This window comes from Dipteris shenzhenensis, chromosome 12 (assembly GCF_047967505.1).
Source record: "Dipteris shenzhenensis isolate YYH24624 ecotype China chromosome 12, Dip_SZ_1.0, whole genome shotgun sequence".
NCBI lineage: Eukaryota > Viridiplantae > Streptophyta > Polypodiopsida > Gleicheniales > Dipteridaceae > Dipteris > Dipteris shenzhenensis.
Window position 1 is genome coordinate 3,953,972 of NC_141607.1, and position 62,105 is coordinate 4,016,076.

General features: G+C 41.4%; 1 protein-coding gene across 1 annotated transcript; it reads right to left on the bottom strand.

Moving 5' to 3' along the window:
- Nucleotides 1-8,512: 8,512 nt before the first annotated feature.
- Nucleotides 8,513-44,039, bottom strand: LOC147895701 (uncharacterized). Its single transcript, XM_087383016.1, has 9 exons — nt 43,553-44,039; nt 33,195-33,259; nt 32,919-32,967; nt 32,465-32,559; nt 32,253-32,338; nt 32,083-32,142; nt 9,688-9,769; nt 9,351-9,464; nt 8,513-9,260 (listed from the first exon to the last, which is right to left on the bottom strand). Exons 1-9 carry the CDS (start codon nt 43,737-43,739, stop codon nt 9,099-9,101), a joined length of 900 nt encoding a protein of 299 aa, XP_087239142.1. The 5' UTR covers nt 43,740-44,039; the 3' UTR covers nt 8,513-9,098.
- Nucleotides 44,040-62,105: the final 18,066 nt, after the last annotated feature.

The window sequence follows — 62,105 nt, forward strand, 5'->3', positions numbered from 1 at the left end:
GGGCAAAGAAAACACAAAGGGAGATGGGAGAAAAAACAAAGGCTATTAATAAAGAGAGCAAGAGAGTAGGAGATGAATGCAACTATAATTGATGAAGAAGACAAATGTTCGAAGTTGAGTGTAGACAATGAACAATATCTATATATGGATGCCTTGTCACCTTAATGACTACATGATTCAGTAAAACACCCCTATCTTTGGTATGATAATCCAAAATTAATGCCCTTATAATTGTTGATCTTCCATGTCTATATTCGAATTACTTCATCCACTATAACCAAATAGCTTTTTGGCATGATTGTTGATGATACACAAGGCTAAACCAAGTCACTTTTGACCCAGTGACCTGTGACCTATACTTGAGTCTCGATCTACCTGAGCCTCGATCTGCTACTCCATGTAGCTTTACATTTCTCCCATTGTACAACTCTGGAAACACTCTTCCTTCTTGTAAATCATCAATCTGTACTGTCCCATGAGAAAATACTTCAGTTAACTTGTAGGGCCCATTCCATCCCAATTTGAGAGCTGTTTTGAGGGGTCCTAGTTTGGCATAATATAGTAACACCAACATTCCTTTTCCAAATTTTAGGCACAATATGCCAGGCTTTCTCCTTTGAATCACCTACTGTGACTAGGCTACTTGGAGATGCAGTTCATCTAGGTGGGCTAGCTGATGTACGCACCACTTGATTGCCTCAGACTAAGTGATGTTTAGCAGCCACTCAAAGATGAGAACACAAATTCTAAGGGTACCAAATAGCCTCTAGCCCAAAATCCATCTTGAATGGAGTTAAGTTTGTGGTAACTTTGAATGTAGTTCTACATGCCCATAGCACAGCATATAGCTTAGCATCCCAATTACTCTTATGACATTGTACGATCTTGGTCTAAATCAAATTGAGAGTTTTTTTGTAGATTTGGCTTCTCCATTGCCTAGGGCATAATATGTTATAGAGATGCTATGCATAATCTTAAATTCATCTTTCATAACTACATGACCTCATTCACAAAGTGTGAGCCTTGATTAGTGATGAGTTGTATTGGGCATCCATAGATGCATATGATTTTATTTTATTTTTAATGGCTATGCTCCAAGCTAAATTCTCAAAGTGCTTTAGCTTCCGTCCATTAATCAGTGACAACCACAATATGCTTTTTGTGTAAACTTGGTAGGCTTAAAAGGACCAACAAAGTCCAAACCGATCTTTGGAATGCTTCCAAAAGACAAGTAGGTTGTAATGGCACAAAAGATAGTCAGTGTGTTGGCATATGTCACACTACATGCATTTTGTCTGAGCATCCTTAAATAAGGTTCCCGACCATCATCCTACCTCAAACTATCAGTTGACCTTGGAATCATCCATTGGATGGACTCGAGTGAGCTTCATGCACAACCATAGCACGTTCATGTGGTGGAACCCATTAATGTAAAACACCATCTGCACATTGACAATAGAGATGCCCACCAATCAACATGAATTTCCAAGCCTTCAAGGCCAATTGCATGTGTTTGTCTCTTGGCATACAGTCTAAAAATGTTCTTTGGGACAAATAGTCCATGAGTTCAGCCTACTCATTTCCATAGCAATCAACTGCAAAGAGCTCATCATCTAGAAGCTCAATGATGACCCCTTGAGTTTCTTCTGGTGCAGGTAGCCTAGACAAGAAATCAGCCCCCACATGCATTTTATCATGCTTATGTATGATTTTGAAATTGAATTCCTATAAAAGAAGCATCCAACGGACAAGTAGTGCTTGAATGGTAGTCTTATTGATCAAATAAAGCAAAGCCTAATGGTCCACATAAAAATTAAATGGAGTTCCAAGCAAATAGTGATGCAATTTTTGCACACTAAAGATCATGCTTAGAGCTTCACGCTCAATAGTGCTATAGTTAGATTCTATTGGTGTTAACAACCAACTAGCAAAATACACCAAGCAATCCAATCTACCTTCTAGTTGTGCTAATATGAAAAATGATATCCCATCGAGGTTTCCTCAAAATGGGTTTAGCTCCAGCTTGACTTTTCAAGTCATGAAATACATCAAATAACTCAAAATTCAATTTAAACTCAACATCCTTCTTAGTTCATTCATATAATGGAGCTGCAATATGGAGCTGCAATCTTGGCCACAAATCTTTTATAAAACACCTGTAAAAATTGATAAACACCACAAAAGAACGTAATTGAGTCAAGTTTACTAGTTGTGGCATTTTATGATGAATAGCACAATTTTTACCTAGCTTCATCCGGATACCATATTGTGGAATCACATGCCCAAGTAAGACACCAAGCGAACACAGAAAACACTCTTAACTGGATTAAGTGAGATGCTTGCATGCTTGCATGCCTGCAATGCTAAAACACCTTTTCTAGAAAGCATAGCAAGAAGCCCTCTTACTCTCATTTTCATATATTTGGGTATGAGGCATATGCACATGTGCCAAAAGAGCTTCGGAAGAAGCTAGATCCTAAGTCTAGGAAATGCATTTTTCTGGGTTATGGTGAAAGTGGAGAGATGGGATATCATCTCTAGAATCCAAAACCAAATATGATCCTATGAAGTCATGATGTGGTCTTCAATGAGAAGAAGATGCATAAGACACCCATGAGGGATGTGGAAATGAGGAGAATCCCTTTCCAGGATGTGAATCCACCCGCATATGTTGATAGAAAACAAGTTGTCCATGCACCAAATGTGCAAGAAATGGTGCCACCAGGTACTCCCATAGGTACACAATGAAGGGCAGATGGTGGATCATCTATTGGTGGAAATGATGAGACAAATGTGGCTGATATGCAGGCAGGACAGCAAGCTGAAATGCTCCTCATAAGATCAGCTAGAGTGTCTAGACCGCCTAAGAGATTTGTTCCAGGGGTAGACTATATGATGCTTATTATTGATTGCAGGGAGCTTTATTGCTTCAAAGAGGCTATGATGTGCAAGGATTAGAGTAAGTGGGAGTAAGCTATGCAATGAGAGATGAGTTCACTCATGAAGAATAAGACTTGGAACTTGGTTTCTTTGTCACATGGAAAGAAAGCATTGCCATGTAAATATGTCTACAAGATGAAGGTAAAGGTGATGATGTGCCTAAGTACAAGGCCCGTTTGGTTTGCTAAAGGGTTCAAGGAAGAGAAGGGTGTGGACTTTAATGATATCATCTCTCCATTTGTGAAGATGACCACAATTAGTTATGTACTTGGACTTATGGCCACCAGCAGAGGATATGGAGCTTATGCAGATGGATACCAAGACATCTTTCTTGCATGGGGATTTGCATGAGGAAATTTACATGGTACAGCCGGAAGGCTTTGAAGAAAAGGGCAAAGAGCAATATTTTTGCAAGCTGAAAAAGAGACTCTATGGTCTTAAGCAAGCGCCTAGAGAATGGTATCAAAAGTTTGATGCTTTCATTTGGTCCCAGGGTTTTAGAAGAAGTGAGATTGATCATTGCCTCTACACTAAAAGGGCTAAGGATAATAGCTTGATCCTCCTGGCACTTTATGTGGATGATATGCTATTGGCTGGCAATAACACTTTGAGCTAGATGCATTGAAGGCCAAGTTGCATGAGGCCTTTGACATGAAGGATTTGGCACCTGTAGTTCATATTTTTTGTATGCACATCACACGTGATTAGAGTAGAAATTTCCTTTGGCTTTCACAGAAGGAGTATGTTACAAAAGCATTGCAACATTTCAATATGCAGGAAGGGAAGGCTGTAAGTACCGCATTGCCTCCATATGTGAAACTAAGTCAGGTGATTAGTCCCAAATCAGATGAGAATGAGAGGGCCATGATGGCCAAGGTTCCTTATGCATCAGTGGTTGGGAGTCTTATGTATCTTATGATAGCTACTAGACCGAACATTGCATTTGCGATGGGAGTTGTTAGCCGGTATATGGCTAATCTAGGAAAGAGACATTAGTAAGCAGTTAAATGTGAAGAGAGTGGGAGAGAAGTAAGGAGTCTCACTTGCAGCTTTCTCACATACACAATGGGGGAATACACACAAAGGTGGAGGCTGAAAACAGTTTTCCTCTTCTTAGTTGTGAAAGCCAAAAGAACTCTCTCTAAGTACAAAAGGAATAGGTGAACCCTATATGTGGGTCTCAAACCGAACTCAGCTAACTAAGGTGGCATACTAACTGAGCCACTAACTAGAGTACATAAAGATAGCTGTCATCCACCTATTATTCATGGGCGGTGTACCAACCGCATCTGCAGCTAACAAGTCGGTGACATAAATGCACAACGGTCACCCTGGCATATCACGAGTGGAGCTCGATATCTCAACACCCCCCCTTGAGCTCAATCCCAATTCATGCACACCAAGCAGGTCTCTGAACTTGTGCAGCTTCTCTGCACCCAATGCCTTTGTGAATATGTCAGCTACCTGATCCTCTGTGCTGACATAAACTAAATCAATAAAACCTACTAGAACCTTCTCCCACACATAGTGATAATTCACCTCAATATGCTTTGTTCTAGCATGATAGACTGGGTTATTTGCCAAGTGTATACTGCTCATGTTGTCACAATAAATGACAACTGGCCCATCTGTAGACTGATGCATATCATAAAGTAGCTTACGCAACCAAGCTACCTCACATGCAACCATTGCTGCACTCATGTACTCAGCCTCTGTGCTCGACAAGGCAACTATAGGCTGTTTCTTACTGCTCCAAGTGACTATAGCACTCCTAAAAGAGAACACATATCCACTGGTAGATCGTCTATCAGAAATACTACCAACCCAATCAGCATCAGTGTATCCATGCAATTGTATTCGAACCCCAGTCTCATAAAATAGTCCATACTACAATGTGGACTTTCCCCTAGTCGAGAGCTCCTTCGGGTGCTTGATCTTCTTGTGCTACCATCAAAGTTGCTCGTGTTACGTCTCCAATCTTAGGTTTCAAGGACAATCTAGTCATTCTTGATTTTATTGGCTATTCAAATCCGTTCTACCATGCTCCAATTGTTCCACACAATGGACTATATACATCTTGCATTTTCCAATGTGCGTCATTCAGTTGGCATCATATGTTCTGCTATCTGGCATTGCTGAATTGGCCACTAGTCTTTCAACAACATTTTTGCACTCCTTGGCCTATACACCAATTATGACACAATTTTAAAATCTCCACACATCCTCCACCACACAACGAGTGCAAACCAATGGAAATCCCAACAATGAGTATGGCCAATCTATGTATTAAAAAATCAGATTGCGTAGTGGTCTTCCAGTGCCTCACTCACTCACCATTCTTGTTGTAGAGGTCCCATCGTGATCACCAAATGTTGATAGAATTTTTCCCTGACATTCTCTTAGCATGCCAATTCTTATGTGTAGTCCTGATAGTGGGTGCTACTTGCCTATGGGAAGAAAGTGTGCCCTAGTGAAATAAAGAAAGCATCAAACCTGATACTTGTCTGTCCTACAATACAATGCAAAAGCATGTGAAGACACATATGGAAGTTGGCACATGCTAGCTTATAGTTAGGAATGGGCAGAGAAGAATTACACAGTGGACAAAATGCTTTTGTCTGTATTGAGGGTGCCATGGCTCATAACAACTTACAAACAGACACAACCTGCATACTGAAAGTGCATAATAGATAATCTGTGTGCATGCATGAGACAATGGCTTCAAGGGCTATAATTTTGTCAAGACTCTAGATTTTTTGTCTTGCAACACCACACTCAATCTGAATGGAATGGAACTGCACACTTGACCAAATATCCTTGAAGTGAACAACATTCTTCCCCTTCGACTCATGTGCTTTTATGCTCTAGCCTTGGACCTCAAAACTAGCTCTATGGATTCAATGTTACTCTCTACTAGATTCCATCTTACAAGGCGTGGAATCAACTTGGGTGCTCCATATCTCATGAGTACCTGCATGGAGTACCCGCATGATGCAAACTTTAAGCATGCTTTAATCTATCAGGATGTTGCATTCATTAAGACCACAAAGGGATTAGGATGCATGATTAGGATGATATTGTCCCACACAATGCTTAAGTTTGGCCGTTTACTTCACTAATCATTTGTTATCTGGTGTAAAAATCTTTAGACATGATTGCTACCAAAAAATTTACTTCAATTTTATGACTACCATAGAAGCTATTACTTCAAAGACCTTTTACAAAGCATACATCTAAATAACACTGAAAAAGTGTATGCAAGGTTTCATGTATCACTGTTGGAATAGCTTGTTCAAAGACTACATAGATATTGATTAGAGCTAATTTTTGTGAGTCTTATGATAATGTACAAGCTTTATCTCCCCGAGTGTTTTGGAATTTCTAGTGTATTACAAGAGCTCATTGCTAGATTGTAAGTATAAAACTTTTGAGAATTTTATTGAAACATGGTATCACCAGGTTAACAAAGCATCACCTTGGCATTATTAGAATACTTATTACTTTCTTTTCAAAAGAGACGTCGTGGCTCCATTGTTACTACATCTTCATAGCTAGCCATGGTCATGATAGTCTCAATCTCATACCCTATCTAAACGATTGAAAGCTATTGTCACAAGTTTTGCTATCCAAAGTTGTTTGCTTGCACGTAGTGAAGCAACTGATAGGCACATTGTTGGATCACTTTCCTTGAAGGTAATTTTGTATGTAAATGGAGTTGCTCTGTGTACCGTTAAGCTGGTCTTTTACATTTTTGCACATCAAAATAATAGATGCCTAGGAGACGCTCATTTGAATCGCAACCACCAAAATTCTCACATAGCGTTTTGAAGGTTCTTATTGGTTTTGTCATCCTAGATGTAGAGATAAACATGCATGCATGTTTCATTATATATAAACAAGTTTAAGTTCAACTCTAACGCCTTTCTCTCTTATAATGCTTGGGAGTTAGAAAGCTCTCTTTTAAACAAATAGATGAAATACTGACTTATGTATTTGTTGGGATTATGGTAGGTGAGCTCTAGGATATGAAATATCACTTTATGCATTTGTTGGAATGGTGGCAAGTGAGTTGGTTCACCTTCAACAATCATCATTCATGGTTGAATACAGCAATGGAAACTTACTACCCTAGGATGAAAGAAGAATTTTGTGCCAATCTTAGAATCCTTATAACCTAGTCCCTTGTATCATCCTGGACTCCTTTGCAATACATTGGTACTCCACAATCTAGATCCCAATATTGTAAATCTAGAGAAGGAACCCTTACATTCAAATTGTTGTAACCCTTGATCTGAGTCCAAAAACCTAGATCTCAAACCGTAGCTACAATGTATATACTTGCTTATTATCACATTTTGTGTTTTTTTTCCAGCATACAATTGTGTAAAGAGATATGTGACATTTAGGCAAGGGAGGCTAGAGACACTTTTTGATGCTATGAAATTGTTTTAATTTATCGTGAACATCCATTATATTGAATCTTCTTAGCTGCATGGTTTTTTCCTAGTGTAACAAGGTTTTGTGCTACATCGATCTGAATACCAATTTCCTTGATAAAGGTTTGTCAAGAACGGAGTCGATTCTAGTATAATTTACTTTTGTCTAAAAAAGTCTTGAATAAGCTTACTACACACTGGAAGCTATTTATCACAAGTTATGTTATCCATGCCCTGATTGCTTGCAATTAATTAAGGGACGAATAGGCAGGTTGAGAAATGAACACTAGAACTGAGTCGAGTCTAGTATAGGTTAGTTTTGTCTTGAAAAGCCTTGAATAAGCTTCACTAGACATTGGAAGCTATTTATCACAAGTTCTGTTGTCCATGTCCGATTGCTTCACTTAGTGAAGGGACGAATAGGCACGTTGAGAAATGAACACTAGAACATAACTGTATGCCGAAGCCTTTTTGTGTGCCATTAGAGTTGAGTGTAACATTGAAATGCTAGACCACAAAATCAAGATTTGTATTCAACCAAGATCAAAGTTTTATATACATCACTTCGCTCAATTGAGCCTTAAAGAATGTACACTCTAAATGTGTTAAAAAAACTGCTTTCATAGAGACGATAGATTGACAAAATAGAGCAATACCACTGCATTGGTTGAGAAAGTTACCTTTGAAATCTCTTCTCAAAGATGGACAAGCTAAACCTTACTTTCATATTGAAATTTAGAAGTACGCCATTTAAATTATCAAGACACTGCTAATCCTCTCATGTTATTTTTCTACAAATGGATCGTTTGGAGCTCACTAGAAGCTTGAATGAATAAGAAAACATCAGAGACAGAACAAAGAACGGTCACCTGCTAGTACTTGGTTCTATGCTTCCTCACTTCCATGGTCCAAAGAAGTCACCTTGACACATTCAAAATGATTCCCCCTCACCTCCCCTCACTCGCCCCCTCCCTTGAAGACCTGCAAAATCTAAGCCAGATTCATATTTTTTCTCAGAGTTTCATATTCATTTTATCATTTTAGGAATGAGTGGCATTTCGCTCCTCCAAACTTACAAATGTTCTCATAAACATCAAAAATATGTCATTATCTCCCCCCCCCCCTTGTACTTTGATTTGCTTTCTTTTAACTGTAATAAACATTTCAATTGCAAAAATAAAAATCGAGACAACCCAGGCCTAAGGCTTAACCCTTCGAGAACTATCAAATCTAACATCCCATTGGGAGTAGCAGAGCAAGACTCTAGACAAATCATGATTTAGCCATCTATGATGCCACATAGATTATGATGTCTCAACTTTTTGCTTGGAGTTGCAATTCAAAAGGCCACCTCAAGACAGGAGGTGGATACAATTTCCTTTTCTCTATAAGGAAAAGGACAAGAGAGGGGATCTTCGCTGAATACTTAACATGTTGGCACGACTGACATGGCTAAAATTATCCGCTCTTAATGCAGCTCAATCCATGTATACCAAGATGCATGGAAGGAAATAACCACCAATCCTTTGGCTCATGCCCATGTATAAAGCTTCACTAGAAAACTGACAAATCTACTTGCAAATGTAGGAACAGAATGGCCATAAGTACCTGCAATTCCCCAGGCTTACAGCAGTTGATTTACTCAGTGAACATCTGATCACAACTGCTATAAGAGTTTCATGTGAAATTCAATAATATTATTGGTCGACAAAACAGATTATTTCAGGGTTTTTGCTTCTCCAAAACTGACATTACCAAGGTAACCTTCTTTGGACATTTCAGCTTATACTCCTTTATTATAACTGATGTAGCTAACGCTTGTAGGTCTGAGCTCTCCTTCTCATCTTTATTTCGCCCCTTTGCTTGATTGATTGCAGAAGCACACTGTCCAGTTTCCCACAACCAATATAAGTAATCCACACATACTTTATAAGCATGCCAAATGATCACAGATAAAACCCAAAATACAATTACCAGGCATACTCCATACAACGCACGCAAATTTCTGCCAGCACTGAGCTTGATGGCCGACGCATAATACTTTTTTGCGATTTTTAGGTTCTCTAGGCCTCCAATTGTATATTGCACCTGAAAAATGAAAAAAAACTAGTACCTTTGGTTTTCGTGAAAAGGTGGCCCCGATGCAAATCATAGAGACCGATTTAGGAAAGGTGCTATTCTCATAGAACATGTACAACAAACTTCTAGAGAGTCTATTCCCATTTAACTTGATGAATCGAGATTTTGATGACTCAATCGAAATCTTCTATATAGAGCACTAATGACTTCCTATAGTCACCCAGTCACTTGCCTCGGCATATTGCAAGTGCCATAATGCATTTGATGTCTGCATCATGAGAAGCTCCTCATAGCAAAAGGCAGCCTGATTATACCTGCAATCAAGTATGCAAAGTTCCAATGAAGTTATTACTGTTACTCCAAAATGTAAGGAAATAAAGTGTAATACATCTGCATTTGAACATAACACCTCTCTCTCTCTCTCTCTCTCTCTCTCTCTGCTCAACATGGTCTGTTTGAGCATGACTGTTTCAGCTTTTGAGCTGCAAAACATTTAGGAAGAGATCTAAAGAGAACGTGGAATGAGAGATGGAGGCAAGATGTTGCTCCTCTCTCTCTCTCTCTCTCTCTCTCTCTCTCTCTCAAGCACCCCCAAGCAGCAAGAAGAAAGGAGACGTATGTATGAGGCCCGAATCAAAAAAAAAGAGCAAGGAGCTGAACAGGCCCTCTAGGAACACGCGGCCTATGGAACCCAAAAGAAGTTGAAGATCATGTTTTGGAATTGTAGAGGTTTCCCTTGGCATAAAGGGGCTGGATTGAATGAAGTTATGCATGATGCAGACATTATTTTTCTCGCAGAGACTTGGGAAAGGGACATATGCAGAATTCCTAAAATTAATGGATACGTGGTGCACTCCATCTGGCAAAAGCAAGTTGGCCTACGAGGGCAAGGAGGGGTAGCATGCATATACAAGGAGCATATACAAGACATGATTTCCATAGCCAAAGATGACATCCACAAACGCTTCATATGGATCATGGTAAAAGGAATGCACTCACCACTTTACATTGCAGGGTGCTACATTCCTCATAGAGAATCTCCCTTCTACCAAAGACATGAGGTTGACCCAACCCAGCCACTTGGAGACCTGTGCTTGGATATAGCTATGTTCAACAAAAAAGGAAATGTTTTGCTCATTGGTGATTTCAATGCACGGATAGGAGATCTACAGTTTCACTATCCCACTCAGCAAGAATACATCAAGGAACATGAGATAGACATTGACCCCATTTGGTGTAGATGCTCGAAGGATAAGGAAGTGAATGCACATGGTAGGGCATTGGAGCAATTGATGAATGGAATGCACATGTTGGTGGTGAATGGCACAGCCCTTTTCCCAAAATCAAATACCCCTACTTGTTTCCCTGCCAGTGGAGGGGCTAGTGTGATCGACTATGCATTGATTGGTTTGGAAGCTTGCCATCTCATTCACAATTTCTCACTTGGCTCAAAGTCCCCTGATTCAGATCACACACCACTATATGTGGAGCTTAATATATTACTTGCCAAGGCAACTTTAGAAGAGCGCAAAACAGTTGAAGGCAACTATCATATAAATGAGGCAAAGAAGGTGGAGTACGCTGAAACTCTAGAGACGTGTCTGCTGGGAAAACAGAAAATTGGGTGGACAGAATTGAAAAATGCTATTCTCACTACAGCCAAGTCAGTTTTGGGGTACAAAAAGAGCAATAAAGAATGCAAGAAAGGGCTACCATACAATGTTTGGTTTGATGCTGAGTGCAAGGCAGCTAGGAATGCACTAAAGGGGATCCCAATGGGGGATGAGAAAAGAGCAGCTGAGAAACAGCTCCATGCACTTACACGTAAAAAAAGACGTGCACATATTGTGAACAAGGAATGGACTGATGCAATTGATTTTATCAAGCATCCTAGAAGAGCATGGAAAGGAATTAAACAAAGGTCAAATGACATTATGGGAGATTTTACAGAAACACAGATGCTGGAATATGCTCAACAGCTCTACACACATCCCAAGGCTCGGCCCATGGTGAGCATACCTCTCAGCAGTAATACTCAGGGTCTTTTCTCATTGAAAGATGTACAAGATGGCCTCAAGAAAATGGTAAATGGAAAGGCAGCAGACACTCTACACCTAGTGGCTGAACTCATTAAGTGGACCAATGAGCACACGCAAAGGCACATAGCAATGGCACTAAATCAGGCTTTGATGAATGGTTTCCCAACAGAATGGCAAGAGAATTGGATCAAACCAATCTACAAAGGGGGTGACCGCAATCAATTAACAAATTACAGAACAATTATGGTATGTTCCACTCTAGCCAAACTGTATAGCACAATAGTAGAGGCAAAATTGAGTGCTTGGGCAGAGAAAGAAAATAAAAGAGCAATGGGACAAGCTGGTTTCAGACCAAAACACTGTACAGTGGATCACCTAGTCACTCTTCGAGTTTTGATGGAGGAAAGCCGCCTCAAGGGGAAGCCACTCTTCTGTTGTTTCATTGACTTTAAGAAGGCATTTGATACAGTGCCTAGGGATGTGCTATGGGAGAGAATGGAATGCATAGGGGTGCCCGAGGAAATAAGGTTTGCTGTCTTTAGACTTTATGAGAAAGTAAAATGTCAACTAAAATGTAAGGATGGGATGTCACAAGAGTTCTATAGTAATATGGGGGTAAAACAAGGATGTCCGCTCTCACCCACTTTGTTCGGCCTATGCATTGATAGACTTGAGGAGTTGGTGAATGAAGAAGCATGTAAAGATGAGTTATACAGCCCTCATCTAGCAGGTCTCGTGATTTGGTTGCTTCTTTACGCAGATGATGTGGTTGTTTTCACTGATAGTGAAAGTAAGATGCAAAAAATGATGGATATCTTCAGCATATTTTGTGCAGAGAGTGGGATGGCTATTAATGTCAACAAAACTAAACTCATGATAGTCAAGACTATACAGCCAAGCAGCCCCCTCCAAATCTTATATAAAGGACAACCCATTGAGACAGTGCACTCATTCAAATACTTGGGTATTGAAATCCCCGCCAATAATAGATGGAACAGCTGTGTGCAACGGAGACTTGATGCAGGATGGGCAAAATACTTCCAATTTGAAAATGAGTGCAACAATAGCAATACGAGAAGGTGGCAAGTACGAAATATGATCTTTGGGGCATATGTGATACAGACAGTACTCTACGGAGTAGAGGTATGGGGTGGGAGTATATCTCCATCAACGTGGAATGAGATAGAGAAAATGCAAAAGTCTTTCATTAGGAGGCACCTGGGCATCAAGGCTACTACACCATACTCTTTGTTACTCCTAGAGACAGGATGTATACCCATAGAGCTACATGCTCTGAAGAGAGTACTCAGATACATCACAAAGGTCAAGTGCATGGATAATGAAAGGCTACCAAAGAGAGCATGGAATGAAAGTCAGAAGCTTCAAAAGACAAACAAGGGCAAGATTTTGACATCCGGATGGGCACAGGACCTAAAAAAATGGTTCAAGAAGTGGGAAGTAGAAGAGTATTTAAACTACTCTTCAGAGGAGATTGATGAAGAGGCTTTTCATTATGACCTGCTGAATGCACTACACAGGAAATGGCAAACAGCAGAAAACAAAGATAAATTTGAGTACTATCGCACATATATCAACCCCGAATATTGGTCAATTTATACAGGAAGGGAGACAACAACGCAGAAGTACATATGTACACCTATAGCAGTGCATAAACGGAGGGCTTTAGCCTCACTTCGCACCCGATCACACCAGCTGCAAATAGAAACAGGGGGATGGAAAAAGATGCCAAGGGAGAGTAGAATATGCCAACTATGTGATCAAGGTATGGTTGAAACAGAAGAACACATGTTAATGATATGCCCTCACTATGCACACATTAGGGAAGAGTTCAATCACCTCCTTGAGGGACATAACAAACTGGCTGATTTGCTGCATAAAGGGTCACCTTCAGCTTTAGGAACATTTGTGTATAAGCTCTTCAAGCATAGGAATCCACCTGAATCCTAGAAGGTGGTTTCTCTTTCCACCCTCCCATCTTCGGGAGGAGCTTTCATGTACTTGTGATATTGTATTGCTCAGGTCCCATAGGCCGGTTTTGGTCTTCAGAGGACGATAATATATTCTTCTTCTTCTTCTTCTTCTTCTCTCTCTCTCTCTCTCTCTGCGCTCGACATGGTCTGTTTGAGCATGACTATTTCAGCTTTTGAACTGCAACATTTAAGAAGAGTTCTAAACTGATCAAGTGAGCTCGATCAAGCAAGAAATCGCTGCTGATGCCAGCAACAAAGTCAATAGAGCATACATTTATGTACGTAAAAAAGTAGGAAGCCAGAGCACACAATAAGATGATCTTACACATTGGGGGACTGAAAATGGCTGCCTTCATGATGATGAGGAGAAAGATATAGATGACAAAATCATATGTCTTAAGAACAAAGTTCCACAAGTTGAATAGGACAAAAATGATATACACAACACCAGTCAAAATGGCACACAAGCACAGGCCTACTTTGGAGGGAGGGCAGTAAGAGCTCAGATCCTCAGAAAAACACATAAGCTGAAGGGTACAAAGATTTGGATATCTGAGAAGCTCACTCTGATCCAGCTCAAACAAAGAAATAGTGAGCTCACCAAAGTAAAGGAAGCCCGCAAACGGGCAGTTTATCAAGATGGGCAAGCATTGATTAGGGACTTCAAATCCAAACCCAAAGACTCTCAGTCTTAAAAAGGCCACCTTATTGTAATTCCATATAGAAACAATGAGACACAACTGTTCTTGTTTATTCATAGAGTGGCTACATATATAGGCAACTGCCTCCATGTAGGTAGATCCCAAATCCACAATCATCTCCCTGATTATCTCAATCAATCACCTCCTATGATCACTCACTCATCACACCGACACACCTAACTGGAACCTTCTAGCACACCTACACTCACACACTTCTTGCATAGGACTCCAATAACATAGGCACACACACATCAATTTGCCCCTTCATTCCCCCTCACAAATTGATGACCTCATCCCTTAGCAATAGTACATGGGATGCTCCATGGCTTGCCCACTATCATGTGGCAACACTCATGGCCCCAACCTGTGACTCACTCATAGGATTCTTGGTTTACAACTAGGAGATGGACACAGACTATGTATGTAAAGCCTAATGAGTCCAACAAGAAAAAATCTGAAAAGACTAACAATCATTTAAGGATGGACTATCCATGGCAGAGAACCATTATTGACATCATACACACATAACTCAGAAAACATATCGATCCTTCCCCTTGTCAGATTTGACTTGGGTGTTGTAAGTAGTGAGAGCTTGAGCTTTGACATTCTCTGATTCTTCTTCTTCTTCAGTTTCTGCTTCCTCAACAAGATTGGTTGAACATCTCTTTTTGGCATAACATTCCTTTTCAAAGTGTCCAGGTTTGCCACAAAAGTTACATTTCATTTTGCTCTTTCCCTTGAAGTTGCTGAAGTTGCTTCTGGCCAAATATACCCCTTCCTTGTAATATGCCCCTTCTTTGTAATCACTTCTTTGTTTGATCTTTCTCTCCTCCTCCAAGAGTGATGTTTAAATTTCTACCAAACTTATCTCTGGAATATTGGTGAGTGTGGTTACAATAGTGTCATATTCTTCATTGAGACTTCTAAGTAAGATGGCAATGACAATATCTTCATCAAGATTAAACTTGATGCCTGATAACTGTGTCAAAATGCTCTTCATTGAATTTAGATGTGAAGAGATGGACTCCCCCCTATCCAATCTTAAGTCAAAAAACTTGATAAGCAAGCTATACTTAGAGCATCTTCCCTGTGCTCCAAACACATGCTCAAGATGAGATACTTAGAGCATCTTCCCTGTGCTCCAAACACATGCTCAAGATGAGTCCATGCAGCATGAGCAGTCTCACATCTATCAATGTGATGAATAAAGGAATCACTCAAACCAAGAGCAATTATAGCAAGAGCTTTTTCATCTTTTGCAAACCATGAAGCTTCTCCTTCTCTAGTTGTAGGTTTAGTTTCTTTGTCATTTGCTACCTTCCATATTTCCTTTTTCATGAGAATAAACTTCAGCTTTGTTTGCCAAGTGTGGAACCCCTCTCCTTCAAACTTGTCTATTTTCAATTTGGAAGCCATTTAGGAAGGTCTTACCAAATTAATGGCAGTGTCTAATCCCTTTACAAAAGGTCAATCTTTTTGAACAAAAAAATCACCTTCACCATATAGATGCAAATTGCAAGATAAGAATTCTGAAAAACCTAATTGTTTGGCATAATCATAACCAGTTGGCTTCTCCCACAACCTCTTAACTGGAGTCTTTTTCACCTTGTACTTGGTCTTTGTAGTCTTCTTGATTTTGGAAGAGATTTAAGAACTTGAGGTTGGCATGTTGTCAAGAGATTAGCACCAACTGAACAAACATTCTCTAAACTGAAATGACATTCTTTGAACTGATTTTTAGAGGAATAATCTCTGAACTGAGTGTTTTACTCCTCAAGCATTTAGTGTAGCATTAAAAACTCCAAAAATATACTAGAAATGCTTGCAGAGTTCATGTAAACTTGAAGGATGAAATTCAACCAGATGAGAACAGCTCTTTGAGGGCTTTTGTTGCACAATGAAAGATATAGGACTAGAGGAGAACCATAACCAAGCTTGGGCGAAATGTCTCGTCAGGTCGCCATAGCCAGAAGCTCCAAAGTCAACTGTTTTTTCCGTCTGTATGCCACCATTACTGGACCATTTTCCTTCAGATTTGACCTATGGATAGCTCTTGGTGTCACCCGACTTCCTCTGAGAGGAATCACCAAAATATATCACCAGCAGGTCGCATTTGCAGAAATTGCCTGGACTGTGACTCTTGTCGGCACGGGCTGTAGGAGCACTCACTTCATAATTCCTTCAAGGTGGACGTGTGCCCTACTGAGGGGAAGCTACAGCAGAAACGGCTAGAGAAATGACGACCTGTAGGTGGAGAACAAGCCTAAGGAAATTCAGGAAGGAAAGAAGGAGAGAAAGTCTTCATTTGGGGAAGATGAAGAATCTAGTAGAATCTTAGTGGAATCCAAGAGGATTCAAGGAGGCTCTAATACCACGTGTAATTTCCATGTAGAAACAATGAGACAATTGTTCTTGTTTATTCATAGAGTGGTTACATATATAGGCAACTGCCTCCATGTAGGTAGATCCCAGATCCACAATCATCTCCCTGATTATCTCAATCAATCACCTCCTATGATCACTCACTCATCACACCAACTTACACAACTAACTGGAACCTTCTAGCACACCTACACTCACACACTTCTTGCATAGGACTCCAATCCCATAGGCACACACACACATCAATTTGCCCCTTCACTTATGATGTATACTAAAATGTAGCTATGCCCTATAATAACTCAAGATGAGCTGAGCTTTGTCCCCCGATTCTCTGGTTACCAAGATGTAGTTAGTCACTTTTTGGTGTATATAGTTTGTTCCATAGACACATGAGGTCTTCCGTGAACATTAATAGATCTTTCTTTTTTTCTTTCTCAGATACACCCCATGATATCATACTAGTAGAGCGATCCTTGCACAGAGATGCCTCATACCAAATCATCACGTACCTAGACAAGGCTAGATAGAGTGGCCAAACCGACAAGGGTGGACTCAGATTACCATGGAGGGCTCCCACATTGTCCATGCAGCTCACATGGCATGTCCATCGACCATCCCCCCCCCCCCCCGCCCCCCCCCCCTCTCCCCCCAAACCATACTCTTTGAATACCTAATCTTACACCTGACATAGCAAACATCCATCGGGTCATCAGAAAAAATCTATGGCAAGTGTATAATCAATTATACTCACAAAGTTTCTTACGTGTCTGACATAGTTTCTATTGTGGGGCATGCGTACTCGGCTAATTACATGAACCAGCATTGCACTATTATTTTGCATTTGAGATCACCAGACACGGATATAGGCTCATGAGACGTATAGCTACACAGGCTTCCCAACAACAGGCGACCACTACATAATTACTCAGCATGTCCTCAGCATGAGGCAATTTGCAAATCATTAATTGCCACGATCAACAGTGTGCAGTCCTACTTTTCTTGGCGTAACCAGGCATAGGGATCAACTAATGAGACAAGAAACCAAACGCGAGTCTGATTAGCAAAGGATCACAAGCTTCTTCTAGAACAAGCCCACACAAGATGATACGATCCTCATCTAATCTCTCTTGTGTCTCGTCGATTCACAGGCAAGGCAAAATCTCAAATCTCTCTTTTTCGTTTCGTCAATCACGGGTAAGACAAAATCATTGGCGTTGGCATCGTATTTTTCCTCGCAGCCTCTCTCATGGATTGCATGCACACAAAGATATGTAATTTCATTCCTTCATGCTTATCCACAAGCCCACAATTCCCTAGATGATTCCCTCCTGCCACATGTCAACATTTTAGACCTTTAGCTTGGTACACCATTTATCCCTCTCTTGGGGTACAATTAAAAACATTTGCTCCTTGGCATTTTTACACATTTAGGTGCACCTAGGCCTGAGCACTTAGAACCACCTAGTTGATGCCAATACACCCTCACCTAGGACCTTGGCAGTTACTTCCCTTGACCATTTTACTTACGCACATAAAATATTACGGAAGTCGGTCATCTAAGGGAAAATGCCCACCGACCTTTCCGAGGTCATGCTATCTCGGCTAGAGCATAACATTCCTCCCCTCTTCAAGCATCAGCGTCCTCGATGATGAAATCTAGAAACACTCTCCGTAACTAGTATACGGATTCCCAGGTAGCTTCTGATAGAGGTAGACCATGCCATGCAACCTATCTTCTGATTGCGCACTTGTATTGTTCCTCGGTCCAAGATTCTTGTTGGTTTGCGTCTTGCATTATCCTCCATCTCCTGAAACAAAACAACACCTTCGATTAATGAGTCACCTGTATGCAAAAATTTCTTTAAACAAGAAACATGAAACACTGGGTGCACCTTACACCCTTGTGGTAATTCTAATTTATAGGCTACCTTGCCTATTCTTTTTAGAATTGACCATGGCCCACAATATCGAGGTGATAACTTAGCACACTCTCCTGTAGTCAAAGACTTAGAGTGTGAAGGAACTCTGAGAAAAACTTTTTCTCCATTCTTAAATTCTCTAGCGGATCGGTTTTCATCCGCATACGCCTTAGCTCTATCCATAGCTTCGCGAATGTTAGCTCTCGCAAGTGCTAGCATCTCCCGCATCTGAACTACAAAGTTCGCGGCACTAGGCACTTTCTGAGGTATTCCAACTATAGTTGGATTCGCTGGTCTATAACCATAGTTCAGTTCAAACAGACTGAACCCTGTAGAGGAATGTTTTCTATCATTGTAGGCAAACTCCAACAATGGCAACCACTTGTCCCGTGTATGTTGCCTCAATGCCACATATGCTCTAAGCATATCCTCTAAAATTTGGTTGATTCTTTCTGTCTGACCATCCGTTTCTGGATGATCCCCACTACTCATTCCCAACTCAATCCTTAGTGTCTCAAATACCGCGGTCCAAAAATGACCGGTAAATTTGGCATCTCTGTCTGACACTATGGATCAGGGTAATCCATGTAGACGAAATATATGTCTAATAAACAAATCCGCCACTTGCGAAGAACTAACAGACTCTCTAGTTGGAATGAAGTGAGCCATCTTGGTAAGACGATCAACCACCACAAGGATAGAGTGTCGTAGACAGACCTACAATAAAGTCCATGGAAATGCTCTCCCACTTACTTAGTGGTATCTCCAAGGGTTGTAAAAGTCCGGATGGCTTCACCTGCTCTGCCTTACTTACCTGACACGAAAAACAACGTGTCATATATTCATGAATATGCTTTTTCATCTTTGGCCAAAAGAAATCTCGCTTCACGAGATCATATGTCTTCTCGGCTCCTGGATGTCCCGCACATGGGCTATCATGGCATTGTCGAATGACTCTCTGCCTGAGATCGTCATTCTGATCAGGTACTACTACCTTGCCATTCCTTTTCAGCATATCATCCCTTATGGCATATATTGCATAAGTTTGGCCTTTTCTGGATGCCCTCCTTTTCCCCAGGTTTTAACACATGAGCCTTAGGTCAAAGGCTCTGGACGAACTCGTCCACCTTTTGAGTTTCTCTAATCTCCGTCATTAGAGCACTCTCTAACACCGTGAAACTCATGTTATGCATAATGCATGACAACGCATTAGCAACTTTATTATCCTTCCCTCTTCAGTACCGAATCGTCAAATTAAACTCCTGCATGATGCTCAGTAATACTTTTACTGAATACTAGAATATCGTCAATAAAATGTACTACAAACTTTCCGATATACGGACGTAGTAAATCGTTCATAAGCATGACGAATGTAGCTGGAGCATTGGTAAGTCCAAAGGGCATTACCAAAAACTCATAATGACCAAACCTGCTTCTAAAAGCGGTTTTATGCACATCCTCGGCTCTAATACAGATCTGATGGTAGCCACACTTAAGATCTATCTTACTGAAAATTACGGCCCCATGCAATGCATCTAGCAAATCATCGATCCGAGCAATCGGATACCTGTTCTTAATAGTAATATTATTCAATGCTCTGTAATCTATATAGAGGACCTGATATCCCATTGTTCATTGCTTTAGCTCTATCCCGTTGGTCGTTGCCTTAGGTCTATCCCCATGTGCGTAGAAAAGTTATCATCTTTCTTCTCTTTAATATCACTGGGAAAGCAAAAGGTGAAAAACTGGGTTAGATCTGCCCCAGCTTGAGGTATTCTTCTAGTTGTCTTCGCACCTCAACTTCTTCTGTAAAGCTTAATCTATAGGGAGGTCTATTTACAGGTTCTGCCCCCGAGATAAGCTCAATTTTATGCTGAACATTCCGCTCTAGAGGTAACCCATAAGGTAACTCATCCCTAAAACAATCAGAGAACTCTGATATCTCTTTAGCCAACTCGGCCATTTCCCCATCTTGGGTAGCCTCAGTGCTAGCCGATGCATCATCAATCGACTCTACCGATGCTATACACAGACACAAAAACTCTTTCAGAGTCTTCCGAATTTCCATGGCTGAAATCAATGGTCCTCGAGGTAGATCCTTTTCACCTCGCAAAACATATTCTACCCCGTTCATCTTGAACTGGTAAATATGCTTTTTCCAATCAATGGCTGGATTTTTCCAAAAATGCCAAGCCATGCCTAGGGCTATATCTACATGAGCTAGCTTGGTCAATTCAAAGTCCAGCTTCTCAATATAGTCCTGTATTCGAAGTTCCAACTCGGTAACCCTTTGGTCCCATACTTCAGTTGAACTTCCGTCCGCCATCGTGACCGTATAAGCATAGTCAGACGGACTAGTTTTCAACTTGAGCCTCCTAATAAGCTTCGAGTTAATTACATTATGCGTTGACGCTGAGTCCAACAACACAATCACATCATGATTGGCTACTTGCTCTTTCATTTTAATCAACTCGGGCTCATCGAAAACCGTGAACCCCGTTGCTACGGGCTTTGAAAGGATGTTATCAAGTGCACCGCTTACTAACTTAGTAACAGACACACTTAACAACACAGGTACTAACCTCTAAGAAGGTCCCGCTAATTGCATCTGCATATGTTTCGCATTGGGACTCTCCTGCATTTCCGCGTCGCATTCAGATATTATCATATTGGCCGTGCGACGGTCTTTGTTTAGTGGACAATCTTTCCACTGATGTCGCTGAAGGCAGCCGAAGCACAATCCTTCTTTTCTAGCCTTTTCTTTTTGCTCAGGGGTCAACGAGGACTTTGACTAAGCACGGGCTGCCATTGGAGTTACTTTTCTTTTCACTCCAACGGTGGTACTTGTCTTTGCTTGTCCCTTAACCGGCTTCACCTGCTTGGTTTGGCCACTTGGCTGCGAGACACTTGTCTTTGAAGTCCATTTCCTCTGAAATCCCCCTTTTCTCGGGTACTCGTGCTGAGTCCCTGCTTGCACAAACCCACTAGATCTGCCTATGGCATCCTCATAGTTCAAGGCTACTGCAATAGATTCATCTAATGTAGTCACATATTTAGCCCGAACTTCCATTTTAATCTTGTCGTTCAGTCCATAGATATAGTCTTTCAACTGAACCGACATAGGGAGAGGGTCTGTTATTTTCATAACACATTCCCTGAACTTGTCAATGTACTCTGCCACCAACAAATTCCTCTGGCGAAGGTTTCTATAAGCATCCCAAGCTCGGGACTCTTCGTCAGATGGAAGAAAGTGTTTCTTAAATTCAGCCTTAAACCCTTCCCAGGTGGTAGGGGCAACCTGATCTTTCTGTTGCTTTATCCACCACCTATCCGCTGCCTCAATAAACAGGTGAGTGGTCTCACGGATTTTCTTTAGATCAGATCTGATTTCACAAATGGCGAAGGCTTCTTCCCACTTGTGTAACCAAACCTCGATCACATCAAAACTACGCTCGGTCATCCGACCAGCGTACTTTTCCTGTCTATAATTAGCAATATTAGGTACCTTGGCCTTCGCACATTCCGACGAGTGTGTATTGGGCTCTGGCTCTGCTGGAGCTTTGCCCTTTTCATTTCTAGATGGTCTAGCCGACAAGGCTTGCACCATCTCTCTAATTTCATTTTGACCAGCGTTCACTTGAAGCTGCTGGTTCATGATCTGTTGTAAGGCATCTTCTAATACAGAAATCCTACCCACTAGAGCAGGCGTTGTGTGATGGGACACTTCTTGCGTAGATCGCGCTCTAGATTCACCAAGATTTACCCTAGAATCTTGTCCCTCTGCCTCCATTCTTTCAAAAGGGGACATAGTTTGTTTTTCTTTCACTTCGAATTTCCCTCTGCTGTACAGGAATAAATCGACTTCAAACTGGAAACTAAAATTTTATACAAAAGGAAAATTTGCCCCCTAGAAGCTCCACGTAATTCGAGTCCCTTCAGCTAACCTGAGTTCCTACTGCTCCAATGAACGATAACTTTTAGACCTTCGCTGCCTCACATGATTTTGCCCTAGATTCGCGAGCGATCGTTTTGCACTGCATCAGAGGTCTGCCCCAAGTTCAATTGCCCCTGGCTATTGCTTTCCAAAATCATTGCCTCGAAGCTCGGAGTATATGCCGCACGATGAAGCACCCCACTGCTTGGACGACACCAAATCTTTTTCTTGCCTTCCTGCCACTACTATTCGAACTTTCAATGGGAAATGTGCAGCCTCTGCGATGGAAAGCCCAGATCCAAAAAGGCAACTAGCTATTCGCTTCTCTCTTTCGGATCAGCCTCAGCCCACGTCGTTCGTCGTCACACGCCCTTCGCCATTTTTGCAAGCTTTGTAGATTGGAGGTCTACCCTTTCAGCTCTGTGATCATCGCCTGAAGGATGACGATGGGCTCGAAGAATTGCACTCAATAGATCAGCCGCCAATGCATTCCGCTCGCCTTGCCCACCTGTCACCCATCACTTGAGACTTATCTTTCACCTGTCACCTCAGGTTGTGTAGAGACAGACCTTACGAGACTCTATTCGTCACTTCTCAGCAAACTCGCTCTGATACCAAATGATACGATCCTCATCTAATCTCTCTTGTGTCTCGTCGATTCACAGGCAAGGCAAATTCTGAAATCTCTCTTTTTCGTTTCGTCAATCACGGGTAAGATAAAATCACAGGCGCTGGTATCGTATTTTTCCTCCCAGTCTCTCTCATGGATTGCATGCACACAAAGATACGTAATTTCATTCCTTCATGCTTATCCACAAGCCCACAATTCCCTAGATGGTTCCCTCCTGCCACATGTCAACATTTTAGACCTTTAGCTTGGTACACCATTTACCCCTCTCTTGGGGTACAATTAAAAACATTTGCCCCTTGGCATTTTTACACATTTAGGTGCACCTAGGCCTGAGCACTTAGAACCACCTAGTCGATGCCAATACACCCTTACCTAGGACCTTGGCAGTTACTTCCCTTGATCATTTTATTTACGCACATAAAATATTACAGAAGTCGGTCATCTAAGGGAAAATGCCCACCAACCTTTCCGAGGTCATGCTATCTCGGCTAGAGCATAACACAAGAAGGGCATTCTAGAGATTCATAGGCAGAGCCTGTGCTCGACACCCTTGTTCGCTAGACCAAGAGACTCTTGAACACAATAGTTGCTACGGTGTGAAGGTACTACACGACGCTAGCCAGCTTCTCGATACACACAAACCTAGCAAACCAAGGGAAGCACCATTGCTTCAAAACCACCATGACACTTGATCGGCTCCTGGCAATGTCACACAGAGATTATCTCCTTCTACCACAATTTTCAAGAACACTAGGCACTCTGGCTTTTTGCAAATGCTAATAAATACGCCTTCCCCCCTGATAGAATTTGCATATATTTACTTTTAATTTCTTTTGTTAGTTATACATGTGTGTGTGTGCACGCGCGCGTGTGACTATTTGGTATCGACGTAGTATCGTATTTGGCCTTTCAGCACAATACGTCGATCGCTTGATTTGTCATGTAATATTTGAGCTCTCTTTTGGGCCATGCATTTGTATGGTGCTTACCTCTTTGCACAGGGTCGCACCGCTCGGCTATAGGTACAGTTAGATAAGTCTGCATTTCGATACTTGGTCGTAATACTCGACTTTTGATGTCGCTATAAGGACTCCTTCCTCTTGTTTTGAAACTAGCTCAACACTTGATCATACCATTCGGTTGCGTGTGTTGTTCACCAATACAGTAATCACTTCGAGCAAGAATTGTATGCTAAACCTCATACATAGATAGGAACCCCCTAGGGCTGAGCTAGCAGCTCGATGGGGTTTGAGAAGCTGGTGTTAAGGTCGACAAAGGAAGGGGGACAAAACAATGATAGGAGGTATGCGATCCAAGCTTGGAAAGTGTATGCAACAGAGGTGCATTTGACGCAGAATTACAAGGGCTATCACTACCACGACTCAATAGTCACGCAGGTTCCAACTCTAGGCTCAGTACTTCAAGCCACCCTTGAGCTTGATGTCTGAAACACCACGAGAGCTTCCCAACGTTAGAGTCAAATGATGCATCCCATAACACATGACCCTTCCCCTAGTTACAACTCCTAGGCCAACAACTCTATGCCCACATGATACATCCAACTCTAGGATGATGCAATACAAAGTCCTATAAGCCTATCTTTAGCAGATAGTCCTGGCTTTAAGCTTCATGCATAAAGCAGCTTTACTTTCCACAAAGGTCTTTAAGCCATGCTTTCAAAAATAGCTTGCTTTAGCTTTACCTTTCATGGGTCAGCTCCCATCCATGCTAGCTCCAACCTTCCTTACCCTAATTCAGCCATACTCGTGGAATCACCTCTTCAGGGATATCCACAAATGTCAAATGATCAACCCAATTTGGATAACACAATTCACGAGGCTAACTCCAAATAGCAATCGATTTGAAGAATATTCATTCGTCATCTCAAAATCCTGTACCATCAATTATCAAGGGCCCATTGGTATAATTCCAACTCTCTAGAATTATGATGCATCCACCGACAACGTCAATAGTGTCCCATACAACTACAAACCATCCATCCGTATGTTTTAGCATGGGATTCATTACGTGATTTAGGCCAAATCCACATTGGACCTATGGATCTATTTACAACTAGATCCCATCAAATCATTAGACATTATTCTATCTTCTCTCCCTCCTTTAAAATATTATAGAAGGCTGACATGACCTGTATCAAACTTTAGAGAAAGAGAGGACTGAAAAACTTAGTCCAGATTACACCTTGACTCTAGCTGGTTAGTTTCTCATAGATATATATTGAGCAAGGTACTCGAAGCCATACTGCCAACCCATTTCCAACATCCTAGAAAGGGTAGCGAAATCCATGGCTAAAGTATCTCTACTAAGACCCAAAGCAAGCAGGGCCTACTCATCATCTCCGTCGAACATCTTTCCTCAAAGCCGCCTCCTTACCTGTCCCTAAAGCTTTCCCTAGCTGCCCTCCTACGAATTTCAATATGGTACCAAAACAGGTCCGCCGTCATGAACGGCAGCCCGCAACGAAGAGAGAGAGAGAGAGAGAGAGAGAGAGACTCTAAGACCAGGTTGGCCAGCCACTTTAAGGAAAAAAGAGACGTTCTTTACTCCGCCAAGGCACACGATCTGGACACATAAGCTACATCCATGTTCTTGACATACTTATCAGCCTAAAAAATCTCATCCTGTGTATGCAAAATGGGTGGGACTTTCTTCCCTCCTTCACAATCTCAAATGGAGCTTTACCTGTGGAAATATGCACGGGCTTATTATAAGCAAACTCCACCAAAGATAAATATTGTTCCCATTGTGTCTTATGATCAGACACACAGCATTTTAAAAGATCAAGCACAGTGAAAATAGCCTCTTCTGACTGCCCATCTAGATAGTGCCCATATTCTCCAAAAGCCCTCTCCAAAACAAACTCGCCATACGTGGACCTTTGTCACTAATGATAGACTAAGGCATACCATGGTACTTGAAGATGTTCTGCATGAACAGCTTACTGAACCTGCATATCATAATCCATAGCAATGCTCTCCCGGAATAGGCAACATGAAATACGATCTGGAGACCTCGGGAACTCTCTCTTCAATAAATCTAGAACCAATTGCAGCACCCCTGGCACACTTTGATAAGCTGAAAATCGAATTCGCTATAGAAAGTTGGCTTCCAATTGGCTGAATAACAGTTCCCAGCAGGGTCCAGGGCCTCCTAGATCAATTTGCAGTGTCCAGCCACTCGGGAAGGCTGCAAAACCCTAATCGCAGCAGTTAGACAGCTCTCTGATGACAGGAACAGACTTCACAGTAAACCCTCTCCTTTTGACAGCTCGCACGTGTGAAAAGCCGGAATTTATGAGGCTGGAATCATCCGTACAATCATCTAGGAAGGCGTGGAAGTACAATAAGAGGAATTCGTTGCAAAAGAAAAGTGTTGGGAGGGAGAATGAAGACAACACACCACACTAGGGGCCAGAAATAAGGGTTGGCCCCCCCCCCGAGGTCTTTATTGCAATAGAAAATAACTTTGTAGAACTCACTCTGAGAAGATCAAGAAGCTGAGTATAATCTTGAATGCATCTAGGAGCTCTAAGGCCCCCTTCTTTTATAGACTCGGTGTAGCTAAAAGCTAGACCTTCTTTTCTAAAGCTGAACTGAGCTTTCTTGCTTTTACCCGCTTTGGGGCAGCTTCCACATCCTTTCTAGAACCCCGTGAGCCTTTCTTTAATGGCTCCATCTCCCGGGTGCTTTTGCCTTGTGGGACCTTCTTTCTGCCACTTGCTCTATCGTTTTGAGACTTTTAGCACTCTTCCAAGTCCTACACAAACTTTAACACTTTAACCCATTAAAGGTTAGCGAAATGCATGCTTTCCTAGTTCTTGGACTAACCCTTGTCCCTTGTGGGCATCCCCACACTTCTCTTTTACCAATACAAAGCAAAAGTAAAACAATAAAACTTATTCTTAGTTAACCAAAGTCAACATTCTTTGACCGAAGTCAATTCTAATAAAGATTATTGCAAGAAGTACCAAATGGTAATGCAACAAATGTAACAATTCAAGAGCCTTCAGTCGGTCAAACTTGACCTTCTTACAAATAATGCATGTCCTAACAAAAGCTTCTACATCTCGTCTCAAAGCTGGCTAATACAAGAAAAGCTCAATCACCTTCATTGTGGCATCAATGTCTCTATGCCCTGCATAAGGTGGAGCATGACTCTCTATCAAAATCCTAGGCCTCAACTGCTTTGTGACACAAAGGCGACCATGCATCAAAAGAAAGCAATCTCTGAGAGTATAATGCTCATGATGCTGGCCATTAGACAACTGATCATAGATCCTTGCAAAATCCTCGTCCTATGCATAGTGTCAATTGCTTTGTGACACACGCGACCATGCATCAAAAGAAAGCAATCTCTGAGAGTATAATGCTCATGACGCTGGCCATTAGACAACTGATCATAGATCCTTGCAAAATCCTCGTCCTGTGCATAGTGTCCTTCATTGCATCCAATTCATGATGGTATGTAATGGATATTGCTGAAACTTGGGGTTTCTCGACAATGCATCAGCCACAACATTCTTTTCGCGCACAACATGCACTATCTCAAAGTGGCACATGGATAAGAAATCGACCCAACGCATATGCTTCTCAGACAACTTAGACTCAGTGAGGAGATATCTCAAGGATTGGTGATCTATCTGCACAGTGAAATCAGCCCCAAGCAAGTAATGTTTCCATGTAGAAAGAGCATGAACCACAACCAACAACTCTTTCTCATAAATCTGCAAAGTCGTTCAGCATCCTGCAAAGTCCTACTCTCATAGGCAACAAGGCGTCCATCCTGCATGATAACTACACCAATGTCATTTTTTCCACATGCGTCGCACTAGACAGCAAAAGCTTTTCGGAGATCTGGCAAGATCAACATTGGATCCGAAGTAAGCTTTTCTTTCAGCATTGCAAATGCTGCAATCTTTTTCAGCCCATGTAAGAGGCACTCCCTTCTTCTAATGCATAAAGGACATAGTAGTCAAGGAGTTTAGAAACAGGTTTTAGGGTTTAAGAAACGTCTCAGGGTCATCCCGAAATGTCTGTAAAAATGTTTCGAGCACTATATATATATATATATATATATATAATGATTACCACCAGAACTTCAATATTTGGAAAAAACTCACGAAACATAGTGCGGAGACATTTGATTTGTCACTTCGAACTCGAAATTTGAAACATATTACCAAATTCTAAATTATAAAATAAACAACACATCAATGAAGATTCAAGAGTCAATGGTCATATTTCTGAATTGAAAATTCAGGGCTCTTCACTCAAGGAACCTCCACCGGAAGTCTTTAGAGTTGTTACTGTACAAAATGTTTAGTAACTCCTCTTTGTTCCAGCAGATGAAAGCCTGCTTCTTCTAGCGAATCAGGTGGCAGTACTCACGTATCACCTTTGCCTCTCCTAAAAGATGATGCTTGGTTTCAAGTTGGAGTTGTCAGCATAAAGCCTTACACTCGTCGTCATACCAGCTATTGCAGGGTACTTTGGTGTCCTTTAGGAATTAGTACTCTCTCTCGCAACCAGCCTTCTCTACCACCCGACTATCCCATCTGAGACCAGTGTCTAATCAGAGAACATTCCCACGAGGGGATGTTCATGGTTCTGCTATACCTTGCCAATGATTTAGGAGATGAAAAGCATCGCGAAACAAGGCAACAATAAGCATGAATTTTAGAGCCTCTGCCATCTTTGCTACATGAGAGCAAACCCTCATCTTCTATAGCATAGTGAAATTTAGATGTTTGAATAGGGACGTCATCCTACCCATCATGTTCCTTGTCTGTCTTTATTTTGTAGCTTATGAGCATTCCCACGTCTACGCTAAGTATAGCACGATTTTATGGCTGGAAAAGTTCAGGGAAATGAAGGAACTCGAGAAAGTTTGCTCATTTAGCAGTCATGCTGCACTCCGAGCATGTGGATCGAGTGGTGTGTGGGAAAGTATGCAGGCAAGCCTCATGGAGAGATCATGTGATCAAGGCGTCCTGATCCTCTAAGAGCAGTCGTGGTGTCTGTCTCTAAGCAAAGGCAGCGAGGCGAGCGGAGTATACGGGCATGAGTGTGTGTTCAAAGTGTATGTCGTGATAGGTAGTGTGTGTCATTGATGGTGTAGTGATGATCCGCAGTAAGCCTTCCGTTACACATCATATACTTTTGGCTAAGTTCGGGGCATCCCCACTTCAGCTATGCAGTATTCAAGGTCATTGCATATCTCTTCCGCATTAGGCAGTATGGATCTTGCACCTCAAGGCGACCAAGGCTTCCTTGGTTGGCTTTGCACTCCTCCATGACACTAGGAGCAGAGGGGGACCAGAGGTGTTGGTATGCCCGTGCTAGCAGATGGTTTGAGAGCCTTGGGCTCAATATAGACAGGCTACCCCCATGAGTACAATGTTGAGGCCCCCTCTATCCCGCTCACATATCACGACGTGAACGAGGTCATCCAAGGAGATCTACTACAGTTACACACTTTTCGGACTTGGTTGGCACCCGATGAGTTCCCTGTGAAGCTCATCTTTTACAAAGACCATTGCCTACGGATCTCAAAGGAGGCTTCATCGACCCACCAGATTACACACGGATCCACCTCTCCCACTCCATGAGGATCTCAATCGGGCAGTTTCGGGTCTCATCACACCGCCTCCGTAGAGACGGTAATCGAGCGGAGGGCATACCTAGATAGAGCCCCGTGCGACTCCCAGGAGATCGAGTCAGAGGAGCATTTTGCTTTCAAGTGCTTGGTATATTACAGGATCAGAGGTCGATACCACTGTCTTTTCAAACCCTGCCCAGTTTCCTGTCTTACCCAGACCGTAAGGTATTTGGCAGCATTCATTCTTGAGGCCATACAACTTAGGGAACGTCTACTCAGAGCACGTAGGGGAGATCATGGAATACATCCAAACCCCACCAGTTTTTCCAGCCAGACAGTACTGTCCAGCAGACTCACAGAGACGGCGGTCACAAGGACCCGAGCCAGAGACAGAGACTGCGCACTAAGGCACAAATCACACTTGGGGACCTTGCTTCCATGTTTACTAGACCCAATATACGACCCACAGTAGTAACTGTGGCACTTGTTCGCTCCACTCAGAGTTTTTTCCCTTCTATGTACCGATGCCATCATGGGCAGGGTTATGGATTTGGTTATGTATTTTGTATTTGTCTTGGGTGTTGATGCCCATTAAGTGTTTCATTGTATCAGTTTCTTTCAGTCTCATAGACCCTTTTTGGTCTTCTGGAAACTTTAATACTTTCTTTCTTTCTTGTCTGGCCTCTCAGGAGAAATGATGCACTGATTTCGAGCCCACCTCACAGGAGGCTAGATTTTTTATATCGGTGAAACCAGACAACCAAGATGTGCCCTCTAGATAAGGTGCACAATGCTGAATGTCATGCCACAAGAGCTGCTTTTAGGTCTGATCTCTTGGAGCCGAGTTTACAACCCTGCATCACTGAACCAGGGAAGTTCCACCTCTGAGATATATACCTCATCCGTTTGGAGACACACTACATGCAACATGTGCCCTGGTAACTGTTGCGCCATCCTGTCTAGACCCAATGTAATTCAAGAGGACATCTCTGCATGAAACACCGAGAGGAGATAAGGACCATACGGTTGCCCAGCGGACCTGATTGGTGAGTAAGGCTATTGAAAGATAACAATATGAACAAGCATCTCAACTTATGAGACATTCAAGGCAATGAAAAAATATTGACACATTTAGACCCACAATGTCATATAATATTTTCTCCCTGTTTTCAAGTATCAAGTGTAAAATTCGCAATGAAAAGTAACTAAAGACTTGCAATAGAACAAAAGCACTATGCTGAAAGCAAGTTCGTATGTGTTTGATCCTGGTTGTCTTTGATTAAGCATTTCAGTTTCTCTACTTAAGCTTTGCTTTAAGCTCTGTATGGAGTGATAAAAATCTGATCTGAAGCTGCTTTCTGCAAATCCAATGAGATTCTACAGAAAATCCAAAGAATATCCATGAAAGAAAGGGGAAGTCCGGCATGAACTGCCTTACACGCCCTCCCTCTCAATTTTGGCACCCCTTGTGCTACTCTTAACACTCTCTGCCACCTTTCCCCTTCTACCTAGCTGCCTCTTTCTGCATTCTGTCTTTGTCCGCACTCTACCAACTCAATCAACTCTAAAGCCCCTCCCTGTACCCTGCATTGATGTGACTCCCTCACTGGTGGCCTCTTTGCTCATTTGACTGGCTGGTGCTGCTCAGCCACTCCAGCCTGACCTCTAACATTCCCATTCCTCCCTTTCTTGCATATCTTTCCAGCCCCTTCTTGCGTCCCAACTTTCCCTCCATTCCCTGTTTCACCACCCCCCCGGGTAAATATTTTACTTCTCCTCTTTATTATTCTTGGTCTGCCCATGCCCTGACTTATTATCCCCTCCCTTCCAGCATTAGGTAAAGCATCCCACAAGACCCTTTCCCCATCTCTAAATATGAAATTTGAGCTATTCGTTCTAATGTCCACTAAAGCCCTTAACCAGGATCTTGCTTTGTGTTCACAAACATTCAAGTTTGTAATGATACATTAATATCTGTAGGCTCCCTACAAATCAACACTGTACAATGCAGACCCTATTCCAAAACTGTACTTGAAATTGGAAGCAACCCATTGCATTCAACAAGAAAGTTTGTGTGTCAATAAAGATACGAGACCATCAACAAAAGGAAGTCTCATATAATGGAAACCTTTTGCATCCTTGGAGCCAGAATAGGGTATAAGAAATCCTTTTATACAAAAATCTTTCTCACAAACTTGAAGACCACTAACTTCATGGAGAGACTGAGTAAGATAGGTACACTTATTTTTCTCATGTGCAGTACAAACAATTTGAGAGCATTAGAGCATAATTTCAAACAACTTCAAGTTATAAAGATGGTCTTCAGGCCTTCAATCAAAATGTCTAATTTCAACTACAAAAAAACTCACACTTGCAGACTAGGTCAAAAACAATGAATGAAGAGAAATTTACTTTTGCAGAGAGACATAGATCTCAGCAAGCTCTCTCCAGGCATCATGATCTGCCATAAATCTGCAAAAACAGTTTAGGCAAAATTATCTTTCCATCATTCTTTGAAAACATGTTAGCAGAAATCAAGGTGTGTGCATAGATAGGAGACGATGATATATATTTTTACTCACATATCAATATACTGTTTAAGTGCTTCAACAGCTCCTGCTAAGTTGCCCTGAGCCTTGGCAATGGCAACCTTCCTTTTATGTATGAACTGAAAGAAGTAAAGCATATATGTGAATGCAAGTACAAGTCTCATGCAGTAAAATAAAAAATACCTTATGACAATAAGAATGCATGCTTTGTCCCTATAACATTAGAACATGCAAATGACACTCACAGGATCCAAAGGTTGCACTTCCAAAAGACCAGTGTAGACTTTGTCAGCTTGTTGCCATTGTCCTTTTGCTTCAAACCACATTCCCTCCAATCGACCTAAATATTTATGCATCAAAAGAATATAAAGACAGACCTCAACACATAAGGAGCTGTACAAAATGTGTACTTTTCTTAGTTCTAAGCTTTCCCCTACTTAAGGCTCTTGAAGCTATTCTGGTTTGACTTTCCTTTACCCATCATACATGTTGCTCTATGCCAGGGAAAGAGTGAAGAATTATGATTGAGCCTCTAAATTCAACATGTCTGAAAGCTAGAAAATATTCAGCCTAAAGGTATTGCTACTGAGAACAAGGAAAAAAACAGAAAACAAGGAAGAATAAAGTGTGGTGAAAATTGTCACACACAAGGTCGTGATTATCACAAACAATAGTACCAAAACAGGGAGATCAACTCACCTACACGAATACTTTCTGGAAATTTCGATAACAACTTCTCAATGCACACCTGGCATAATTTGAAAAGTTATCACACAAACAATCAGCACTTGATAGGTAAATCCCGATCAGATAGTAAAGTACGCCGGAACAAAAAATTAGCCTTTCAACTTCATAACGGGTGGAACATTTGCTATCATGAACGAGAAAATAATGAAGTCAAATATCTTTCCACAAGAGTGAAATTATTTATGCAATTCAGATGAATGGCTTTGATGACACAACAAATTGCCATACCTTTGCTACATCAAGGCGCTGACAGTCCATAGCAGCAACTGCAACCTGCTCATATACAGTCCATACTACCAAAAAGCAAAAAGGAAAATAAGCAACCAGGAAACATCAGTAAAAGTAGTTTACAAGAAAGGATTTCACGTCCAAATCTAAAATTCGTGGGCAGACATAACTCAGTTTAGAAAAAACAAGCCAGTTAAACCTGATGGGGAGTTCTATGAAATTTATTGCACAAATGTATAGACAGTCATATACACTCATCCATCGATAACTGGGCTACACTTTCCAAATGGAGACAGTAGAAAATAGGGACTTCCAACGCAAAGCAAGATCAAACTTTCCATCAGTCTTGTCACTACTCCTAAGCATACTGTAATGAAACACCCACCTCAAGGTTAGACTCTACTATAGGATCTAGGATCGATACTCAAGTCTAGCCCAGGCCACCATACTACCAAGTAAGACTATGTATCCCATAGCACGCAGCCCCATCTACGCAGAAATGTAGTTAGGAAAACAAAGGCTTGCACAGGCTCCAACCTAGTTGGGCATTCTTGGAAGGCACCACTCCCAAGAATGCCTACATAAGCCCAAGCTACCTCTTATATATGCATACGGTGTCTGTCTGCCTTGGTATTTTGCAAGCCAACCACCCATGGGGTCCTAGGCTTGTATCCATGCATCGATATGAATGGAGTAAGGTGGTGGAATGCTTAGCACCATTGTACGCAAACTCCATCAATGCAAGATACTCTTCCCATCCAGACTGCCTTTTGGAGACATATGCTCTCAGCATGTCTTCCAAATTCTCATTGACCTGCTCAGTCTGTCCATCTGACTCAAGATATCAACCGCGCACTCATACCGAGCTAAGCGTCCAATTTCTTAAATATTGCCCACCAAAAATGCCCTATGAACTTAGTATATCTGTCACTAACTATTTCAATTGGTTATCCATACAGGCTAAACAGCTTCTCAACGAATATAGGTGAGCAAGATGTGTAGCTAAAAGACTCTCCTTCATATGAACAAACTGTGCCAATTTGGGAGTCGGCCCACAAATCATGCAAATTGCAACATGCTCACGAGAGATCCCTAGTAAGCTTACCACAATATCCATAGAAATACTCTGTCATTTCTTCTTAGCTTTCCCTGATAAGGCCAGCTTTATTAATTGGGCACCATTGATAATTTTGACATCATTCTCTAAGAGAAATAGGAGTTCCACTAGTAAAGTCGGGCTCAACCATGGGCATAACAGGAGTAGAAAACTGAAACAGTACTAGAAGCCATTGCAAGATTTGATTGAGACGTGGTTCCAGAAAGATTCTAATAGAAGCACATGAGCAAGAGCTATTGTGCAATTTCTGGAGCAAAGAACAGGAAGGAGTAGTGTCACCAAAAAACATGTTTTGGCTGGCAGAAACACGTAGACACGTGTCTTGTTAGATATGCTCAATGCCCCACCCTCCTGGTAACCACCAGTGGTCCAAGGTGCTCAAGTTGTAAGGCCCCCATATAAGGAGAAGCCATGTGTGAGCCCAGGACACCGGATGGATCCTGATGTGCATGTCAGATGAGGTCTATCAATGAGACCATTGATGGTAGAAAGGTGATATATGTGAGTCTAGCCTATGGGCTAGGCAAGGTAGGTAAGCTGGTAGCACAACAAGGCACATTGTCTTGATTGTGTGGGAGCCCCTTGCTCTCGTTGGAGTCTAGGGGATCTTAGGGGGGCCAGCGGCCCCCCTGGTGGGGATTCGAGAGCGAGAGCCCCCGAGGCGAAGGTATAGGGAATATTCCCTGAATATTTCATGAACGACTAGTCGGTTCCACCGACTAGGTCGACTGGTCAGCTCCACCGACTAGGTTGGCTGGTCGGTCCACCAACTACGTTGATCCGACTACCACCCTCATAGCTATAAAGAGGTGACCTTCCCAGTCCATTGCATCAGATCAGAACACATCAGATCTTCCAGCTAGTAGCTCTTCACCTAGTATCTGTCTAGATCACCATCTAAGCTCCACTGTGGGAGCGCACGGGTGGACAGAGCCATCATCTGTACTACATCAGTATTGAAGGAAAATTTTGTTCGTCTCCAATTTGCTGTGTACTCTCTATTCTTTGTTCAGTTTATGTTCCGCTACGCCATGTAATTTAACATGTCTAGGCAAAACGTTTCGCCAAAATGGGTAAAAAGCCACTGCATTGGGCGAAACACCTTGGTACATAACCGTCGCGGCACGGATTTTGACACTCTCCAGATTTTGTGATTTGTACCTCCAGCTCCATGCTTGCCCTGCACATCGATTCCTACAATACGAAACACTCGACTCGCCCTTGCTATACCCTCCAACCTAGCAGTCTCTCCAACCTCCCCATTGCTCTAGTCTCTTTATTTCTCTACTTGCTTGCTCTATCCTCTCCAACCCTTGCTCTAGCCTCTAGCCTTGCCAATCCCTTGCTCTAGCCTTCCTTCTCTGATACTTCTAAGCCCTTCTTCATCCCATACCACGGCCTCAAGATGTGCCGGTAGACGCACAAAAGGCATGCATGGCAAAATACCGTTTTAATGAAGAGATATGGCACATCTAGCACAAGGACGTCAGTATCCAAGTTTTGTGGTGAGACGTTGATGGGATATACCTAGATGAATCCAGGAACATTCCCAAACTCATCCTCTAAAAACACAACATAGTGCAGTTTCAATCTCATGATAGTCACTCACAAGATTGAAAACCATAAACTCCATCATGCATAGCAGGGACTAGCTACTATGACATCCCCACTGATGTCATCAGCGCCCAACAGTGGGTGTAGACCATAGTATAAAAATATGCTCTCACACATACAAATCCACACATCCACACATACTTGAGCATACATTTATACAAAGTCTTCGTACTGAGTTTCTGTCGGCAATCCGGAGGTGAAGGGCAGACTCAGCCATGATAAAGGCTAGCACTAAAGGAGAAGGCTAATCAAAAGGTAGTCCAAAATCTCTTCATTCAAGCTACAACTGCTTGTGAAGTCTAAACTGCTTGTGACGTTGATGGGATATGCCCCTCGGGTTCGAGCACATTTTTTATGGGAGGAAGGCCAAGGTAAAAGTCCCTGCCATTCCGTTTCAGGGAGGAAATTCTTGGCACATGAAGGTACCCCATCCAAATTTGCTGAGATTTGACCCCTCCTCCATCCTGTGGTCACATATCAGGTTCTTCAAGCTAATGTGTTGATTGAGCAGAAGAAGCTAAGCATAGAGGCAACCGTCATTGTCACATCATCCCAACGGAGAATTCGCAGCAGGAGAGGCACACGTATACTCCATCTGCATCAACATCATAGGTGCATGGGATTGTCTCTAACAAGCCTCTACACGGCACCACTCCATCGGCATGCATGTCAGTTAGGTTGTCTGCTATGCCATCAGCTACTCCACGGCCTCCTACCAAGAGGACACGTGGTCCAACAACTCACTCCAAGAGTTGCTCCTACACATGTTGCTTGGGCACCACGCCTAAAGCAAGAGGCAAGCAATTGCAAAGGAGCAGTTTTTCTATGCTTGCAATATTCCCTTCAATGTTGCAAGGACTCATGTCTACAAGAAGTTTTACCATGCACTTGTAGATGCTAGAAGAGCAGAAGCATCATCCCTTACACCAGCTAGTTCTGGGACTCTCTGCACCACATGTTTGAAGAAGCAAGTAGGATTCATTAAGAAAGGCATGGAGGGACTTAAAGAAGTCTGGAGTTAATATGGATGCACCATAGTCTTCGACGGATGAAGTGACATAAAGAGGAGACATATGATTAATATCTTGGTCACTTGTTGTGTGAAAAGCATCTTCCTGAGGGTGGTTGATGCTTCACATGCCATCCTTCACATCACTAGAGAGTGGATATAGGGGCATATTAAGGCAACCATCAAGGAGGTTGGTGAAGACGATGTGGTGCAAGTCATCACTGACAATGGCTCCAACTACAAAAGAATGGGAAGTCTCTTTAAGGAGAAGTATCCCTAGTGTGGACCTTGTGCTTCACACTCTCTTGATTTGATGATGGAGGATATTCGAAAGCTACCTTGGGTGTCTGATATGGTCAAAAAAGTAATGCAATTAGTGACTTAAATCACTCGTAAACCACATGCACTGGGCCTATTTAGAAGGGAGTGCAAGTGGAAACTTAACGAGATCCTCGAAGATACCCTTTTGGTTACATCTTCTTAGTTCTTGGCATGTATGAATCATCATTCATCATTCATCATTTAATTCATCAAATTATTGATTGTTTGAATTAGTTTATCATTCTATCATTTTTTTCCCTTGACCAAGGACTCCCCAAGGGCTTAATTTTCATAGGCTGGTTAAGACCAAAGAGAGCCTTCGTCACATGATGACCAATTCAGACTGGCTAGACTGGAATGACTCAAGATAGCCTGCTGAACAGAATGTTGAGGGAAGCGTCTTCAACAATCATTTTTTGCAGGAAGTCCTTTGCATTTAGATGTCCATAGAGCCCATATACTTCATGCTTCGACTCTTCAACCATGAGGGTTGTACTATGGGACTGCTATATGAGTCCATCGAAAAGCAACGAAAGATTGCCCTATTCTCGAGCAAAGGAGGTAAAATATAAGTCTAGTAACTTGCAAGTTATAAGTAAGTTGGAATACTAAGTTCTCTTAGCTCTAACTTGATTCCTTTAGGTAAAATTTTTTTAAAGATGACATAGTAGGAATTTGGAGGAAGAGATGGGATTGGTTTCATGGGCCAATCCACATTGTGGCACATATGCTCCATCCCTTGTGGAAGGAACCTACTAAATGGAATGATCGGGTGCTTATGAGCAGGTGGACCCAATACTTGGAGAAGGTATGCAGTCCATTGGTCCAGAATAGGTGAGGTGATTTAAGAATCAAGATTCAAGATTAGCATGGCTTGCAAGTTACTAAGTTACTCCAACCTCCTCACTGCTAATTGCTTTATATTATCTAATTACTTATATTGTCCTTTCTGTATTGCAAATTGCAATAGCATTGAAGAGGATGTAGTGGAGTACTGCAATGACATGGGTCATTTCTCCCGTGCAATTGCCAAGGAAAGAGACAACAGGCTGTTGGCGCTTACTTGGTGGGAGAAATTTGGGACTTTGAATCCCTTATTGCAGAACCTAGCTCTTCGCATCTTCTAACAAGATTGCACATCATGCCCAGCTAAGAGGATATGGAGTTTATGTACAGACACACACACCAAGAAGAGAGGAAATCTGTTCTTAACTACTTAGTCAGTAAATATAACTTATAAGTTATCATAACATTTTGAAACTTATAAGTTATTATAACTCTTAAGCCATGAGTATTGACTTTTTTATCCTTTATAAATTGTGTCAGGTGAGCGTGGAGCAGCTCAACAGGTTGGTACATGTAAATGCCAACCTACATCTACTTGAGAAGCACATGTCTGCAGATGATACTAGTAGCATTGAGTGAAAGCCTAAACATGTCAATCCTAACAAGATAAAGCTGAAACTCGTCAATATGTCCATCATCCAGCGAAGTTGAGAGAATGGTAATGCCTACGACTTCCTGCAACAGGATATGCTCTGATTCTAATGTCAGACACGTTCGATGATTCGAGCGCATGCACCACGAGTACTTGCTGCTGCTGCTGCAGAGGATACAAAGACACCTACCATGGCCTTGGGATCATCACAGGCTTCTCCTCAAATCCATGGTTATCAGCGTCAAGCATGAGCCTCACGAGGGGGATTGCATGTATCTGCTCCTGCATCATCATCTCGGGGACGTCATGGAGAAGATGAGACAGAGCAGGAGGCGGCGGCATTGGCAGACACTACACACTTGGAGGACTGAGATTAGTTGCGAGCCACGATTTCGTTCGAGGGTGGTACTTTCTCTTCCTCTTTAGAGGATGCAAATCCATCTATGATCACAGTGAAGAGGAGCCGGGGGCCGAGCTCTAAAGACTAGATAGAGTGTAGCAGCTAGCTTGTAGGCCTTCGAGGCTTGGTTTCATGGATTATGCTTACAGTATATCATTATGACATGTATTACATTTTGTTATCTTTTGAATCGATGATTGACTCTTGAGTCTTGAGCAATAAAATATGATCCATGGACCAATGTGTATCTTCAAATGGGCATTAAAATTTAAACTTGAACTTTGAAAGGTGAATGATGAATCTTGATTTGGAATTAATTATAAAGTTTAATGTTTAAACTATGGCATATGCATAATGCACTTGCAACTGTAGTCAACTGATTACTAATTACTAATTAGTAAGATCTATGTCTTTATAAATTGTAGGTCGACGAGGACTCGTAAGCTGTCACCTGTGTCTTGACTCTTTTGAGAGTGCTTAGTGTGCATGTGTATCTGAGAGCTTTCTTCACAGAGAGAGAGAGAGAATTTGGAGATAATTATTTATGTTTTATATATAATTTATATAAAATTGTTTTACCGTTTCTAGACGAAACATGGCACGCCTAGCAAAATCTAGAAACGTTTCTTGTGACACGGGGAAGGAGAGGACTGATAGGGATGTAAATCGAGGCAAACAATAGGTTGGAACAAAGATAAGCAGGATATGCTAGTGTTCTGACAAGAAACGAAGAGAAGGGCTCCTTGATGAAAATCACACTAGCACAGCTAAATCCAGCACCCATTGTACAATTTAGGTTGACTACTAGAAAAAGCCAAATCCACAAGCTTGCGGCACATCCTCGGGCCTCCATCAAGTTCCAGACTAGCCAAGCCTGCAGCTCAATTAGTGGACAACATCCCTGTGTGCAATTCACAATCACCAGAGTATGCCAAAGGCACACCTATACATTGACATCACCCGTGCTAGGCAACCTCTAAATCACAATTGTCTATCTGCAAATTGCAATTGCATGTGCATGCCCATGTTGATAACAATCGCCTCTAGGGGTCATCTCTAGCAAATCACAATTAGTCCTTTCAGACAACAGATCTCGAAGTTAAATTCTTACATAAATTCTGACCACCGAACCTTCCTACTACTTGTGTCAGAAGTATTGCAAATTTATTTTCTACCACTTATAGGATTTGCTGACCACAGTACGGTTCATGCATCCACAGAAAAATCTCCTTTTGAGATTCTCTATGCTAAGACCTTACCTAGCCACTTATGCAAACGAAGGAAAGGACAATAAGGGATCGCCATTCAATAGTCTCAAGAAAAGTAAAAGAAATTTATAGATAAGCAACAAGGGGACTCCTCTAAGGCTTGAAAAGGCAAGGTTGAAGAGCAAAGAATATACATGCATATCTCAAAAGTGCTTACCTAGGTTTAAATTTTATTTTGCATCTTCCTATCTTGTGAAGATATCTTACATGAGTTTAAATTTGATGTATATGCATGTCTCAAAAGTGAATTATAATGTGTCTTTAAGATTATGCACGTACAGTATTTGTATTAAACTAATTTGCATCCTACATCTTGCTTTCTTGAGACTTGCCTCCAGTAGTACGTCACAAGGAGAAGAGCATCAGACATAGAGGAAAGGACTAAAAGGGTGACCGAGTAAACACAAACACAAGTCGCTGTTTGAGTGACTGCATAGAGTAGCAATTGACGCCTCTACAAATTATATACGAGAGTACCATTAAGTTTTTTCTCACGATTGTGGCCTTTCAAGGCACTCGAGAACGTGACATTCAAACTTGCTCTACCAAAATTGATAATGCATTTCATATCAGTTTGTTGCAACCCCTTGTACGTCCAGCTCCTACACAAAACCTATAATAGAAGATGCACCGAAAGTGCTCATCACAAAGCAAATAATTCAAGAAAAGGACGAAAAAGAAAATTGAACAAGCAGTATCTTTTGAGCTTCAAAAAAATTCCGGTCAACACATGCTGTATCAATGGATAGATCTTTTTTTTTAATAAATAGAAGTCTATTCTACTGTGCCTACAAAGATACTTTAAACTTGAGGTCAACTATATTGGCAGCAGAGTGGATGTCATGCCCCTTCACAGTTTCAATATTCAGACAAAGTATTGATTTGCATGATATTTTTAGGAACCTCCTCATGGGCTACCGACGCAAACAAAGCCGGTTGATCCATATCATATATCAAATTGATCCAAACTGATTTGAATGAAGAAGAGGAATTTTGCGAGCATGAATCAAATTCATCCAAACCAATTTGAATGAAAAGGAACCAAAAGGTGCCCAAGAAGCCCCCACAGGAATTAAAGGATGTTCAGAAAGGGGTAACTATCAATTTCAACAAATCAGAAAATTCCAATAAATATATTTGAGGAGACTCGAGAGACCTAAGCACTCTCATTGATCTACTACTACATCATATCAAATATTACCACTTTTTGTTACGTGATGAGAAATTTTCTGGTTTATTTATAAGACCTGTATTAGTATGTGGGCATGTACATGTGTCTTCGAATTCGTCAGAGCTAGCCAAGTAGAGCCAACTTCATGTTATATATCATAGCTGTGTTTTCCTAGTATTCCTTGCGTGCAAACTTGCTAGGTTGATAGTGTTGCTTGGCAACCACAACTTTTCAGGAGTCCAAACTATTGACCTGAAGTATGACAGCAGAGGGGGAATGTCTTTCAATTCACAAAGCAAGTGGCCCACCCACCTAAATTATCCCTCCTTATCGCCAAAATGGAAAAGACCAAGCATATCTAGTCTGAGTATCTGATAAAAGAAGATGAGACACTAACAACCTCCTGGAAAAGGCAGTGGAATTGTCCTCTGATCACAGAGAAACTGCAGCAGAGAATCAAATGGTCCTCAGTCTTGCAGTTACATAGTAAGCATACCCTCTGATCAAGCATGGTAAGGGTATCGTCTATTACATGTGCAAAACTGCTGAAGTCCCCGTAAAGCAAAAGTGGAACCCTCACTTTTGGGTGAGCTCCTCTCCATTTGATAAACTTACCACATCATGCTTGAAGGAGCTGCTGGTGCTCCTGGTAGAATGTCCATGGCTTCACTCCAAACTAGTTCCTCTTAAGCAACTACGAAAGTTAAGGGTAGGGTTTGAAGATAAAGCTGCGGACTGACGAAGGAGTTCTAGCTTTAAAGGCATACGTGGAAGCTTGATGGCTTGACGTGTTCTACTGTGATGCAGTTCAAAGTTGAATGTGCCGTCTTCCTTTCTCAGGGAAAATTACTGGAATAGTCAATGAAATCCACACTAACGTTGAATGCCCTTGCAAGATTGTTTACAAACTCAACGTCCATTACCAACAAGAGTTGCCAGCTCAGTGAACATTTGCATCTAGTCTTCCATACGGGCAATTTGGCAGAGTATCACAGGCCATATTGTGTTGTACATCAACAAGAACAAGATGAAACTGAACTTTTTAGCGATCTAAAATTTTCTTGAACCAGTGAAGATATTTGCATCAATACAAGGAGGGCACCAACTGTTGCAAGATGGAAAACCTCTCAAGTTCAACCCTTACTCAGTGAGCCAGTTGACGAAGACAAACTTAAGGGAAATACCATAAATTTCTTGCAATTGTGACTGAGAGAAACAGAGCAGAGAGCGGAGAAAATGATGTCACTTGACCACACCAGTATCATTTGGCAACCAACCACCAAGCTTTTTTGGCAGGGGCCATTTGCCTGACTGACACAGTCGGGATTGGTCCTGTTTGAAGCGGGGGGCCCTTTCCCACGATGCCAGTTGGTCTCCCGTGTTGGTGGCACTTGTACTCGTACCTGCATATTTATTCATCTAACTATGGAAAGTTCTACCGCACATTGTGGCCAGTAAGTGACCGACCGCACATTGTGGATCAAAAACCTTTTCCCCATGTCAAAATATGATTCAGATTACCTGACATTAAAATTTCTTGCTCCCATCCACTTGGACTCACATATCTATGCATTGATTAAAGAGGTTATTTGGCAAAGCAACTTCTTTTTTTTTTGGGAAAGTATGTCCGCTCACTCTAGCTTCTCTCTTGCCAATTTTACTGAAAAGACGCTGAACACAGAACCTGTAAGGTCTATCTTTCCTTGAAAAAAGGAAGCCTTTGCCGGCTTAAGAGAAGGCGGCATCTATTCATTTCGCAGCCGCCCATGAGTCCTTAGAAAAGCGTAAAATGCCATTTTGAAGACATCTGAATAAATGTTACGGTTTGCGATAAGGAAGCTGAATGTCTCATCTCGGAATGTTACCGTCCTTATAGTGCAATGATCGCTCTGTAACCTAACGCCGATCGCGGAACGAAGCACGAGATTTCACGGTCTATGACAACTCAATTCAGTGAACAATCGTTTTTTATGTTAACATGATATGGAATCGCCAATGGGCTTGAAAACGTGAATCTCACCTTCGGTGCCGAGCTTCCGCCGGAATGTTGCATTGTTGAGAAGGATCACGCCATGTCTAGCTGCCTTTTCGGAACGACGAAGCTTAAATTTACGCAGTAGAGCGAGATACTCTGAGATATCACCTACCCCCTCGTCAACCTGTTTCTCCAGTCTGTCTAATTCAACGCGAGTTGTGATACCCACCATCTCAGCCCGTGATTCTAAGAATCGTGCTATTGGATTCCCAACTAACAAAGCATGGGTGATCCAAAAGAGAAGGGGGGAATGAAGGGAAAGGCAGAGCAGATGAGAGATGGGAGATCGATCAGATGGAAGAAAGAAGTTGGGGTGCAGAGCTGAAGCCCTGTTTGACCTGTTTGGATTTGCTTTTGTTGCTGCTTTTCATACTCTTTGCCTTTGATCTTTTCTCCTTCTCATACTTTAGTTCAATTCGTTAGCTGCCCAGAGTCCTCATCACATCATCCCATTTTCAAACCACTTTAAATTAGGGAATGCCAGCCCCACCTTTCCGTCCATTCCTGCTTGGAATGGCATCTTATTAGGGTCCTTCTCAACCCCCCTCCTCTTTCCTCACGATCCCTCCGTAAACTAGGTTTGCGGCACGGAGTCTTTCCATTGTGGAGTAAGTAACTACTAACTCGAAATTGAAGTTGAATCCTACTATTTTATCAATTGTTTAAGGAAAAACGAGAATGAGTAAAATAGTGGACATGAGGCTCGACACGGGGTCCGTTAGGGCCCGATCCTCCTTGCAAATGTCAAGGGTGGTGATTTATTATTGATTTTGTGATGTCCATATTTTGGAAGCTGAAGTCCAACAAATACATGAATAAGGCTATACAATAACTAATCCTTGTTGCAGTTTTTACAATATTGTCACATGAACTATAACCATATGAATAAAGGTGTACTCATCCTTCAATCTTGCATCCATCTTGGATTTCCTTGCTCCCTCACATCGATAACATGCATTAAAGAAGAGGAATGTTGTAAGAATTCAAATTGAAAACAAGAAAATTTGAATGGACCAGTAATTGAAAATATTTATGTTATAATATATAATATATAATTATTATAATCACACATAGTGTGGGTGGGGAGGCGACGCCCTTCCTTCCCTAAAGAGTTATAATCTGAGGGAACGAGCCCTTCCCTACATGCCAAGATAACGCCGAGAATATAAACATCAAGAATATTAACGTCGAGGATAAGTCTCGCGAATGGATAAGAAACTGGCATATTACCTGAATGTCAATAGTCGTAATCGTAGTCAAACGTCGAGAGAGAATATCCGAAAAACTTATCAATGTGACCCTAAGAGGATCTACGTGTGTCCTTGAGCGGGATGATTCCAACATTCTCAGATCGTTTAGTAGACTCTCGACAACACAAAAAGACAACTATCATTAGAGGAAGTCCGAAGTAGAGCACGCAACATTCTCACTCTCCACTTAGCCAATGTTACGTGCCTCCTGAACCTTGGGAAAATGGGAGTTTAATCACCATGGTAAGTCAAGCTTTTAGGCTTGTGAGAGTAGAGCATAAGGTCATTGTGAGGCTCTCCAAAGCTTCACATGCCAATAAGCCCAAACTTGCAAATCAAGTAGAGACCATCTCTTCAAATGGAATAGGAACTTTGAAACATTTATATAGTCCTTTTATTGTGAAAAGCACCTATATGCTTTTAGTGCTTTAGTCAAAAGCAAAGCTTTTACATCAAACAAAATCAAGGGCATAAGATGAAACCAAGGCTTAGATTCATGACATGTGGCTCAAGGGGGTGTGAGAAAACCCAAACACCTCCCTAGGCTGCCTACCGTAAAGATTTGTGAGCTATTTTATGTCACATCTTCGGTTAACATAAGTGTCTACATTATTAAATTTCCAAATTTCTTCTGCCTTTGGCTCTCCCAACCCACAATGCAAGACACTACCGTGGATTATGTATGGCCAAAGAAGGTGATAGCCCCTAAGTCTTTCTTGACAGGTTTGGTTAGTGTCAAAAAATGTGGATAGTCTAGTTGGGTCATCATTGCTTTTGTGCTTGCTTTACCTATGGGATTTCTATGGTGCAATTCGTGTTTGCATGGGTGAACCATCTTGTGCTCTCCTTTTATACTCACTATGGAATAAGTGAAAGTTTAGTTCTCATCTTTCATACAAAAATGTGTGATCAAGCTACCCTAGTGTCACTAACCTAGCAAGTTTGCACTAAGGAACTTATAAGGAAAACATAAGTATGATATAAAGCTCTACTTGCCTAATTGTGTGCAATACTTAATGGAACCTGCACATGCAAACAAAATGACACAAGTTCTATATATAAAAACCATAAGATTTATGGCCTTCCAATGAAAGTTGTTCGAAATTATCATGGTTGGAACAATTCAAACTCAATTTGGAGTTTAAAGTTTGAAAAATCTAGCTCTATTGTGTGACACTCTAGAAAACCCCAAAACTAGTCAAGCATCCATTAAACATCATGTCTCTCACACAATTCCTAAACTTAAGCAAATATTTCACTACATATTTCCTGTTTGTGTAGTAATTTATTGAGGATCCACAATCCATTCAAGTTTAAGTAGTTCTTCTTCATCAACAATTAGTGGAGCTTCTTCATGTATCGGATGTGTAGAAAGAGGCCTCTTGAATGTTTTCAACTAGCTAATGCAAAATGCTTCATGGATTTTCTAGTGATTGGTAACTCAAGTCTATGATCAAGATCACTTATATTGTCAGGCGCACTATGTGAGTGGAGAATCTTTGTATAGTGGTGAATGTCTTATCCGGGACTACGGACAGTGTCTAATCACCGAAAGAATATTTGATACAAACCCGAGATGAAGGTCTTATCCCATGGGGGACAGTGTCTAATCATCTTGGGGCAGTGAATACCCAAAACCAGGGCCATTACCAGTGGGAAGGAATAGACCATTATTATGCTAGGCCCAATAGGGAGCACCTTGGCGGGAAAGCATGTCGAGAAGAACATTGGTGCTCCCTTTCTTCCATTCAACCACAAAATCATACATTGAAAAGAACTCTTGCCATCGGGCAAGGCGACCTCGGCCAATTTGTTTGTCAATCTGCCATGTACAAAAGGATTTAAAGTTCTGGTTGTCTGTGCAAACTATGAAGTTTGAATGGTCCATAAAATCCCGGAGCCATATTGATAACATGCCATTTCAGAATGCTTTTTGGCCTTCTTTTTTGGATTTGTAAAATAGCGTAATCGCCTTCTTGAAAAATCACATGTTTTTCTTTTCTTATGAGCTTTCTCTACATACAAGGGTAATTGTAGCTTTAACTATTTTAAGGATGCTCTCATAATTTATCAGTTGCCTCAACTCTATGGACCAATCTAGTAATAGGTATAGCAGTTGCCTCAACTCTATGGACCAATCTAGTAATAGGTATAGCTAAAATTGTCCCATAGATCATCTCAAAGCATGCTAATTAGTAGAGGATGATAGGTAATTATGTTAAAATTTTTATTTTATTCATGTTGAAGGCAATGCCATATCTTGACACCATATGGTCCATTACCATACGTTCACACACTTTTGGCTTAGCACCTTCTCTAATTGAGATGGTATTTACTACTACTTCAGCTGGCATTCCTTTCATTTCTTTATTAGACTATGCTAGGTAACCTTTTTATGTCATTAGAAAGGATTTCATTGATGTTTTCAATTTTTCATTAATGTGACATTCATGGACATCAATTTTTTTCACAAATAGTAGGAGAATAACATTGTGGCATTGGTAACTAGGAAAAATAACTAGTAAATCTACTAAATTTGTTACCAATGCATTTCATAGTATTGGCAATGTTCTTTAGAATATATATGGTGGTTTTAACTAGCAATTTGTTTAATAATAATCACTAGTAGTAAAATCAATATCATCAATATATGGATAATATTGATGCTAGTATGGCTTTTACTAGAGTTACTATTTCCTAGGTCCCTATGAGTTTTTTTCTTGCAAAAGTCTTGCAAGAGCCACAAGCGCTCTTCAATTGAAAAGATCGTAGTCAATAGCTCTTTATCTAGCGTGTTGTGGTACAACTGATTGCAATTGAGAGGATGAGAGTGATATAGAGAGATCGACGTTCATTGTGGTTAACTACTCCAATATCTAGTGTATTATGGTACGAGGTTTACCACAATGCAAGCCTGTGAATGTGACTAAGATTATGTAGAAGAGTGTGGTAACTTTTTTCCCTTTTTATTGGATTTGAATCCTAGTGCGACTTGGATCAATACATGTCTATGATTTTGTACATTCTCGTGCTGCCATGGTTACGCATTTCAAAAATTGTGATTTTTGCATGTATTTTAATCCTTGAAATGTGAACCGCTATATACTGCATGCCTTGAGATTAAACTTGTCCATGTGCTTGAACTTATGTATGAATGTTAAACTTGTCCATGTGCTTGAACTTATGAATGAACGTTAAACTTGTCCATGTGCTTGAACTTATGCATGAATATTACCTTGCCTATAGAGTGCACTTCATGCATGACCATATATACATGTGCCAACTACCTTGACATAGCTTGACAGAAGGTTAGAAGGAGCCGAGCCACCACATGATGACAACCGCCATAAGAATAGGTAAGAGACCACTTACACAAGAGGAGGTTCAAGAAGAGGACCATTATTGTGCAATCCATGCATGCTATGAGTGCCTCGACAGGATTGCCATTGCACCTCTAGAATGTTTGCTAGACATTGTCCAATGCATCTCACAATGGGCAAATCCTGCTAGCATATTTGGAAGGACATTAAGTACTTGGTGTCCAATTATGGGGTTTGATGTATCTAACCACTAGTAGTAGAGGAGCAATCTAACGTAGAGGGAAGACAAATAAGAAAAAGGTGCTCAACCTTCGACGCAATACTAGCTAAGAAGCATAGGAGATAGAAAATCATTAATCGTTGGCCTCCAAAGCACAAAGCCTAAGATGTGACCATGGAAATGTGCCCATGTACTTTGCAAAGACGTTGTTTTTGCACTTTATGAAGAGACTCAAAGTAGACTTCTCATCATACAGGAAAAAGGCATGAAGCTTTGGACATATGTTGCAGTGACACAAGAGATTCTCTCAAATACATTGGTGGGACTGAAAGACCATATATTGTGGAATGTAGCTGTAAAGCACACTTACAGACAAAGATGCACAAAACACAATTACAGCTCTATAGGCAAAATTGAGAGCCTTGAACAACATGTAAGCGCATTTAAGGCAAGAGTGTGTGGGGGTTAAAGGTCACTGTGCCTTAACCCCGGTTATGTACAATACTCAAACACATATATAAATGAATGAAAAAGAAGATTAGGGTGGTTCTGCACCCACCAAACTTGTGTGGCTCTCTGTCTCTCTCTCCTTCTTCCATTCTTGCTTCCGTTGAGAGCACTCTCAACTGGTATCAGAGCCCGAGTGATCTAGCTGAGCGTGCGTGAATGCTTAGAAGCTCAGCAGCTCTGTGGGAGGAAGGAGAAGCTCTGTGGGAAGCTTTGTGGGTGACTTTACTTGCATCCGAGTGTGCAGAGACCTTGGAGGAACCTTTGGAAAAGTCACTTTGGCTTTACGAAGTGGTTTTGAGAGCCTGTTAAGTGGTTTGAAAGAAAAAGTCGTTTTTTGAGCTTTTCCCTGTTCCGTTCGATGACAGAGACTCCGTATTGACTTGTAGAGGCAACTATTGCTTGCTTTTGGTGTCCACATTACTTCAGGAGCCTGGAAACACCTTTATTCCTGAATCTGGGATCATTTCATTGGATTTCTGACTCACTGTGTTAGTTCCTGCGTTTTTTGCCCGGGTGTTGGAACTCAAGTTTGGAGCAACCATTTGCAGATCTGTCAGTTCCGGTGGACTCAGGAGGTCTAAAACTTCTATGTTACTCATCATTCGCACTCCGGTGGAGTTTACAAACAGCTCTATTTCCAAAAACTTTTTCAGTCCGTGTGTTGGACCCAGTGATTGAGACCACGGTTTCCAAAACCGTCTGTCCCATTGCGTTCCGGATGCCCAAAAACCCCTACCTATTAGTTCTTGCGAGATTCGGTGGAGGATTTTCAGAGTTATAGATCTCTGTGTATTCGATTTCGTCTCTCTGTTATGCATTTTTCATTCTAAGGTTTTGAAACCTTAGATTTATGCCACATGGCAGTGGATAAGTGTTGACTCCCATTTCTCATTCATCGGTTGGGATTTTGGAGTTCTAGCAGAAGAGAGATATTTGCAGATTTTCTTGCTGAGTCTGATTATGCAATGGCGCCCATGTTTTGAAGCATCTCAGGTTCTATTTTCAGTAGCGCTCATTACCGAGGGACTATGATTTCTTGAGCATACCTTATGCAGATCACTCTGGTTGCAGTTTGAGCAGTGTGCGCTCATTCGTGGTATGCATTGGGTTGCAATGGATGATTTATAGGCCATTTGGATGCATTGCGGTCCTTGTTGGATGCGCTGATAGGCACAAAGTGCCTTGTGGGATGCTATTTTTTATGGATGCTTTGCACATGGATGCTATTTTATGCTAAGGGACAGCTTTGACACATTGTTGGTGATGCACTGATAGTGCTATGCTCTCTTGGATGAGATATAATTGATGCATATGCCAGTGGACGACGTTTATGCTTGAGTCATTTGGCACTTATTGGCATTTTCTTTTGGGCCAGATTTGCTCATATGGATGCATAGTATATGCACATGAGTCAGATGCATCTTTCGATGCTTTGAGCTTTGAGTTTTTTGTGATATTTCAGTCTATTGTGGCATACACATTTGGGTGCACCTGGTGTTTGGTGTGATTCTCTCTTGCAGGCACTAGCATTTGGGATTTTGCTTTATTTGCATCATGGCATCCTCTTCCATGTCTGAAAAGGAGTTTTTCAGCATTAAAAAGTTTGATGGGACAAACTTTTCTTTGTGGAAAGAACAAATAAGGGATGTGCTTATTCAAAAGAAGCAGATTAAACCCTTGGCAGGGATTGAAGCTAAGCCTGCGGATATGTCTGAGGATGATTGGAATGAGTTGGATGCATTAGCAAAGTCTACTATTAGACTTCATCTTGCAGAGTCAGTTTATTTCACAGTAGTAAATGAGCAGACTACGGAAGATTTGTGGAAGAAACTATGTGCCACTTATGAGAAAGAAACTGCCTCTAATAAAGTTTACCTCATGAAGAGGTTGTTTGAGCTACAGATGAAGGAAGGGGTCTCCATTGCTTCTCACTTGAATGAATTCAATATTATTTTCAGCCAGCTTCAGGCTCAGAAAATGAATTTTGATGCGGAGACTAAGGCAATATTTCTCTTATGTTCATTGCCATCCTCATGGGATACCTTCCGTACAGCTGTCAGTAACTCTGCACCTGGTGGAGTGCTGAAATTTGATGATGTTGTGGGTAGCTTGTTGGCCGAGGAGATTAGACGGAAGTCTATGGATGGCAACAAGCAGGATGCAGCCTTAAATGTGCAAAGGGGCAGATCACAGTTCAGGGGGAAGTCCCAAGAAAGAGGGAAGTCTCGTAGCAAATCCAAGGCATGGAACATTGAGTGTTACCATTGTGGCAAGAAGGGCCATATGAAAAAGGATTGCTACAAGCTAAAAAGAGAGCAAAAGAATAAGAAAAAGAATGCAAATTGGGGTGCAAATCAAAAGGAAGAGAGTCCAAGGGAGGACAAAGGAAAAGTGAAGATCGAGGAGATCAATGCAGTCACACGTGATAGTGACAATGATGTTCTCTTCATGTCTAGTTTATCTGCAGAGTTGCTTACCACTTCTGATGATGCATATTCCCAGAATTGGATTTTGGATTCTGGTGCTTCATTCCATGTTACTCCCCATAGGGAATGGTTCTCCACTTATGATAGTGGAAAGACAAGTTGTATGCATCTTGGAAATGACTATGCATGTGACATAGTGGGAGCAGGTGACATAAAGTTTTCTTTTGCAAATGGGTCTGCATTTGTTTTGAAACATGTGAGACATGTGCCTAAGCTGACCAAGAGTCTTATTTCAGTGGGTCAGCTAGATGATGCTGGTTTTCACACCACTTTTGGCTTACAGAGTTAAAGATGAAGGTTCATACTACAAACCAACCTATTTTTTGGAAGCACTTCCAGTGGGGAGTGATGATGCACTCTTATGTCCTCTCTACCATACAATTTTTTATGATGTGTTTGTATGAACCATGCAAGAGAGTAGGAGGTGCCCACTTTGTCCTCATGATTTTTTGCCATCATTATATATGGTTTTGGGAGATGGCAATTTTTTGTCAAGCTAGCTCATGAGTCATGTTACACTTTGACATATGTGGGAAGATGTCAAAATATGTATTCATTTGTACATTCATATTATTTTCATACCTTGTTGATGATTTTAGCTATAGGATCTAGCTATATTGCTTGGAAAAGAAATCACAAGCTTTTGAAAATTTCAAGGAATGGAGGGCTAAGGTGAAGGAATTGGAAAAGGAATTGAAGACATTCTATGCCAACAAAGGGGAAGAATTTACTTGAAAATATTTTGACACTTACTGTAAGAAGAATGGGATAAAGAGAGACGTTGCTACAATATGGACATCCCAATAGAATGGTGTGACTGAAAGGAAGAATTGTGTGATCATGGAGATGGAGCTGATAATCCTAGAGGTAGAAAGTGCACATTCACGAGTTATAGTGAAGAATTAAAGGCATATTGGCTCTTTGACGTAGAGAAAAAGCAGATTCTCATAATACCAAGACATTGTTGTCAAGAAATAGAGCCCGAACCAAAGGTTGTAGCAAACAAAGTTGTAGTAGTACCTCGACAAGCACCTAGACTAGTTATTATGAAAGGAAAAGAGAAGGCGTAAAAGTTAGATGATTTAAAATCTAAGATAGAGGAGATTGAGCCACCAAAGAAGACTCTAGCAAAGGAGAAGAGACTTTCATGCTAGTCCAAAAGACCTTGTAGGATTTAGACTAACAAAATTTCTAGAAATAAGTTCAAAGTTAAGGACCAATGAGGAGATCTCATTCAATGATAGAAGGCCCCCACCATGAAATTTGTTATAGTAGCTTAAATTGAGGAGCCCAAGTATTATAAGGAGGCAAAATATGTACCAAAATAGTAGGCTACTTGTAAGAAAACAATACAATGTCTGTGCTCAACAGATAACAGGATCTTGTACGCAAGAGAGAAAAATAGATAGTATGGAGAATAAAAAATTTGATTACTATAAAACTAATACAATAAATGGCGCTGCCTCCCAACCGTGCGCTCCTGTGAAAGAAGCTTCGATGGCGAGCTAGAAATAGTAGAAGACGGAGGTTGGATGCTAAGGAATCAGGGTTGCTGTAGCCAGTGATGAAATGGGCTTCACGAGCTTGCTCTTATGTAGCCACGACAAGTAGTCGGTTAGAGGCTAGCAATCAAATGGAAGGATATAGGTACCAATTGAGTGTACAAGGCAAAGTACAAACCCAGAGGTAGTCTAGACAAGTGCAACATGAGCTCAATGGCCAAAGGATACACTTAGGTAGAGGGTCAAGATTTTGATGAGAGATTTGCCTAAACGGCATGATGGTGACCCTAGGAATAGTCATCATGGATGATCCATTTTTTAAGTGGAAGAGGTCCATGTGGAACAACTATATGGGTTCAGTTTGAGGTTCAACTGAAAAGGTGTGCAAACTTAGAAAAGATTTGTATGGGTTGAAATAGTCCCCTAAGGCATGGTATCTATGTATCAATGACTTCTTTAATGAGATTTTCATATCTCAAAGTCCATTAGATGCAAGCTTGTATGTCTTTTTCGATGAGTAAATGGGTAATTATTGTCCTATATCTTGATTATCTAATTATTATAGGTGATCACAAGGGGATTATTGTACAAGTCAAGGATCATTATTAAAGAAGTTAGAGATGGATGACTTAGTATTTGTCCATTTTTTCATTGGGATTGAAGTTAAGCAAAAGAAGCACAATATCTTTATTCTAAGGAAAAGTACTTTTGTGACAGATCCAAGTGGAGGACGATAAGTAACAGTGACATCAATGGTGTTTGGGGATAAGATGAATAAGGAGAATGCATCTCAATTGCTATGGATACTAGTATCAATGGTTGGTGAAGTTGCTTTATGTAACCAATACCTAACTAGGCATCACTTTTGCCATTGGATTTCTTTGTTAGTTGTTGTCAAAACCAAGAGAGGATCACTGGAATGTAGGATTAAGTGTCTTCATGTACTTGAGGGTACAAGCATATAAGACATCACATACAACATAGGTTTGGAGTTGTTGTGTGGATTCTAAGATTCAAATTGTGTAGGTTATTGGGACACCAAACACTTGAGAATAAGTTCTTGTTTATGTTGGCATAAAGTATCATTTCATACCTTCACAAGAAACATGCAACAATTTCCCTAACAGAGGTAGAGTACAACGTACCATGTGTTGCATCTTGCAAGTCATCATGGATTAGGTGAATTTTGGATGACAATCAAAGTTGCATGGCAATTTCCATGAACCTTGTATTTCATTTACAAAACACATCGAGTTTGTTACCATTTTATCAAGAGTTGATCATCAATGAGATTATGAAGCTAACGTATTGTCCAATTTTTGTCATCCTCACAAATGTGTTCATGAAGTCAAAGCAATATGGCTATAGTAACAAGGCAATACTCGACTACATCAACGTGGTAATATGACCTATTCAGAGGCCTAGCACACCAGATATTAGATAAAGGGAGTGGGTCATTAGGATTTGCATGTGCATGTGTCAGATCAGGCTCAAAATTTGTACAAGTCCTAAACCCAATGGTTCCGATGCTCTTGAAAAGTTTGAGTCCCATCCAACACCGTATGTGGGCACGGCAAGGTCAGAGGGACCATTTTCACCCTATCCACCTCGTTGCATCTGTGAACGAGCAAAATATGGAATGGGTCGTTAGGATTTGCATGTCCATGTGTCCGATCAGGCTAAAGAATTTGTCTATCCATTGGTACCATGCTCTTGGGGCCTATTTCAGCCCATATAGAGCCTTCTTTAGCTTACATACCTTGTTCTCAGAATGGAGGGCCTCAAACCCAGGTGGCTGAGCCACGTACACCTCCTCCTTGAGATTATCATTCAAGAATGTTGATTTAACATCCATTTGATAAACTAGCCACTTTTTATGAGCAGCCACCGATAGTACTATGCAAATAGTGGTCATTCTGGTAGGCGGAGTGAAAGATTCATGAAAATCAAACCCTTCAACCTACGAAAATCCTTGTGCAACCAATTTGGCTTTGTACTTTTCCAAAGTCCCATCAGCCTTGTACTTTACCTTCCAAACCCACTTGGTGCCAATAACCTTTCTGTTAGGTGGTCGATCTACCAGCTCCCAAGTTTCATTCTTCATGATGTCGTCATATTCTACTTGCATAGCATTTTTCTAATCTCGGTCTACAAGTGCTTCCTCTAAACTCGTAGGCTCCTTTACTTCTGCAATAATCTCAACGATCAAGGCCATATTGACTATGTGAGCAGAAGCCCTCCTTTGCTTCTCGATTCTCTGAGACCACCTTGGTCCATGTGCATGCTGCTCAATAGACATATGCATCTGGTTATCATGGTCGTAGAGCTACCTTACCGATCGCGGCAATGGCTTTTCTGGTGGTGTAACAACAGGTTGGTGACTTATACCTTCATCACCTAATATTTCCTCCTCCTTTATAGCTCTTGGGACAGGTCCATAGTGAATTACCTCTTCACTTGATGATAAAGTGGAAGAGCTCTTCTTTGCCTCCACTGCATGTGGCTGCTCCTTGAACACCACATCGCGGCTCGCTATGATCTCCTTTGCCTCTTGGTCATACAACTTATAGGCTTTCTTCTCATCACAATAGCATAAGAAGATACATTTGGTGCTTTTTGGTTGGAGCTTGTTTCTCTCTTTGTCTGGTACATGCACATAGCATTCACACCCAAACATTCTGAAGAGGGAGATAGATGACTTCTTACCGTTGTAAGGCTCATATGGTGTTTTAACTTTGAGTGCCTTTGTATAGCTGCAATTAAGGATGTAAACCATAGTATTGACAGCCTCAGCCCAAAAGTGGTTTGGCATTCTAGCACCTTTCAACATACACCTCCCCATCTCCACCGTGGTCTGCATTCAGCATTCAACAACCAAATTTTGCTGATGCATATGTGGTGTCGTCGTTTGTTGCTTGATCCCTTTGCTCTTGCAAAAATCTCCAAACTCTGTAGAAACAAACTCACCACCACCATCTGATCTGATTTTCTTCACTTTTCTCCCTATTTTATTTTCAACAAGCTATAGCCATTCTTTAAATTTACCAAAAGCTTGAGCCTTTTTGCGAAGAAAGTACACCCACATCTTCCTACTATAGTCGTCGACAATCAATAAAAAATAGGAAGACCCCCCCCAAGGCCTGTGTAGGCATCTTACCGCACAAGTCAACATGCATGCACCAACTCTAGAGGAGTGTTTGCTCTATTCTTGCTTTCTTATGGGAATGCCTTTCTCTGTTGCTTGCCCATCATGCAAGCTTCACATGGTTCTTTGATTTCTGTGACTGTAGGTAAGTGAGCAACCATACCTTGCTTCTGCATCTCCTTCAGCATTGCAAATCTGATGTGATCGAATCTTTCATGCCAAATTCTGCTTGTGCCCACTCCAGCAGTGGCTGTAAGAGCACTTAGCTCATACAGGTTGTTTCTCCTTGCTCTTGCACCAACAAGATTGCCTGCACTATCCAAAATTTTTGCTCTTGTCTTGTTGAACCTCACCTCATGGTTAAGGTCAATTATGGATAGCAAATTTCTTTTGATTTGTGGAACATACAGCACATTAGATAGTTTCTTAACATCTCCATTTATAGAAACAAATGAAACCATACCTGTACCCTCAATAGGGCATTTTGCATTATTACCAACTATCACAGTGATGGGTTCCTATAGAGGCTGCATGGAACAATATAGACCCTTCTTGCACGTCATGTGGCAGGAGGCACCACTATCCAACACCCATGAATCAGTGGTTGAAGCTTCTTGAACTGAGGAACACTCTTCCTCAATGGCTGGATATAGATCCAACTCTGCTTCCACTGTGTTAGCTGTCTCTTTCCCCTTATTTGTCTTCTTCAGGATACCATTCTTTTCATCTGCTTTATTGACTCGGCAATCTGCAATCATATGGTCCTTCCTTTTGCAGTAGAAGCATTCTCCCTGAAATTTCTTCTTGCCACCCTTCTTCTTTTTGTCACCACTAGTAGAGGACTCACCTTTGGTGGAGGAACCACCTTTTCCTTTCGCAGTGGTAGAGAACGTAGCATCCCCATTGCCGCCTCCATCTCGAGCCTTAAGCCTCAATTCCTCCTCCATAAGTAAAGCACAGAACTCCTGAAATGACAATGGTTAGGGTCTCACCTGAGTGTTAAGCACTGTTACCAGTCCATGAAACCTTGGTGGACATATCCGAAGACACCGCCGAGCTAGCTCTTTGCTAGTCTTTTGTATCCCAGCACCAGCCACTTAGTCACGTAGATTTTTGATTCGGGTTATGAACACCTCCACTATCTCTCCTTCATTAAACTTCTCAGTTGTGAGCTGATTTTCTAGGTTCTGGATCCTTATCTGATTCCGCGTCTCCTGACTCTTCAATATGTTCCAGGCCACAGTTACCTTAGATGTATGGTGAATCAAGGTCAAAAGACTATCAGTAGTACTTGTAATTAGGGCACACAGAGCATCTGTGTTCCTGCATTTCCAAGCTCGTAGAAGGTCGGCATTAGGAGGTATCATACTCCCCAGATTTGTTGGGTCGAGGGTTCCTTGTGGTTTTGGGTCAGCAGTCCCCAATACTATCTCCAAAAGCTCATATGAATCCAAAATAATAGTAATTTTTCACAGAGTGTAGTTTGTACCATCTAGCTTGCCTTCAGTGAAGGCTGGTGGGCTAATCCTCAACCCCAAGATTGTTGGTGCAACATCAGCTGCTCAACTCAAGCCGCTTCCTGTTGCCACCACTCTGTATGTTGTTGAAGCCCTCACCTCTCTTCTATTCTTCGATCCTTAGGGCTGCATGGGATCTGATACCATGTTAAATTACAAGGCGTAGCGAAACAGAAACTGAACAAAGAATAGAGAGTACACAGCAAACTGGAGAGGAACAAACTTTTCCTTCAATACTGATGTAGTACAAATGATGGCTCCATCCACCCATGCGCTCCCATAGTGGAGCTTAGATGGTGATCTAGACAGATACTAAGTGAAGAGCTACTAGTTGGAAGATCTAATCTGATCTGATATAATGGACTAGGGAGGTCGCCTCTTTATAGCTATGAGGACGGTAGTCGAATCAACATAGTCAGTGGAGTGGACTAGTCTACCTAGTCGGTGGAGCCGACCAGTCAACCTAGTCGATGGAACCGACTGGTCATCCATGGAATATTCAAGGAATATTCCCTACACCGTCGCCTCGGGGGCTCCCACCCCCAAACCCCCACCAGGGGGGCCACTGGCCCCCCTAGGACCCCCTAGCTGGGGGCCAACTAGCCCCTAGGCCCCAGTAAAAATAAGGGGCTCCCACACAATCACCTTTCTACCATCAACAATCTCATTGATAGACCTCATCTGACATGCAAGTCAAGATCCATCTAGTGTCCCGGGCTCACACATGGCTTCTCCTCATATGGGGGCCTTACAACTTGAGCACCTTGGACCACTGGTGGTTACCAAGAGGGTGGGGCATTGAGCATATCTAATACACCATTTGTGTCTAACAATATCATAGTTCAAATGGGAACATTCCATAGCAACCGCCATTTTTAGGGATTAAAATAAAAGTATATGTTCTCCAATTTTTAAGAAACATATTATTTAGTACAATTATATAATTTCATGTTCATGAATTTTAATAATTGGTCCCAACTTGCATGATGCATATTTATGTATTTTTATTATTTAGAATTTCCACTACTTTTCCTTTTATTTTAGTTTAATAAACAAAGTACAATACATGTGCATGTCAAATCTTTTAGACTTGTTACAAGTAGATGCATATGTAAAAGGGAAAGCTTCTCAATAACTTGAGGGAGATCTAACATGGAATTCATTGATTGTACTCTTCATGATTTACCCTCCACAAATTTCATCTCTTCCTCCTCTTAATATTTCATTTTTGCTTCTCATTTCTATGAGATAAACAAACTATCATACAAGTGGATGTCAAAGCTGTGATAGTCATTGCCAGTAGATGCATACATAAAAGAACACACTTTTTGATAACTTGAGGGAGGTTTGTCATGAAAGCCAGGAATGAGAAACCACTAAATGCAATGACTAGAAAGAATGCCACATCTTATATCACATTGTTTTTTCAAGAGCATGTATGTAGTGTCACATCATTGTTTCATTCCAATTGCACTTGAAAGAGATGGACTACTTATTCAAACATCTAACAAATTGGTCATTGTATACAAAATTGATCTTTGAAATGCTCGTGAACTCTATCCATGTAATGGACACACTAAACATATTGATGATTGACATTGCATACATATAACATTGGTCCTTTCAAGATGACAATATGTTACTAGCACATTTTATTAATGTAAGCTATAGTTTACTTATTTCTAAGATGATATGAATGTATTTAGCTAATATATTAGCACATAAAAATTCTAATCTTAGAATTTAGATTTCTTAAGCGTAGTAGAATATTTAACATGATATCACATGAATATGATAAGATATTTTAACATAATATCACATGAAAGATAAGCCATAATAAATCAAAAGGTCTCGCTTCAATAAATATATATCCAAACTTTTTTAGATGAAATGAATAGAGTAATAAGGCGCTAGATCTCCAATAATTACTCAAATGTTAGAAATTGAGGTGCTAATTTCTCAACCTCAGCAACGGTGCAAACATCTAGAGAAGTTTCTTCACTTACTTCATAGACGCACACACATCGAATCTCTTCATGTAAAGAATACACAAGATTTAGTGAAAGCATGGAGATCGATACTCATCCACAATTCTAGGAAGATAGAGATCACTGGAACATGAAACATCTAGTGGGTGCTAGAGTGAACAATTGCAAATTGGAGCATCAAACACCTATGGGTGCTAGGTTGAATAACTACAAAATATTGACCAAGATAAGGGCCTCACTCTCTCTCCTCCTACACTATCAAAATAGGTATTTAGGGGATGAAGAAATAGGTGGGAATGCCTTCTACACCTATTATTGGCCAACCCACTATTCTAAGGGGCTAGCTTGTCCAGTATACTGACCTGACTAACCAACCTTGTTGCTAACTTAGGTCCGAGGCATTAGCCCAATTCGTTGTGAACCTATAATGTTTTGCTCCTTAACTGATGCAACAAGGTGCATAGGGTGAAAATGGGCCCTTTGACCTCACCGTGCCCACATTCAGTGTCAGATGGGATTCAAAATATGCGAGACATGTAAACCATTGGGTTTAGGACCTGTGCAAAGTTTGAGCCCAATTGGACACATGGACCTACAAATCCTAATGACCCATTCCTTATTTTGCTCCTTTACTCATGCAACGAGGTGCATAGGGTGAAAATGGGACCTCTGACCTCACCGTGCCCACATCCGGTGTCGGATGGGACTCAAACTTTGCAAGAGCATATGGAGGATGCCTCACCACCAGCAGACATTGGGAGGTACAAGAAGTTGGTCGGCAATCTCATCTATCTATGCAACACCAGATTGGACATCAGTTTTGTTGTTGGTGATTTGAGCAGGTTCTCCAATAAGCCCCAGGAGAATCATTGGAATGCAGGGATGCAGGTGCTCAAGTATGTGAAGGGCACTCTTGATTATGGCATCACCTATGGTACAGGCACTTCCTTGGTTGGTCATTGTGACTTAGATTGGGCTGGAGATGTTGATTCCAGGAAATCAATTTGTTTCTCTTTAGGTTCAAGTATCTTCTCTTGGATCCATAAGAAACAACCAACAGTGGCATTGTCTTCTACTGAGGCTGAGTACAAGGCAGCATGTTTTGCTACATGTGAAGTAGTGTGGCTAAGGAGGATCTTATGGCTCATGGGAGTGCAAGAGGATGAGGCTATTGTGCCGAGGTGCGACAATCAAAGCTGCATGGCCATTGCTAAAAATCTAGTGTTTCATGCGCGCACAAAACATATAGAGATTCAATATCACTGTGCGTGATTTGATCAAGGATGCGATAGTGGAATTGGTCTACTATCCAATAGAGCAAATGGAGCAGATATCTTCACCAAGGCACTCAGGAAGGATCAGCTTGAGGGTCATCTTCAGAGACTTGGCATTGGGCCAACAAGGTAGTTCACCTACGGGTGGACATTGAGGGGGGGTGTTAGATATGCTCAATGCCCCACCCTCCTAGTAACCACCAGTGTCCAAGGTGCTCAAGTTATAAGGCCCCCATATGAGGAGAAGCCATGTGTGAGCCTAGGACACTGGATGGATCTTGACTTGCATGTTAGATGAGGTTTATCAATGAGACTGTTGATGGTAGAAAGGTGATTGTTTGGGAACCCCTTATTCTTGCTGGGGCTTGGGGGCTAGTTGGCTCCCCTGGTGGGGGTTTGGGGGTGAGAGCCCTCGAGGTGGCGGTATAGGAAATATTCCCTGAATATTCCATGGATGACTAGTTAGTTTCACCGACTAGGTTGATTGGTCGGCTCCACCAACTAGGTAGACTGATCGACTCCATCGGCTATGTTGATCCGACTACCACCCTCATATCTATAAAGAGGCGACCTCCCCAGTCCATTGTATCAAATTAGTTCAGATCAGATCAGACCTTCTAGCTAGTAGCTCTTCACCTAGTATCTGTTTAGATCACCATCTAAGCTCCACTGTGGGAGCGCACGGGTCGACAGAGCCGTCATCTATACTACATCAGCATTGAAGGAAAAGTTTGTTCCTCTCCAGTTTCCTATGTACTCTCTATTCTTTGTTTAGTTTTTGTTCTGCTACACCGTGTAATTTAACATGGTGGGCATCATACATGCTATTCATTAGACAACCAAAGAAATTTCACAGTCTTTGGAAACATGCATGCTGTCACCACTAGTAGCCTATGTGCTACCCAGATGGTAGCCTCTTCATCCCCCCATCTCCCTTCTTTGCTACATGTGTCACTAATTCATGGTCTCCTCATTTGGGGGCTTATAAATGAGGATTTGACCCATATTCTTTGACACCCCCTCTCAATGAGCCATTATGAGCCCTAGACAATGTAGAACTTTAATGCAAACATGTATGTAGCTAGTGCCTACCATGGATAGGCCAAAGAGCATTGTTGATGGAAAGGTAAATAAATGAGAACTCACTCTATGCTAAAAGTGGGATACAAAAGCTTAGGTAGGATTACGTTTAGTTCACAAGGCATTAATTAATAGAACGTTGCACAAGAAAATTGAAAGCCAAAAAAATAAAAAGAGTGTATATTAATTCATAGCTCAAAAAGTGCTTGTATGTACATATAGCACGAAGCCAAGCCACGTCCTTTG

Bases quoted from the DNA above. Each gene is read 5' to 3' on its own strand.
- LOC147895701 (XM_087383016.1), bottom strand. From the start codon at position 43,739: ATGGTGGGTATCACAACTCGCGTTGAATTAGACAGACTGGAGAAACAG. The intron at 32,339-32,464 runs GTGAGTGTCATT...TACTTCTTTCAG, and splicing joins AAGTGCAACCTTTGGATCCT to TTCATACATAAAAGGAAGGT. The intron at 9,770-32,082 runs GTAAATTTCTCT...ACTTGATTGCAG, and splicing joins ATCTATGTCTCTCTGCAAAA to GTATAATCAGGCTGCCTTTT.